Source organism: Mus musculus, chromosome 9, assembly GCF_000001635.26.
Source record: "Mus musculus strain C57BL/6J chromosome 9, GRCm38.p6 C57BL/6J".
NCBI lineage: Eukaryota > Metazoa > Chordata > Mammalia > Rodentia > Muridae > Mus > Mus musculus.
This window is the reverse complement of record NC_000075.6, coordinates 54,680,027-54,750,143: the sequence shown is the minus strand read 5'-3', so window position 1 is coordinate 54,750,143 and position 70,117 is coordinate 54,680,027. Positions and strand designations below refer to the sequence as shown.

Below are 70,117 nucleotides of genomic sequence, written 5' to 3'. Positions count from 1 at the left end.
GTCCTTCCCCTACCATGAAAGGAAGCAAAACTAAGATCCCTGTGAGGAAGTGGCTGGCTTTGGGAGGTGAAGTAGATATTGAAGTGTGCTTGCCTTCACTGGAAGGTTCTTCTGGGCCTAGGTAACTCCATAACTGGCTAAGGAGACCTTTCCTTGTCCCCTGCCCTTTGCTTGCTTTGCAATATCACCATTATTGACTCTGACTCTACCTTACTGGAGAAGCTCTGAGGCCTTTCCTATCTGCATGGGCTCCTCAAGATGGGAAGAGTCAGGTTTCCAAAGGGAGTGGGGGTTTTCCTGCCCTTTTCATTTGAAGAACACAATGAAAGCTAGCCATGGTTGGGCTGCCAGTCTTCAGGGAGGCCAGACTCAGTGGTCATTAGAGCAATCGCTCCAGCCCACTAGGAGGGATCAGACTCTCTAACTCATTAACAAAGGTCCATCCGTCTTATCTCTCTATACTGACACATCCATTGCCTCAGCAGCTGACACGTTATCCTCCATGGAGGGGTGGAGGGGTGGGGGTGTGGGGGTGTGGGGGTGTGGGGGTATGGGGGTAAGGGGTTAGAGAAAGAAAGATCTGGAAAATGTCCTTATTGTTTCAACCACTTTGAAAACCCAGGATGCTATGTATGGGCTGTGTGTGATGTGAATTGCATCACTCCGCCTGTTGTAGGACTTTGGGCAAGCCATTCTCTCATGGGGCTTTAACTTCGGCCTGTGTATAGTAGGGATACCAATCTTACCCCTCGAATGGGTGTTTTTGAAGTTAGGTGAGACAATGGAAGGGAACTATCCACCCTCAAAGACCCCAGGATTATTACTTGTGTGTATATAATGTGTGTGTGTCCATGTTTCTGTGTGCACATGTGCATGTGGGTTTTAATACACACATGTATACATGTGTACCAAGGTCATAGGTCTACACTGGCTATCTTCCTCAGTCACTGTTGCTTCCTCAGTATTGGAATTATAGGCTCACACCTCCATGCCTGGCTTTTTATGTGGATGCTAAGGATCCAACTCTATCTAGCACAGCTGATCTAGAATTCACTCTGTAACCCAAACTGGCTTCAATATCTCAGCAATTGTTAACTCCCTTGACCTCTTAAGTGCTGGGATTATAGGTGCAAGACATCATACCCAGCATAAGCACATATCTTTTTTTTAAGTAAAACCATGTTGTCAAAAATTAAGGCAAAGAACAACATGACTCTTTGCTTGTTTGTATTTCCTTCTGGTTCTTCTTCCATGTCTGTTCCAGATGGTCACATGGCAAGATAATTATGAACATTTTTCTTCAGCTCAATAATGTAAGCAGTTCCCATGCTGCTGTATAATATTCACTTTATGTTTTAAACAAAATTTCAAAACTCATACGTGGAGGCTCAGTGTGTCAGTCTACAGTTCTGCTCCCAGCCACAAGGACCACGTTAGCCCAAGAGTTTGAAGCAGCTCAGGCAACAGTGGTGAGCTTCATTTAAATAATAACACATCAAGATAATTAAGAAAACTCACTATTGCAAAATTTCACATTCTCCCCTAAAACACTCTGCCTACTCAATTCAAAACCAATCAAAACGCTAATAAGATTTTTCTATTTGGCAGATTGGCACTAAAATTTTTATGGGTGAATAAATTCGTAAGGATAGCTAAGGCAATTATGAAAAGGAGAAACAAAGGGGAGAAAAATCGCCTCAAGATGTGAGGAAACTGTTAATGCTTTAGTCGTTTTCATTTATTTATGTTTGGGTTTTGTTTTGTTCTGTCTTGTTTTTGAGTCAGGATTCTCTATTATGTAGCTCTGACTGTCCTGCAACTGACTATGTAGACCAGGCTAGCCCTGGACTCACAGCAGTCCACCTGCTCTGGCTCCTGAGTGCTGGGATCAAAGGCCTGAACCACCATCCCCAGCTGCTTTAGTAGGTTAAAGTCATAGGAATCGGCACGGGAGAAAACAGGCCAATAGGAAAGAGAGCTCAGAGATGCAGTGTGCAAGCATATAAAAATGAATTGTATAAAAAGGTGCTCGTCAAAAACAATGCATTCAGAGGTGAGAGAGAGAGGGATCAATAGATAAAGTGATTGCTATGCTATGGAGTTCAGAGCACCCACATAAATTCAGGGTGGGCATTATGGCCCACCTGTAATCCCACGTGGAAATGGGATCCCTGGAGTAAGGTGGCTACCTAGACTAGCCAAGTCAGAATTCAAATGAGAGGCTCTGCCTTAAGATGTAAGGTAGAGAGTGACTGAGGAAGACACCTGACATCCACCATTGGCATCTACACATACATGCATACATGTGTACTGCACTCATATGTGCAAACACACATGCATGCATTCAACACCACAAATTCATACAAAAACTAAGAATGCATTAATAGAATGGCCAAACATTCTAGAACTACACTAATCTCTCTTCTTCTCTGCCATGATATCACATGGATGGGGACTAACTTAGCACTGTTCTCTGCTAGGGTATGTTCAGGTATGCCCATTTTATTTATTAGTTTGTGTGCGTGCATGTGCACCTGTGTATGATGGGAGAGTGGGCAGGCACATGCTGTACCATGCATTCAGAGGTCAGAGGATAGCTTTGAAGAGGCAGGGCCAGTCCTCTCCTTCCACCCTTTTTTTTTTTTTAAAGATTTATTTATTTATTACATGTAAATACAGTGTAGCTGTCTTCAGACACACCAGAAGAGGTTATCAGATCTCGTTACAGATGGTTGTGAGCCACCATGTGGTTGCTGAGATTTGAACTCTGGACCTTTGGAAGAGCAGTCAGGTGCTCTTACCCACTGAGCCATCAAGCGCTGGGATCCAATCAGGCGCTCAGGCTTCAAGGCAAGCACTTTGATCTTCCGAGCCATCTCACCAGCCCAATTTGCCTTCAAAACAAATCAACAAAAGCTGTTAGGGGTCTTGCAAAGAGCAGCCATGCCTCTAAAGAGCCCCCCATACCTGCCCAGTTTTAGATGGTTTCCTTAAGAGTGGGATTGCTGGGCCAGAGGGTAGGGGCAGTGAAGTGGCTCTTAGCAAGTAAACCTGAATGGCTTCCTCAAAAGCAGGGCTGTTAGTTCCTCCCTCCATCCTCCCTTCCTCCCTCTTTTCCTCCTTCCACTGAGCTCCTGGGCTGGACTGTATTTTGGACCTGGGAATCCAGGTCAGGAATAGATGGTTCATCAAAGGAGAGACTAGAAATCCTTAGGGTCAGCAGAGTGTCATAGGAACTGTGCACCTTTTGAATCCCAAGGGCTAGTGACATTTAAACTGGATTGTCTTCCAGAGGTGGGCATAGAAAGAGGGTGGGGTGGGGGCAGAGGCAAATCCCAGAGAGCCTTGGATGCCAGACCAAGGAACTAGAACTGTGCCCTGTGGCTATGGGGAGCCACAGAAGGTTGATGAGCTGCTGAGTGAATTCTCACCACATCATAGGAAGCCAACTGGAGCCTCTGGGAACAGCTCCTCTAGATTTAGGACCTGCTTAGCAAGTGTGTACCTACCTGATGCTCTGACGCAAGACATCCTCCTGCACCCGGAGGCCAGCTTAGCTCCAGGCTCAATTCTGCAAGTCTAGAAAAGGATAAGAGCCCCTTTTTGCCCTTTCTTGCCCCTACCCCCAGGAACCCCTACCTTGTCTCAGAGTCACTGTTGTGTTTAGTTGGGTCTGTGCCAATAGGGTAGGGTGTCTAAAGAATTCATTGTAGCCATTCTTGCCTTGGCCTGGCTAAGTCTGGAGCTGACCTCGGGCACATTCCCAGTTTTCTTGGTTTCCCTACCCTAGACTGAGTTTGAATTAACTAGTCTGAACACCATTAGCCTACATTTACATAATGCAAATAGGCCTTCACCCTAAATCCAAGTGTCAGCTTTAGCAGGGAACACACTGTCACAGGCTGTGCTGAGGTCCACCTGACTTTCGGGACTCCCTGGGCCCGCTCATCCCTCCTCCTGCTTCCTCTCAGCTGCGCGCTAGTTAAGCCTGTTTATTCTGGAGCTGTCTGCACAGGTGGGCACAGGCTGCTTTCTTCCCAACACCCGGCTCAAGGTCTGTTGTGGGGCCCACATGTCCCGCAGGCAGCAGAGGCCTGACATCAGTCCCCATTCATCTTCCGTCTCACCCCCCAGACAAAGGGCCTGGTGTGTGTGCAGATGGGCTTGCCCCTCCATCATCCCTCACAACTAGTAGCCGATAATGTGCCTTCAATGAGTCCCACGTGGCCACTGACTGACCAAGGGTTGGCCAGGCAACGAGGCATGCAAACTCAGGGACTAGATGACAAAGCAAGTCTCCAAGGGAGGGGAGGTAGAGGGGAAGGGTGATCGCCGCCCCATGGCGAATCCCATAACTCATTTCTGACTTGGATACATTAGGCCTCTCAAAGACCACTTGCCCCTGGACACTTAGCTGTCAAGTTAATTGACAAGGGACCCTTGGAGGCAGCTCCTACAAAGCAGGAACCCCAGTCCCCGAAGCCTGGCTCAAGGAGCCATCATTTCTAGGGAAGACAGAATTGTGCCTTGCTAGGCCAAAGCTCAGTGCCCTCCTATGCTGATTGAGGCCATGGTCACTACAAGGGCCCCATGTACTTGTGATCAAGAAAACTGGACCAAGGGACTGCAATACACTTCAAGCACACAGTACTCAGACATTGGAGCTAGGTTTTTTTTTTTTTTTTTTTTTTTCAGCCCCTGGTGGCCAAACTGACCAGGCCTCTTCATCTCCAGTCCATTTCCCCCACAAAGCCAGTAAGGGCCTGGTCTTAGTGCAGACATGGGATGGCCTATTAAGCTGCAGATCAGGGAGGATGGGTGGGGAAAACAGTGGATATGTTTTCAGAGTTGATAGGACCAGAGCCTGGGCCCTGGTAACCTGTGGCTGGGCCTCCTGTCCTCAGCAGTCCAATTAAAGAGATTAGAGAGATGTTGGCTAGTGGTGGCACATGCTTTTCATCCCAGCACTCGGGAGGCAGAGGCAAGAAGATTGCTGCAAGTTTGAGGCTAGCTTGGTCTATAGAGTGAGTTCCAAGACAACCAGAACTGTACAGAGAGACCCTGTCTCAAAAATGAGAGAGAGAGAGAGAGAGAGAGAGGTGACTCAGAACAAGGGGAGATTTATTCAATATAGCCACATTGAGAGGAGAAACAATCAAAGAGGTATAGGAACTATTTTTATCTCAAGTCTATCTTTGGGGTCCTGACATGAGAATTAGATTTAAATAGAGGGCGAGAGCTGTGTAGTCCTGGTCACAGTGTGGTCCCAGCTCTGAAGGCTCAAGTTCCATGCTGACCCATCGTTGTCTCTGCTCCATCCTTTCCTGCAAGTGCCCCGGGGAGTGGTCAGAACAGTATGACACTTCTCCCTAGAGCACATGCTCTTCCTTTGGCTGCCACCAGGGCCCTAGTTTTTTTCCTTCCCCAGCATAAGATTTTTTTTTTTTTTTTTGGAAGTTCCAAATCCTTTGGGTCCATTGTCTCAATATCTGATATTGCAAAAACCCAGAGACACAAGCATCTCTGGAATATCTTCACTCCTGCCAGCATGGTTACAGAGGGATGCCTGCAGCCAGGAAATCATAGATTATAGGTCACTGAAGTGTGGCCCAGGCTGGAGATGGATGGATGAGGGAAGGAGAGGTGCCAGTTACATTCCTGCCCTGTGGCTGGCAGGATCTTTTGTCGGCCACACCTTCTCTTTAGAACTGGCTTTGCATTTAGCAAAATGAAAGATTGAAAACAGGAACCAAAGACTCTGTTACCAAACTTCTGTTTACAGAGTGCTTCTTGTGAACCAAGTGTCGAGCGACAAGCTACAGATTCCGGGGACCTGAATCTTTCTAGCACCGGAGGAAAAAGCAATCGTCATTTTACATGGGGGTGGGGGGCAGACTCAAAGAGGAGAAACCATGTGTAAGAGGCCAGGCTAGAAGGCAGCCTTTCTCCTGGCTTAAGGACAAAGGTAAGAAGGGACCAGGGAACAGAGGTCCGGGTCCAGCAGGAGAAGAAGAGTCATAGTGGGTTCCGGAGAGAGGATGCTATGTGGTCACCAGGCTGGAAGGGAATACAGTGCAGACAGGAAGCTCATAGCTTCACCAGTTCTGGGCTGCCAAGCCCACTTCCTGCTGGGACCCCCTCAGCTCCTCCTATAGACTTTCCCAGGTAGCCTCAGCTCGGTTGCCATAGAAAACAGAGCTAGGCCCAGAGACCAGCCTTTTCTGGCCCTGGTCCACTTTCCCCATGAGCCTTTCTCTAGTTGCAAGTCTTGGAGCCACATCATGAGGCTAGGTTGCCTACCTTAGGGACCTTCTGCACCCAGAACCCTTGCAGGTTATCACACGAAGGCATGGCATAGAATGTTGAGGTCTGGGGTTTCTGAGGATTCCCGGCACTCTCTAGCAGAATAACATCCTCAGAACTCAGAAGGAGGGCTGTGCATGACGGGGCTGGATTATGAAGTATGTGAACTCTGAGCCAGAGAGAAGGGCCTCATTGCAGACCATAGTCTGTGCTCTGGAATAGTGTCCTCTGAACAGGCAGACATTACCACCTTCATCAGAGCAGCAGACCATAGTCTGTGCTCTGGAATAGTGTCCTCTGAACAGGCAGACATTACCACCTTCATCAGAGCAGCAAGGACTACTTGCAAGAGATCCATTGATCAACTGGGCCTGTTGACCTTCCCTCATAGAAAGAGGGCCTAGCGAGGATCACTAGACCCCACAAGTTCTAGCCCCTCTTTTCTATGCCTCTCTGCAGACTTGTACTGGCTGGTTTTGTGTGTCAACTTGACACAAGCTGGAGAGATCACAGAAAAAGGACCCTCCCTTGAGGAAATGCCTCCATGAGATCCAGCTGTAAGGCATTTTCTCAATTAGTGATCAAGGGGTGGGGGGAGGGCCCAGCTCATTGTGGGTGGTGTCATCCCTGGGCTAGGTAGTCCCGGGTTCTATCAGAAGGCAAGTTGAGCAAGCCAGTAAGCAGCACCCCTCCATGGCCTCTGCATCAGCTCCTGCCTCCAGATTCCTGCCCTGTGTGAGTCCCAGTCCTGACTTTCTTTGGTGATAAACAGCAATGTGGAAGTATAAGCTGAATAAATCCTTTCTTCCTCAACTTGCTTCTTGATCATGATGTTTTGTGCAGGAATAGAAACCCTGTCTAAGACAAGGCTGTATGTAATTCGGTCCCACCTGCAAGTCTTGTGGTCTCAGAAGGTACTGCAATATATGAAGTGTGAGAGGGTAACTGAGAGGGGACTTCATTTACACAGCTATGGGGAGGTCCTTATCCAGCCTGGAGCGGGACTTCTTGATGATCAGCTGTTCTGGGGTCATTCACGCTCCTGTATGTAACGTCTCTCCCATGCTGCTGTAAGTGAGTCAAATGGACTCTTGGGTTCACCAGGCTTGCCTGGGGTGGAGGTGTTATCTTGGTCTGTCCTTGGTGTCTTATTTGTAGGGATGGGGAGAGAAGTGAGTCCGTTTCCCCAAGGAAGTGTATGTAGTGGTTCTCAAGCTCCAGGGATGTCTTGCCTGACTTTAACAGCTGTGCACAGCAGGAGGCCCCCATCTAGTTGCTGAGGGGGAAGGTTATAGGGGAGAGCTTGGTGTGTTGGGCAGTTGTTAGAAGGTGGAGTCCAACACTCAGAGCCTGTCTGGTTCTGAGGCTCCTGCAGTCCTTCCTCTGCAGTTTTCCTGACAACAGCTCAGCAACAGGAGCAAGTTGGAAATCATGACAGGAGGTGGCGAGGGGTGGCTGGAAAGCAAGCTGTGCTAGTGCCCACCCTGACGGTCCTGTGTTTAACTGCTTAGGTGTAGTGTATACATCCCCGGGACAGAAGTACCAGTGAGGCAGCCCCAGCCCAGGGTTGTGCTTCTGTCTACACTCCAGGATGCCAACAACCTTCTGTGGCTGGTCCGTTGGTTGTGTCTCCTTCGAGGTCAGAGTCCATATGCACCACACCCCTGCAACTGGTATCTCTGCCACTCTGCTGAGGAGGCTTAGCACTCACTCAGACCTGCTTCCAAGGTCCCTGCAGGCAAAGACTAGAGGGTTGTCCCCCCCCTTCCCCCAGCCATTTCTTGGGGCACAACTGTCTTAACTCAGTCTTCTAGGACATACATAGAACAGGTCCTTACCTCTCCACTTAGCAATCTGAGCAGATGCCTACAGGCTGGGGTCTCTTTCTCTTATTCCCCAATTCCCATAAACTCTGCAGAGATCTAGAGCAAGATCCCTGGAGGACCTAGGTTAATTCCTTCACCTCCAGCTCTATTTAGGATAACGTTTCTGCAGGAATGCCAGGGGAAACCAAAGCCAGCCTTTCCCACTTAACCTGCTCCTTCCTCCCCCCCCCCCAATCCAATGAAGAAATTCCCACAGAAGCATGCCTTGAGCATCTCAAACACCTGATTCCAGACATACTCAAGTTGACAACCAAGGTTAGCCATCACAGATACAAGGGCTACCACTGAGCTGCGAGGCAAAGCTGAAGGACAGAGTGATGTTCAAAAGATGTCCTGTGCTGTAGAGTAATACAGCGTGACTGTTCTGGTTTGGTTTGTGTTACTGTGGTAAGACTGGTCAAAAAGTGACTTGGGGAGGAAAGGGTTAATTTGGCTCTTCCCACCCCCCCCCCCCAAGTCATAGTCAGTCACTCAGGGAAGGCAGGAATTAAGCAGAAACAGAGGAGGATGTTTTGGTATTTGAGGTTTCATTGTGTGTAATCCTGGCTGTCCTGGATCTCTGTAGACCAAGCTGGCCTCGAACTCAAAGATCTGCCTCCCAAGTACTAGGATTAAAGGCCTGCTCCATCACTGCCCAACTCAGCCAACTTATTTGTAGCCAGTGGGCGGGGCCTTCCCTCACCCATAACCATCATCAATTAAGACAATTTCTCATGCATGTGGCCACAGGCTATGTGAGTTGACAAAACATAAAGTCAGGCAGTGGCGGCGCGTGACTTTAACTTCAGCACTCAGGAGGCAGAGGCAGGTGGCTCTTCTCTGTGAGTCTGAGGCCAAGCCTGGTCTACAGAGCAAGGTCCACGACAGCCAAGGCTACACAGAGAAATCCTATCTTGAAAAACAAACACACACACACAAACAAATAAAATTAGTAAGGATTAATAAATTAAAACAAACCAGGATAGTAACACCAGAGGAAGGTACATTCCCAGGTACAGCCCAGGAGAACCAGGTGAAAATCAGAAGGCTCTCAGAGCCAAGAGAAAGAACTTGCTAGAGAGACTAGGACCCACAGAGGGCTCAGGCAGGGCCCGAGACAGTCTGCTGCCTTTCAAAGCCAAGGAGCGCTCACAGGGCTCAGAAGTGAAGTGAAGTGACAATGGTGCTTACAAGAGACTGGCTGCTGTGCCTCACAGCCTCCTGGGCTGGCCGGGGAGGGGGCTGGGGGGTGTGTGTCCCTGAATAGCAAGATCTCCCAGGATTCCCTTCAGTCCTGCAGCATCCCAGAAGCAGTGGCGGCCGGCCTGAGGGGGTTTTCAGCTCACTTACCTCCTCTGAGTTAGGGTGCGGTTGGGGGAAGTTTGTAGTGCGACTCTTTTAAAGCCACCTTTGGTGTCTTAAATCCCCTTTGTCTTTCAGAAGTGCATTTGATATGGCATCGTGGAACTTTCCCAGGCTGGCAGCCCTTCTTGGCAACGACCTCTGTATAAGTAGCAGCAGGAAGGAGGGCTCAGGGAGATGGATCCTCTTCCACACCTAGCTCTCCTCAGAAAACACTTCTTCCCAGCAGGCTCCTGAGTGGATGCAGCAGGGTCATGCACTCTGGGTTCACTAAGAGGTGTGCAGGAGCCATATTTATTTTTATTTGGTGTGCACTGGTGATGTGATTTCATGTATGTGTGTCTGTGTGAGGGTGTCAGATACCCCCCCCCGGGGGGGGGGGAACTGGAGTTACAGACACTTGAAAGCTGCCATGTGGGTACTGGGAATTGAACCTGAGCCCTCTTGGAAGAGCAGCTACTGTTCTTAACCACGGAGCCATCTCTCCAGCTGGTAACAGGTTTTAAAGTGGTTATTATTGTTGCTGTCCTCCGCCCACCCCAAGAGTTATTCAGCATCTGCCAGCCTACCACAGGAATTCTTGCTTCTCTCTCATCACCCAGGTAGATCCCGCTCTACTTCCTTCTTCAGACTTAACTATCAAGGTCTTCTTCCTCTTCCCTGGCAGTTGGGCACAGGCTCACAGCTCCAATTTGGGGCTGCCAAGCTCATCATGCCATCCCCCTTGTCCACCCTCTTCCCTCAGACTGTTGTGCAACTTGGCATTGCTGCTTCCTGTGTATGTAAATAAATGCTGTGAGCCAGGTTACAGCAGAAATGTATAAGCTGTGGGGACTCCCACCAACACCAGGCCTGGTCCCTCTAGCTGCACTTTGGCTTCCGGCAAGGATGAGTCCAATCCTGATTGTATTTTTTTTTTGTTTGTTGACATTTTGTGTGTGTGTGTGTGTGGGGGGGTGTATTTTGTCTGTTTGCACACTGCATGCATGCATGGTGCCTCCAGAGGTCAGAAGAGGGTATCCTCTAGACCTGGAGTTACAGATGGTTGTGAGCATCTATGTGAGTGCTGAGAAGCAAACCCTGCCCTTTGGGAGAATAGTCAGCGCTCTTAAGCACTGAATCACCTCTGCAGCTCCTGCTGCACAATTTTGAAGGGGGTCAGTGCAGGCTGTGGAGGAAGGGCATGGGTCCTAAGCTCCTGTTTTGTCTTTGTGGGCTATGACCACTTCATGCAGAGGAGCAGAAAGCCAGGCTGCATAGAGACTTGGAGACTTGGGTATAGTCTTCCCTCGTTTGTGGCTTTACCTCCTTCTATTGTGCTCTGGTTTTCCTACACTTGTTCTTTTCTATAGAGTAATGAAATATAATTCATAAGCCTTTGATACAGGGGGAATGAGGTAAATGAAACTTTTCTGATCAGATGGATGGCTTTTTGTTTCAGATGGCCTGGAGTCCTGGTGAGGTAGAGAGTCACTGTGAACTCCTTGGGGACAAGGAAATCTAATTCCTTTGAATATCCGCAGCCAGCCTTTGTTTAGGCCTAGTTAGTAAGCAGTGGTAAGGCATCTGTGGACAGTAGGCAATCATGGGCCACTCTGACTAGCAGCTGATGAATCTAAAGAACTCGGGGCTTCTAGCTGCCTCTTTCCAGGCTTTGTGGAGATCCCTGCACATTCCAGAGCTAAGCAAAAATCCTCGGTGGCACCCGGTTCTCGTCCTCACTTGGTCCAGAGAAACAGCTCTCACGTATTGGGTCTGTATCCTATGCCTTTCAGAGGGCCCTGCAGTACACGGATGACTCTAGGTCTTGGACAATGCCTGAGCTCTGTGGCTCAGGTGGTGTTTATACTCCAGTCTGGGAATTTCACAGCAGAAGCCCCTGGGAGCTAAGCTATGGAGTAATGATCTTCATTTGAACGTAAGGGAACTGAAGCCTGAGAGGTTCTTGCTTATGGTCCACAGAAGGCTCTCATTGTCTCTCAAATGGAAGGAGCCAAAAAGTCAGCTCCCTGCCTCTCCACCAGCACTCCCTGGCTGTGCACAGGCAGTTACTGCCACCCTCTGGCCAATGTGACAAAACTCCTGCCTGTGTTCCCTAGACTAGATCTTGCAGTCCAGGGATCCTGGCTGCAGAGAAGAAAGCCAGTCCTACGAGGTTCCCTTGAGAAAGAATCAATGTGTTCTTACGGGCTTGGATTTGTATCCAGACCCCTGCCCTTAGCCCCAGAACAGACCTGTTCTCATCATTGTCTGCTTCCTTCCTATTTGTGATCTCTGACCCCCCCCCCCCCAACGCTGCAATGAGAAATAAAATGTTCATGAAGACAAGAGATGGTAAATTCTCTTGTTATGACCCTAGGGATCAGCTGTAGCGTTCCCCATGTATCTGTAATCCTAGTGGTCTGGGCAGTTAGAGGGCAAGCCCAGAGGAGAGAGAGTCCTAGGAGGGCAGCTGAGACCTCCCCTCCACTACATACATCTCTCCTCTCTTACCAACAGAGTGTGAATATGCCTGACCTTACCCCTCTCACATCTAAAGTCACCATGTTTCATCAGTGACAACAGTAATACCAGCCCATCTCCAGGGACTACCTGTCCACTCTAGACCTTGTGTAGAAAAATCCTCTTGGGCCAGCAAGATGGTTATGCAAGCAAAGATGCCTGGCATCTCTGAACTCAATCTCCAGGACCCACATAGTGGAAGGAGAGACCTAGCTTTTACAAGTTGTCCTATGTATCTCTTCTCGACTAGTAAGAGTGATAAGATTTCAGGTCATCTCAAGAACCTGATACAATGCCTGTTCTTCCCCGTCCTCATTGAAGAGCTGGGGCCGCCCCCAATCAGTCTTATGCCCTCCTCCTTTAACTGTTATATCTTTCAAATTAAAGCTTTTGTCCGAGAGTTTATGCTTTAGACTTGGTTTTTATTTCTACAACCACGGAGACAAAGTTCTCTTACAGGTGCTATCCTCAGCTATAAAAGAAACAATGGCGGGGGCTGGTGAAATGGCTCAGTGGGTAAGAGCACCCGACTGCTCTTTCAAAGGTCTGAAGTTCAAATCCCAGCAACCACATGGTGGCTCACAACCATCTGTAACATGATCTGAGGCCCTCTTCTGAAGTGTCTGAAGACAGCTACAGTGTACTTACATATAATAAATAAATAAATCTAAAAAAAAGAAAAAAAAGAAAAAAGAAACAATGGCCTGTATTTTATATGTTCTTTGTGCCAGACACTAGTCTGAGCCTCTCACATACACAGCAACCTTCTTTTAGTTTTGATGGTAAGGGTTGGTCTTTGGTTTTGAGAACAAGATCTTGTATAGCCCAGGCTGTCCTTGAACTTGCTATGTAGACAAGGATGACTCTGGCCTCCTAATGTTCCTGCCTCCACCCCTAGGGTGCCAGGCACTACCAGCATGCAGGACTACCATGCTGTGGATATTTTTAAAAATTCTTATATCAGCCCCAGTGAGAAATTTCTATTACAATCCCTATTTTAGAGATGTCACCATAAGGAAATAAAACTTAACTATCTTAGAATAAACACAGGCATTTTGGCTTAGAGCTTAAGTCCTTATGTGCCCCATATGGAAACAGAAGGGGCCCAAGTTCCATCCCTAGGGGTGTGGAGGAGTAAAGGAGGGGCTGCCTAGAGGGATATATCCACAGAAGGCAAGAGGCATTATGGGAAATGCTTCAGCCTACAGACTATGGTGTGTGTTTGTATGTGTTAATGTTTGTATGTGTGTGCACATGTGTGTGTAGGTGTATGTGTGTGTAGGGGTATGTAGGTGTGTGTGTGAGAGAGAGAGAGAGAAGAGAAGAGAAGAGAAGAGAAGAGAAGAGAAGAGAAGAGAAGAGAAGAGAAGAGAAGGTCAGCTATGGGGCAAAGGAACAAACATTAGAAAAGTGGGCTGGAGTCCCTGTTCTGAGGCTTTACAACAAAGGGTTTTAAAGAGGACCACAGTCAGAGGACCTCGAGCGCCCTCTGCAGGACATATGTAACACACCTCCCCTCGCCCCCACTCTAGTTTCCCTCTTTCACTTGCTGAGTAGAAGATAGTGCTCTGCTATTGGACTGCTGATTTAGGTCTTCTCTGGGAAGTCACTTACATATATCCAACTTTTTGACGGAGTAGTGGCAATCCTTTCTGCTGGGCACATGGCGACCTCCCTGTCCTTGTAGGTGTAGACTGAGGCTGTAACTCCGTGGTGAGCCTGTAAGAGGGAGTCAGGTGTGGCAGACATGAGCCTGAAATGCTTCTACACACACGTGACTCTGGGCTGCGTGGTGACACTGCTGTTCTGTGTCACTCTGCTTGCTTCGTCCTGTCTCTGGGTTTGCTCTGTCCAAGCTCGTTGGAAAAGCAGTAAGCCATTTTTTAGGAAGAACCAGAATCCTGGGGCCATGGCCTTCCAAAGAAGGACTGGGTATACTTTCAGAGCCTTTCAGGACAGGGCACACAGCTCTGTCACACCCGCTGTCTTCAGTTTTGCTTGATTTTATTGTGAAATCTTTTCATTGTCTTTTGACCTGCAAGATCACAACTCTTCCTACAGATGTCTCAGTGATGCACAGTTACTCTGTCTCCCAGATTTGCTCTATAACACACATAGAGGAGATCTAGGAACTTTGATAGAAAAATAATTATATTTTTATTTCTCTTAACTTCTAGCAGAAAGGTGATGTTTTTCTTGATCACATATGTGCACAATAAACCAGGAGGCATTAACAGTAATTGACTTGGTCACTAAATCAAACCACAGTATTGTTCCTATTTTATTACAACCACTGAAGATAATTCAAAGCATTGTGTATGTGTATTGATACTTTGAAATCACAGACGGTATTAGATCTGTTGAGCTCAGGTAGGTGTGTTATTATTTTGCATATTTATGGCTATTTTGATGGAATTATTTCCCTTTAATCCTATGTGGATATTGATCCATTTATAAATATTATTCTGAGGCAGGACTCATAGTCTTGATTGCATGTCAAAGACATTCATTGTACATAAGAGGCCTGTTATTCTTGCTTCACAGTAGACCATGCTAATGACCTCATGTGCTTGGTGCTCTGACAGTAGAGAGGTGAAAGGTAGGGGTTTAATATAGTCTTTGAACAAGCATATCTGGAGTTCACATCATAATTATTCAGTCACTGAAGAGCACACGAATAATTCAATGTCCAAATTCTACTGGAATTCTCTCAGTTCTCTGTTTGGCATCTTGAAACAGCACTCTGAGGTATTTTTCGGCTTTGAGTTTGAACGACAGAGTTATAGCCAGGCCTGGTAGTGCAGGCCTGTCACTCTAGAGATACTGGAGACTGAAGCAATAGAAGCAGGAATCCAAGGACTGCCTATGCTACAGAGTTACAGAGTAAGTTATAGGCCAGCCTAGGCAATTTATTGAGAACTTGTTTCTAAATAAATAAATAGATGGCTGGGATGTAGGCCAGCAGGAGCATGCTTGCCTAGCATAGGCAACATCCTGGGTTTGAATTTATGCGCTATTAAAAAAAAATATATAGGGAATGGCTCAGCAGATAAAAGTGGCCGCCTTCAAGCCTGATGACTTGGGTTCCATTCCTGGGCTCCACGTGACAGAGACAACTAAGACACTCAAGTTGTCTTCTGACCTCCATTTCTACACCATGACATGTGTGCACACTCCCATACGTGCACACAACTTTTAACAATATTAAAATGTGGCACTTTAAAAATTACAGAGCTAGGTTGTTTTAGAAAACCTTTATTGTAATGATTTTCGAGCTTTTTGCTGTGGGAGATGGGGGGCGAGGCTGGGCTGGAAAGGAGAAGGAAAGAAAAAGAGGACGAAGAAAAAGCGGGGAAAAAAAAAAAAAGAAAGAAAAAAAAACAGAAGAAAAAACGAACCCGGGAAGTCATCAGAGAAGCTTTCTGAAGCCTGTTAGCAGCAGGCTGCCCTAGGTACTCCCCGCCCACTCTCCCTGGCTCCACCCTCACCCCAACCCCGCACGCCAAGGCAGCAGGGGGGCGCTCTGCCGGTCCCGCCCGCATCCCAGGAGAGGCCCCGCCCCTTCGTTAGCTCATCCACGAGCGCCACGGTCGTGCTCCACTGACGTCAGGCGTGCTGTGCGGCTGGCTGTACGGTGGTGAGTTGGTGTGCTGGGCAGAGTTGGGGAATGGTGGTCTTTGGTGCTGTTGCCTACTAGGGCGAGAGGGCGACTGAACCGGGAGAGTTGGAGGCCACCACAGCAGGTTTGTTCACGGAGGCTCCAGGAGTCCAAGGGTGGCTTTCGTGACTCTATTTAACTTGGCTAGTCCGCGAGGCACGAGTCCCAAGGGCAGACAGAAGGCCCATAGGTGGACTAATTTTGCTCCCAGATAATGTTTTGTGCATCCCGGAAATGAGGGTTGGCTTCTTTGCGGGGTGGGGAGGGGAGTAGTTTCCCCTTAGATAGAGGACTCTGGGGAGGGGAGTAGTTTCCCCTTAGATAGAGGACTCTCTTAATACCAGTCCTATAGTAGTTAGCCACGCTGTTAGGTAGCAAGCTTCACGTCATTGAACACTAAGCAGAGAGTGAGTTCCTTTTATTTCAAGTACCATGTGGTATGGTGCGTTACAGACGTGCCTGAGAAACTTTCATAGACGCATGGGTTAGTCTCTGGGAAGCCTGAAGAAGGACCTTTAAATCCAGCCCCGATAACTGGAAATTTTCCTAAAGAGAGAGATGGCATAGAGGCCTCTTGGGATTCTCTTGGTTCTGAAATTACCTGTCATGAGACATGTCTTAGTAGTAGGAACTGTGTATTTACCTACGCTTCCGTCAGCTGCTCTAAGCCTCTCTCTTCTAGCCAGAAGAACGGAGCTAGTAAGAGTGCCTACTAAACGGCGTTAAGGAAGGTTCAGTGAGCTAATCTGTATAATAGTTAAAATAGGATCTGATGCAGTACGTCCTCAAAGGTTCAGCCTGATGGAACTGCACACCCTATTTTGAGGGTAGCTTTTTAAAAGTTGACTCCCTATAAACCTTCTTACTTGTAAAATTGTCGTTTTTCTCTATTGCCAAGTGTGAGGTTCGTATGGGCAGAGAGGAGGCAGTATCACTAAGAGGGCTGGTCTTCATGCAGTTTGTGTCTCAACTTGTTTGAGCCAAATTGTCAGGAGAGCTTTCTAGTCTGGGCAAGGTCCTGTTCTTGAGTCACAAATCAGTAACAGTCACAAGTCAGCACACCTGATTAAGATCTCTTAGGCCAGGACTATTTAGAAATCATGTGTCTGTCTGAGTTTCTGTTCTTGGTAAACATTTGTTAGTCTTTGGTTTGCATATTTGAAGCAGGTAGCATGAGCCCAGATGTCTGAGCTGTATGTACGGCCTGTTAAGTGAGGATGGAACTGAGGGGCTGTGAACATGGATTAGAAGACAATTCACACTCTTATATTTGTTAATTTCTAGTTGAAATTTAGCATATTCTCCCATTATGTTATATTCTCACATAACAAGTATTAAATATGACTTTGTTAACGGCTTTAGCGATCACAGGTGTTTTCATATCAGAATGTTGTGATGGGATTGTTGTTTGTTTTGAGACAGGGTCTTGCCAGAAAGCCAGGCTTAGTACCTCCAAACAATTAGGATTACGGAACTGCTGGCAGGATGTTGTTTATGTCCTGAGGTTGCGGCATCTTTTAGACTTGCTGATTCTTATAGAATGTGATGATAAGGAGCCATGTGTGTTTTGCTCTCATAAGTTTGGTTTTCATGTTTTGACAAGATTGTTTTCCACATAGAGCCTATGCCTAGATTCTGTTTGTGAATTTTCATACTCGATTATATTTATTTATAATTTTAGAAGATGTGCAGGGTGTTGAATCTTTTGAGTCACGTGATGCCCAGTTCTGAGTTCGCTTCTGCCTTGTTTCTGCTCTCACTCTATGAGAAAGTGTCTTTTCTCTGGGGTTTAGTGCCATGCCTTCTCATTTTTGTGTTTTGGTTGCTTGTTTGGTTTTGGTAGTGAGCCCGTGGTGAAGGTAACCCTCTGGCATGGTGCCGGAGTGATAGCCCATGTTCTTGCCCAGTGCAAGAAAGCTGTAATGAGTCTTAGAGAGAAAAATAAGTATTTTAGATAAGCCCTGTTTAGGTTGAGTTCAGTATTAGTGAATTACTAATGTATGGTCAAACAGAGTCATATGCAAACAAAACAAAGCAAAACCATAGCATGTGATTACATATTGAGCACTTGACAAAAATGTGTCCCAGAGGCTTTCAGTGGCCTACCTCTGAGTCTCCAGAGGAATGGTCTGATACTGCCCACTAGTGGTAACTTTATAGAACATAGTTACCACAGAGAGTGAGCACATACTAGGTTTTCTTTCTAATGCTGTGTATTTTATGTATTTGAAAACAACCAGAGAGAAGGTTTAAGTTTTGCAAGTCTGTTAGCTAAGTGGTGTGCAAAACATACCAAGGCCTTGGGCACGTAAAGGCACTTACTGTCACGCCTAACACCTACCTGGGGAAGAACTGAGTTCCACAAATTGTCCCTTGACAATTTGTGCAGGTGAATACACGAATGCACACATATCCATAAACTCAATGTATGGGCGTATGTGTGTGTGGATGTTTAATAAATCTAAGGTTAATAAAATTTAAAAAGCTTAATATAATTAAGAACTTTAATGAAATTAAATCAGTTCATAAAATATGTTGAGCCTGTTCATAAAATATGTTAGTCTTTGAAAACTGTCACCAGTTTGTTACCTTGCAGCCTTATTTACATATCTGTAGGTCTCGAAAGGCAGTTTTTGATTGAGACCCCTGTGTGTGTTCTTGCATGTAAGAATGTTACTGTCTTGGACTCCCTTGTTTGCTTTCTAAGATGAAGAAAATTTAAAATGAAGATGGCCTGTAATTCTGTCTCTTAGAAGGAGAAGGGAACACATACTGGTCACCCTCTTCAGATTTGGGGAAATAATCCATGGATGGAGGCAGTGTGTATTTCTTGACCCCCTGGGAGAAAGATCACACACCACCACATGATAGGACTGTGATGGGGCCTGCAGGGACTGATCCATAGAGAGGTATCAGAATCTTATAACGGTGTCACCATGGTGCAGAGGAACCTGTGCAGCCTCCTTGTGCTGAACACATCATCTTACTGACGGAAACCCTGGTGTTGTTTCCACAGAACTGTCTGGCCTTTAGCGCTTCATCCTTGGTTAAGGAAATGACCAACCAGGTAAGGTCTGCAGTGAGAGGGAAAGCTTCAGTTAGTTACTGGCAAATTCAGACTTAATAGATTGCCTGAGTGTGTGGTTAGGGAAATGATTTTTTAATTCTTGCCCGGTTCCTAGATGCCTAGGTGACTTTGGGTACCTCCTCATCATAGGGTTAGGTGGCATTTGAAAGTGCACCACACTAAGATTACTTCATGCTGTTGCCACATTTTAGAGGGGGACTGAGGAGGTTTAAAAGAATTTATAGATAAAAGTAAAGTCAGTAGGAGGTAGGACAGTCAATAAGCACCTATAGGATTACAGACAACGGTATGGACTGTGTTGTCTCATACAACTGTAAAAATTAGATTTCAAACAGGACTCAGCTTCCTCCTAGGTCTGAGGTGAAGAAAGTGTAACTGGTCTTAGATTGGTGAGGGTGGGGCACACCTGTGGGGGCAACACTTAGGGGAGTGGAGCGGGAAGTTTTGTGTAAGCCTTGGCTACAGAGTTTGAAGCCAACCCCAGCTACCTAGAAAGCCCCTCACCTCAAAGACAGAATGAAGAACTGATTTTTCTCTGGTGTAGCTATACAAGGGTGTTATGAGTAGGTACCAAGGATGTGTAGGATGGTCAGGGAGGGGGCATAGGGAGTAGCTGCTGCTGCTGTAGTGAACTGTCTCACTTGGGGGGGGGGGGGTTCGAGATAACTGAGATCTATCACTGACTGACTTCTCTTCTTTTGTAGTACAGTATTCTCTTCAAGCAAGAGCAAGGTAAGCAGCCTACCTCTTCAAGCAAATTCTTTTGTGAAAAAAATGTATCCTGGTTTCTTTAAGATTTTATCACACCAACCTGACACACAGATCCTAGATACATTAACTTTGCATTGGCCATGGCAGCCAAAAGCAAATATACTCAGTGAAAAAGTAAATAGCTATTTTGGGTCTGGTGGAGCAAGCCTGTAATACAAGCTGCCTAGGAAGTAAGTAGGGTCGTGAGTTCAAGCCAATCTAGTCTTAATGTAAAAAGTGAAAAGGCTAGAGATATGGCTTGATGGTAAAGCACTTGCCTCACATGCACAGGGCCAATCCCAGTTTAAAAAAAAAAAAAATATATATATATATATACACACACACATACATACACATATATATATATATATATATATATATACATACATACACACACATATATACATACACACATACATAGATACATATGCGTGCATACTTACAAACAAACAAAGAAAAGTAGGAGTCAGATGGCATAACTGAGAACTCTGTGATAAAGAAAGCTCTTCCAGGGCTGGAGAGATGGCTTAGAGGTTAAGAGCACTGACTGCTCTTCCAGAGGTTCTGAGTTCAATTCCCAGCAACCATCCATAATGACATATGATGCCCTCTTCTGGGGTGTCTGAGACAGCTACAGTGTACTTACATGTAATAAATAAATAAAATCTAAAAAAAAAAAAAAAAAGCTCTTCCACCTGAGGAAGATGAGGAAGATGTAATACTGAGCTTTCCTGATGCCAGAGTAGGAGGCCATATTCTGAGGCTCAGAGTGCTCTTAATGTCTGTACTCTACGGAGATGGGTTTAAACCTGGTCCTAACTTAGAGCTCATTGTGGAGTCTTTACACAGCAGCCTCCATTTGCAAGTATGGTAACTCTTTTAAAAGACATTTGTCTCTCTATAAAAGCAGAGGGTGAAACAGAGAGAATTCTGTTGAGACACTTGGGTGCAAGGCTGTGGCTGTGGCAGTGACAGTGACAGTGACAGTGATGGGAATAGCAGCAGCATAGGTCAGAGACCACTGTAAGGACCAACTCCCTAAGGAGAGAGCCCTGCAGAGAGCAGCATCTGTGCATGGACAAGGTAATTCTGTCCAGTTTCTTCTCTGTAATGCAGATGGGCTAGCACAGGCTCTGGAGTTTGTAAGGTACCCAATAAAAGCTCTTCCACTCCAAATAAGTGACTCTTAGGTAGTCTGAAGTATTCTCCCTAGTTAACTAGTGAGCTGTTGAGTGTGCCAGGCAGCAGCTCTGCATGAAGCTAACACCATCAGGTCCAAGCTTAGCAGGCTTGGGTCTGGTCTATGTAAGGAAGGTGTGACACGTGTAGCCTGGTGTTTTAGAAATGTGGCTCTGGAGAGTTGTAACCAGGCCTGGGTGAAGCTTCTGTGCATACTTAGCCTGTTTAACAGATGCGCACTAGCTCTGCAGAGTCCACAGTGTAGCTCACACAGTGTGTAGCTCTCTAACTTAGACTGAATATGGATTTGAGCTTGAATCCTACCTCTGTCCTTCTTAGCTTTGTGCCTTCTGGAGAACAACAAGGCATCCCTGAGCCTTACTTGTATAATGAGAATGGTCTTTTGGGGGGAGGAGGGAAGTTCAACACTGGTGGTAAAGTCCAGGGCCTTGTCCATTCTAGGGAAGTACTCCACCTCAGCTCTTGGTGTTTTGGAAAAGGATTCCCCTTGTAACTTGGTCTTGCCCTGACCTTGCTGCCTTAGGCTTTTGATACTCTTGCCTCTATTTCCTAAGTGCTGCAGTGACAGACACAGGGAGGCCACCACCCACAGGTATGATATTAGTAGGACTTATTTCATAAGGCAGCTGTGATTAAGACAACAGGGAAGGATTAATGTAATAAGCAGTCTTAAGCATAATAAAGACATTCATAGTAAAATATACCTCATACATTTTTAGACCAGTACTGTTTATAGAACTGTATCCTGGTTTCCAAAGACCTCTGAGGTCTTAGCCCCAGTTAAGTTGAGGTCCTTGGGAAGGGGCGATTCCTCACTCATTGTCACTTTGGTCAACTGATGGCTGCTGTCGTCTGATTGTCAAATGGATGGCAGATTATTGGATTAGTCACTGTGTTCTGATTCTGCTTCCCTTCTTGGAAACTTGTGTTTTAGGGTATGTGGCTAACACTAAACAAGAACCTCTGGTTTTCCTGTGTATTCCCACAAGTCCAGTGGTACAGTGTTCACTGGTACAGTGGGGAGATGCAGAGAAGTGGGCATTACTTCAGAGTTGTCAGCTTGTATTTCACCTGTGCTTATTACATTTAATTTGGGAATTGTGTGCATAGAAACTTTAAATGAAGCTCTTTCCATTCTAGCCCATGATGATGCCATATGGTCAGTTGCCTGGGAGACAAACAAAAAGGAAAACATTGAAACAGTGGTCACAGGATCCCTGGATGACCTGGTGAAGGTCTGGAAATGGTGAGCACCTCTCCCCTTTCAAAACCATGGAAATTAGGGCAAAGGGTTTTGCTTCTGGCCTCTCAGGTGCTATAAGTAAAGCATTGATTTTTTTTTTTTTTTTTTGATCAAGAAAGCAATAACAGCATAGTAGCTTTATAACAACAGCTAGCGCTTGCTCTCTCTCTCCCCCTCTCTCTCTGTCTCTCTCTCTCTTTTTCTCTTTCTTTCTTGTTTGGTTTCCTGATATGTGGAATTAAAGCTCTATGTGATAGAGAGCCCCAGAGTTAACTCTGGCTACATTCTGTGTTCAGTTTTCAGGTTTCTGCATTTCATTGACCATTTGTTGGTAATGTTCAAGGATGTAGAAGTTTTGATGCCTGTGCAGTGTCTTGTGTGTAAAGAACCATTTTTCTGTCCCTACTGTAGGCGTGATGAGAGGCTGGAGCTCCAGTGGAGCCTGGAGGGACATCAGCTCGGGGTGGTGTCTGTGGACATCAGCCACACTCTTCCCATTGCTGCATCCAGCTCTCTAGACGCTCATATTCGCCTCTGGGACTTGGAAAATGGCAAACAGATGAAGTCTATAGATGCAGGACCAGGTAAGAACTCTACGTTTAGGGGAGATGCTAGGAGTCCAGAGTCTTCTTTCAGACTGTTAGGATAGAGTGTTTCTAGTTCAGAACTGCAGGCACTCTAATTCAACCCAGATGTCACTTTGGTGATGAACATGCACTAAAGACAACCTTACATAATTTCAGGCCAGGTTTGGCTGCCAAATGGATTGTAGTGCTGTACTTATGGGAAAGCCAAACCAAACCAGTTTTCTGGATTTGAGAATTGAGAGTTTGGTATTGTGGAGCTGTGCTGGCCATGCTAATGGGTCTCTCTACCTGACACATTCTGAGGAGATACATTCACTGCTTTCCAGAAGGCTCCAGTCTGAATAGTGGTTAATTTTATTAATTGTGGTCAAAGTGCCTGGGTTCTAGTGTGCGGCACAGAGAGAGAAAGGAACAAGTTTGTGGATCTTTTTAAAAATACTGTAGAACAGTGCTCTTGCTCCTCAGCCTCATTGGACATTATCTGAGATGGTAAGGGACAATTTTACTGGACTAGATTAGTGTAGAACAAACAGTATGACATTCCAGGATTCCTTTTAGCCTCCTGTTTACTTAAAATGCCTACGTGATCCTCACTAGCAAAGCCTATTCTGCTTCAGTGGGCAGTGATCTCCAGAGATGCAGAGAGCTTGACATCACTCTGCACACACCTTGTGATTGCAGAAGAGCTGCTCAGCTGCTCGACGGAGCTGATTCCCCAATAGACTTGCCTCCCTCCAGTTATCTTACAGCTACTGTCAGCCATATATATACATACATATACATATACATATACATATACATATACATATACATATACATATACATATACGGGCGGGCAGGGTAGAGGAGGCTTTAGGGCTTGTAAGGAGGCTGAGTAGTCTAGGACTGAGTGCCTCTCTCTTTAGAAACAGTAGTCCTTGGTTTACTCCTAGAGTTTTTGTTGAGACTATGCATACCCAGTTCCTGCTTGAATCCTCTGAATTACCGGTTAAGAGTGTGGGGCTGAAATGTGTATCTGGAAAAAGCCACTGGGGTATTTTGTGACTTCCCAGATGGTTGTCTGTGCCTACGCCCTTCTCTGTTTGCATTATTCACGGAGAACAGGGATCTGCAGCCATTCTGCCAAGCCTGTTAGTACCCGAACATAAGGAGCATCTAGAAAGAGAGAAGTGGACCTGTTGCTGCTTTTAAAGGATTATTTTATTACATGTTATTTATTTTGTGTGTGAGAGCGCCTGTGTGTATATGTGTGTTTGCCTGCTGAGCAGTCTTTCTGGTCCTGCTGCTGCTTTTTCATTTTGGGTACCTGCACCCCTCAGGACAGTGACACTGGTTTCTGTGTATTTGTTGTGGCTTTATATACATCATGCATGAAGAAATGAGTGCTGCTTTGGTCCTAAGTAAAAGGATTCTACCTGTGCAGCTTGCTTTTCCTTCTGCTGGGTTGTAAAGGTTACTGGGTTGCTTTTGATATGTTTTAGGAGTTGGGTTTTGGTGTTTTAGTTTTTTGAGACATGGTCTTACAGTGTAGCTCATGCTAGCCTCAAACTCATAGCTGCTGCTGCTTCTTAGCCTCCCAGGTGCCAGAGTTACAGTCACTTGGCGTTAAAGGTAACTGTTATTGCAAAGAATAAAGTGGTTAGTTGTGCTTTGCGGGGATAGAGGTGGAATCTATTCAGAACTAGATAACGGAAGCAAGCCTTGTTGCCAACAGCTATTAGCTGAGCGCCTTAGATGGGTCTAGGTTTAATGAAGCTAAGGACAGCACACTTTCCTTGACAATGAACCACCACAAAAGGAACAGAAAGAGTGGAGAGAGAAAATCCTAATCTTGACAAAGAAACCGGAAATAGAAAAAGCAAACCTGGAGGAATGAGTCCATTGTTGACACTCCACTGGACTGTGTCTGGTGACCACAGGCCAGCCGCTGACACAGCAAGACCAGAGGTGGCAGTGTAGAGGTCCCTGCACATCACATCTAAAATGCCCACAGGAAGAGAAAAGCAGCTCTCCGCAAGGAGGAGGAATTTAGGGTGTGGAATAAACATTCTACTCTGCAGGTATTAAGGCTAAATCCTAGAGTGCAGTGCAGTTTCCCTGAGAGAGAAGCATGGCTTCTGCTTCGTGCCTGGAGACCCGGGTAGTAAAGGACCTGTCTTGCAAAGACAGGTTGTGTCAGAATAACTTGGAAGAATCGTTCTATTTATTTATTTTTAAAGATTTATTTGTTTTATGTAAGTACACTGCAGCTGTCTTCAGACATTCCAGAAGATGGAATCAGATCTCATTACGGATGGTTGCTCTGGCCCCGCTCTCTGCCCTGCTTGCTCCGCCCTGCAAGAATCATAAGCTTTGAAAAAAAAAAAACGTTTCTGTTGGTCTTTTCCCCTGTAAATATCTAATAGGATTTTAAATAACATACTCCTTTTTGGACCTGACATAGATAGGGGGTGGCAGAAGCTGGTGTGCTGGCTTCTTTAAGGAGCAGAACTGATAGAATATACAATACATATAACTACATAACATATTAAAGGGGGAGATTTACTAGATTGGCTTACATGGTTGGTCCAGGTGGCCCAGTCACACCTGTCTCGCATTAGTGAACCTGAGAATCCAGCAGTTGCTCAGTCCAGGAGGCTCAGCAGTCCCAGCCTGGCCCTGAAGGCCTGGGGGATTCCTAAAGAGCGGCTGGTCTCAGTCTGCAGTGGTTTGAGCCTCAGTCTGTGTGCTCGTTTTCCTGTCCCAGGAGTGGACTGCTGAGCACGGTGTTTGCTTTCACCTAAGAAACTGTCAAACTGGTTTTCAGAGTGGCTGTCCCATTTTACATTGCCACTACAGTATGAAGGTTCTGATTTCTCATGTCCTTGTTAGCTCTGGGCATTGTTCAGCCCTTATTTATTTATTTATTTACTTGATGTGAGAATCTCACAAAATTTAAACTTGGTAAAGAAGTTTCCCAAATCAGGTAACGTTTTCTCCAAGTTTAAGACTGTCCATTTGGTCCTGAATCAGGATTCTCTCATTTAAAAGACTCTGTGTTTGATGAAACTGTAGTTTGTATTAAACTCAGATCTGTTCTCACTGGGTACTTCCCTTTTGTTTCCCTTCTAGTGGATGCCTGGACTTTGGCATTTTCTCCTGACTCCCAGTATCTGGCCACAGGAACTCACATGGGGAAAGTGAACATTTTTGGTGTGGAAAGTGGAAAAAAAGAATATTCTTTGGACACTAGAGGAAAATTCATCCTTAGTATTGCATATGTAAGGAGACCTCCCTGTCGAGTCTTATAGCTATAGCCCTCTGCACAGATCCTGCTGTGCTCATGAGGCCCCGCTCTATTGGTGTTTGTGCTGACAGTTAGACCTGAAGCCAGCAGGATGGCTTGCATCAGAAGAGACAGATTAACCGTATCATCTCAACGCACCCATCTCTCCTTGACAGAGTCCTGATGGGAAATACCTGGCCAGCGGAGCCATAGACGGAATCATCAATATTTTTGACATTGCAACTGGAAAGCTTTTGCATACGCTGGAAGGTATGCATAACTCCTCATCCTATGTGGTGCTCACTGCATGGATTAGCTGGTCACACAGCAAGAGTGCTTCTTTGTTAAAATGTTAAAGTCTAAATTGTTTTATCTCTGTTGGAAAACTTAAGTGTCACTATGTGTTGGACTTAGAACTATGGAGTTGATCTGGACAAATAGTTCTTATGATGTCAGATACTTTTTTAGTAAAGTAGGTTGCTTTTGACATATGTGTCTGATCTCTCTCTCTCTTTCCCCCTCCATTTCTCTCTCCCTCCCTCCCTTGCTCCCTTGAGACCTCCCTCCTTCCCTCTTCTCTTCTTCATGAGCTTTGTGATTGGAAGGCTTCTCCTTTTTTGTGTTCACTTGATATCAGATGAGAGTATTTGTGCTTACTCTCCACACTGGAGACCTTGGGAGGACAGAACAAGAGAGAGCTCGCTCTTCTCATGTATGATTTTGAATTTACCAAGTACACAAATTATCTTCTCAATTTATCGTTCACCCAAGGACAAGAGATTTGATGGAAATATCATATTACCATATTATTTGTCTAACCTTATAAATCAGAAGCAGCCTGTATTTCCATGTTTGGCTATATTTATACTTGAGTTTTTTTATTTTAGGTTTATAATTGTGTATGTGTGCGCACGTGCTCCCATGCACCTGCCTACAGAGGCCAGGCTTTTTTAATTGCAGATTTAAAAAGTCTGAATTGCAGATTTTTTTTGTATATTTTAAGGGTTTTAATTATGTATATGTTTGAGAGAGAAAGAGAGGGAGAGAGAGAGAGATACTCCGTGTGTGTCTGCCCACAGAGGCCAGACTTTTTAATCCCTTGGATTCAGAAGTGCAGGTGATCGTGAGCTGTTAGCTGTTGGGTGCTAGGAACTGGACTTGGGTTCTCTGAGAGCAGTGCATGCTGCCTCTCCAAGCTCCGGTGGTTCTTATCTTAGCAGTGGGTAATTAGAGACAGGAACTAAGAGACTGCTCCATCGTCCTGTGGTAACGAGAGGAAGGGTCTAGTCAGGGCCACTCCAGCGCAGTGATTATTTAGTGTGTCACTGAAAGGGCACAGGTAGCAGGAAGCTCATGTAGCAGCCGCCATGTTAACAGCTTTTCTGATTTCCAGGCCATGCGATGCCCATTCGCTCCTTGACCTTTTCCCCTGACTCCCAGCTCCTTGTCACGGCTTCAGATGATGGCTACATCAAGATCTATGATGTGTGAGTTACCTTCTCCAGAGTAAAGGTCACAGCACCAGTAGCAACTTGTCCCCTTACTGTGAGGAGCCACTGTAGGAATTTGCTACCTGTTCATGGCCATGAGTCAGCTCTAAGGTTTTGGGCCTCCCAGTCATTCCTCCTCAGCCAGCCCCTCCTGCTGGAGCTTAGAGAGTGTCCCTGAGGTCTCTACAGAGTAAATGTGCATCTGTGTAGTCCTAGTAGGATTAGATACTGCTGTTCTTGTCAGGCAGCCAGGCGTTTTGGCTCACTGGTATACAGTTCTTTTGGGTAGATGTGGGCTGTGTTGTATACACCTGGGAAATGGAGCTCTGGGCTGTAGCTGGCCTGGAGGGACAGTGAGAACCTAGAGTGCCAGGGCCCTGCTGTTATCCAGGCTAGCGTCTGGTCAGGGAACCCTCGGTTGGTAAGCTGCCTCAGCTCTGGGTGGGGAGCCTTTCGAAATATGTCCTGCACGATGGTGTAGGAGTGATCGGGTGACATATGTCCCCATCTCCACCACTGAGGGCCTGCACTGCTCTCCTTCTGTTGAGTCCCTCCCACATCCTCATCCCACTGCTATTGCAGTAAATGCCGTGCATTGTCCCGGGTTTCATGAGTCTCCCTGCTGAGTGAGCCTCTGGTTCTTTACTCCCCAATTCTTTTCTACTCTGTTGCACACATTTTTCACTCCAACATGATCTTTATCCTTGACTGTATGTGTCCCTGTTCCTCTACGGTCTCTGTGAGCTGTTTGAGAGTTGTAACTCTGATCAGAGGGGCATACTGCTTTTGACATTAGTGCTGAGACCTAGAGAAGAGACTCTACAAGTAGCATGCGCTTGTTAGTGACAGGGCCAACTTAAATGTGGCAGTTTGCAGCAGGCCTTTGTTAGCTGGCATTGCTGCTCTTTTATTGACCTCTCAAGAGCTGTCGAGGCAACATGGCTTAGTGCCTCCATTTTGCTGAAGAGGACCTTGAACAGAGGTGATTGCCCTAAAAATAATGAGCCTCAGGATTGCTTACCCTCGTGGGTCTATAGCCTCCTGTCCTGCAAGGGGTGCCTCCGCTGTCCCTAACTGAGGCTTGTTTCTAGGGGCAAAACTGCTGACCTCAGGCCCAGGGCACTTCTCTTCTCATAGGTATTTGGTTTCCCAGGAAATATGGTTCAGCAGTTATGAGCACTTAGCTCAGAGTTTAGTTCTCAGCAGCACTTGGTGGCTCACAACTGCCTGTAACTCCAGCTCCAGGGAAATGTCGTCTTTTGGACTCCAGAGGCACCTCTGTATAGATGAAGCACATATGTAAAATAAAAACCTTTTTCAAAATAAAGGAAACATGAAACCAGTTGCAGGAATTAGGCCTAACATGGGTTTTTGGCTTTTTAAGTTTTTTTTTGTTTTTGATGGGGTTCTGGGTTTTTTGTTTTGTTTTGTTTTTTTGAAAGGTAATCATTTTAATCAAAGAATTTTTTGATCTTGTATTTGCAGCACAAATTATAACCATCTTAGGGAGAGTGCCACCCCTTTATCTCTCCACTCTTATTTTTTTGTGTGTGATATTTACATTTCAAATGCTATCCCCTTTCCTAGTTTCCCCTCCAAAAATCCCCTTTCCCCCCAACCCCCCAGCTGCTCCCCAACCCACTCACTCCCACTTCCTGGCCCTGGCATTCCCCTATACTGGGGCATAGAACCTTCACAGGACCAAGGCCCTCTCCTCCCATTGATGACCGACTAGGCAGTTCTCTGCTACATATGCAGCTAGAGCCATGAATCCCACCATGTGTTTTCTTTGGTTGGTGGTTTAGTCCCAGGGAGCTCTGGGGGTATTGGTTAGTTCATTTTGTTATTCCTCCTATGGGGCTGCCAATCTCTTCAGCTCCTTGGGTACTTTCTGTAGCTCCTTCGGGGTTTTGTTTTATTTTGGGTTTTGACAGGGTCTTACTAAAAAGTCCTCCCTCCCTGACCTGGAACTCAATATGTAGACCAGGCTGGCCTCGAACTCACAGAGATCTACCTATTTCTGCCTCCCAAATGCTGAGATTAGGGGCGTGCACCACCACACCGGTGCAGTTGCCTCCTTTGGTCTTGACTAGATTGCAGATGATCTCTTTGAGCCACATGTTCTGTGAAGGATATTACATCCTGCTGCTTTCCTGCCACCATGGGAAGGGCCTGTTGCAGGAGGGTCTGGCTAGCCTGCTCACCCCTGCTGCTGTGTGTCCTCATCTTGGAGTTGCCTGAGCCATCTCTCTGGCCTCCAAGCTCTTGATATTTTTAACTTAATGCTGCTCTAAAAATTTGTCTCTGGTGTTTGATGCTGCTTCACTAAAAATGGAATTTTTGACATATGGTCATTCTGATATTATTAGTTATATTATTAGTTAGAACTACTTAGTTATATTATTAATTCACTAACCAATTCATCAATTAGAGTTCCCCAAAGTAGCATCTCCATTGTTTGAAAATTTCTTCTTTCAGACAACATGCCAATTTGGCTGGCACACTGAGTGGCCATGCGTCCTGGGTGTTGAATGTTGCGTTCTGTCCTGATGACACTCACTTTGTCTCCAGGTATGTAGGAGTCTTAAATTTCTAAACTGCTTGGCAGAGGGAGCAGTATTCTGGGAATGTGCTTTAAAATTGAAAGACTACATTACATACAGATTTTTTTAAAATTCTGAGGCTAGAGAGATGGCCCAGCAGTTAAAGATACGTGGCGGCTCTTCTATTTCCAGCACCCACATGGCGGCTCACCACCATGTGAAACTACTCCCAGGGGAGCCCATGTTCTGGTCTACTGGAATACTCTCAGACAAAACATATGCATAAATAGAGTTAAAAACTTCTTTAAATTAATGAAGTACAAGCTTCCCAGGCTAGGCATGATGGTATAATCCCTTAACCCCAGCCTTGGAGAGGTAGAGGCAGGTAGACTTCTAAATTAAAGAGCAGACTAATCTACATAGTGAGTTAGAGCCAGCTAGAATTATGTAGTGAGATCTTGTCATCTCCCCCACCCCAAAATTCAAATTGCCTTTGTTTACTCTAGTTTTTAAAGGGTTTTGTTGTTTTTAAGTAAACTACTGAAATCTTAGATTTTTTCTTAGAAGTCTTTTCCACTTAGTATAACTCTGACATATCCCTTAGAATCTAATCTGCAGATCTGTGTGTTTATCGATGCTAGTGATGTTCAGGCCCCTGGAGGCCAAGGTGATTGAGAAACGTGGACTGGAGCTGATGAGCATTGCTCAATGGTTCTAAGCACTTTTGACATTTCTGCAGACCTCCCTCTCATCCAGGAATGGGTAGATAGGCTTAAGGCTCCTGATGACAGTACTTGGCAGGAGAATATTGGCTGCCCAGTGAGGAGATAGTCATCTGGGGACACCTGTACCCCAGCTCTGTAGCAACAAGGGACCCTGTAAAAGCAGAAGTGTGTGAGTCTGCAGAGGAGTGTAGGATAACTCAGAGTTCTCATCCTGACGTTTGCTTTTGAAACAGTTCATCTGACAAAAGTGTGAAGGTTTGGGATGTTGGAACAAGGACCTGTATTCACACCTTCTTTGATCACCAGGATCAGGTATGGAATAGTAAGCATGTAAACCCCTCCCATTTACGTTTCTTTTATAGTCTTTGTGTTGGAGTTAAGAGTGACAGATATGAGGCAAGCCCCCCAACATGTGCCAAAACACAGGACTTAGCCACACTCCTCCTTTGAAGTCACACACCTATGCCTGGGATCCTTTTCTGGGTACTTGTAGAAGGCCTTCTTCTTTGGGTGGTTCCACGGCTTAACGTAATCATCGTTTACACTTCTGGAGTTATCCAGGGATATGATTTAATATATAGGTCAGAGAATGTTACAGGTTGTTCACTTGTAATAATAGTACTAAACCTGGTTTCCATCTTTGTAAGGCAAAGGAAATGGTAACATCTTTGTAGGATTCTTCTTGGTCCTTACTGTTTATAAGAGTCTCCTGGGAGATCTTAACATGCCACTTGTTCGCTGAGGGCAGTGGTACATGCTGCAGTCTGCCTTGGAGGCAGAGGCTGGAGGATCTACATTGGTAGTTCCTTACCTGGCATGTGTCAGGTGCCAGCGTCAGCCTTCCATACTGAAGAAAATGGACTCTGACCCACCTGGTGCCTCATGGGCCTTTCTTGACCAAGGGAAGGGGATTTTAAACAGTCTTGCACTGGAGCCCAGACTGGTCTTGAACTTAGTGTAGTCTGCCTGCCTTTGTCTGGGACTGCAGGTGTGAACCCCTGGCCCTGCTGAGACTATGTTTCAGCCTCTCCTGCATGTTGCCATCACTGCTGATTCCAGCCACTACAGGTAGCAAAGGGTCGAGAGCCAGAGCCATGGTTCTCAACCTAGAAGTCAAACAACCCTTTCGCAGAGGTCACATATCAGATATTTCCATAACAGTAACACTTATGTTAACACAGTAACCATTATGAAGTAGCAACTAAAATAAGTTTATGGTTGGGGATACCACAACATGAGGAACTGTATTAAAGGGTCACACATAGCACTAGGAAGGCTGAGAGCCATTGGTCTGGAGGAACTAGGCAGCATAAAAATTAAAGTGCTCAGAGCAACATCGACAAGAAAAAATCAGCAGATGATTAATTTGAATGCTTTTACATATCTTACACGCTTCTGGGTGTATCTTATGCTTAACCAGCGTAATTACTATTTATACTGCTTTGTGTTTGTTAAATTATTGCAGTGAAGCTGAAGGGTTGAATCTTGGTAGTTCACTACTGACTTTAAGCATTTTTCTTAGTCAGTCCTAGCTGTGTTGCTTATTTTGTGGGTTTGTTGTGATGGTGCTTCAGAGAAAGATGTTTGGAATGGAAGTGAAGCCCTCATATGGCCTAAACCAAGGTTAGCCTCCAATCTCAAGGCAAGGGCACGGCCTGACAGTGATAATTCCTAGTAATTACACAGTTAACTCAGCCACGTTCATTGTGAGAGAGAAAATTGGCTGTATCCAGTTCAGTGCACAGCCAAGGAAATGAGTGGTGCTCAGGAGCTCTTGGCTCTTTGGGAAAGGGTAAATATTGACCTTGTTGGGGGTAGGCATGAGTGGTTTGTATTGCAGTTTTCCCTACAGGCTCCTCCTGGAAGCATAGTGCTGGCCCAGGCAGGAATACACTTCATGGCAGGACCCTGGATCTGAATCTTTGAAAGGGTAGTTGATTGTCGTTATCTTAGAGAGAAGTACTATTCCATAGCCAGAGGAAGTGGTCCACTTAGAGATTAGGCTCCATCCTTGTGGACCTTGGGCTAGTCTAGATTCAGAAGGAAGAGTACTCACTCCTTAAGCATTCCTTACCAAAAAAATACAGGAATTAGAAGGCTTTATGGCTTTATTTCTTTAATTTGCAGGTTTGGGGAGTAAAATATAATGGAAATGGATCAAAAATTGTATCTGTTGGAGATGACCAGGAAATTCATGTCTATGACTGCCCAATTTAAACACCAGCATCCTCGGGGCTAGGGCCTCAGACTACACAGGGTTGATCATGACATTCCTCAGATTTTTTGGCATACTTAAAGTACAGCATATATTGTAGAACTTTTGTAGATACAATATAAATTTTTCCTGTTTTATTGGAAATGTTCTTCATATTTTAATGTAAATAAAGCATTCTTAATGCAACCACCTGCATTTGTGAACGTGCTGTTCTTTTCCTAGGAGAGCAATTGACGGTTAGTGAAGGAGAGTGCCTGCCTGAGAGCGGAGATCCAGGTGCTCACTGGGTAGAAAGGCAGCTCTCTGTTCCCAGGTGATACCAGCCTATTTCAGAATGGAGTTCTGAAGGAAACAGGCTGAGTGCACTGGAACTTGGTGTCATCCTACCTGCCTGAGCATCCCTCCATGTGTCTATTTACAATGCCCCCTTTACCACACCCTCTCTCCCTGTTCTTTTTAGAGAGGTCTGACCTACTGGCAGCCTGCCTTAGCCCTTGTGGGCTCAAGACTAGTGGACAGGGCTAAACACTGCTGTGCCTCAGACTGAGTTCCAGCACCTTAGGTCTTCTCTGCAGTCACCTCTGGACTGGGTCTGCATGGTAATGGGGAAGGTTTCAGACATTAACATCCTAGTGCTTGTTGCTTCTTACTGAAACTCTGTGCCTGGCCACATTGTGCCTGTCCTCAGGCCTAGCTCCTTAGAATAGTCCAGGCTGGTTTCCCACCTCCCTTGCTCACTCCCCTGTAGCTACACTGTCCTTTTTCCCTGGCCTCAGTGTCTCTTCCTCAGACAGGTCTACACCCTCACAGTTCAGAGGCTCTACAGATGGCAGCGTCTCAGAGTCCTTGTTCCCCATCCCCTTCTGCTCTTCCCCACTACTCCAGCTCTCTACTGTCCTTCACTCCGATTGGATCGCTGCATTCATCCCAAGTCAGAGTTCCCCAAGAGAAAGCTTATTCTATCAACCAGTGTGAGATAGTCTAGCACGTTACCCTGTTAAGTGCTAAGAAAAGAAAAAGCAAAGCCATTTGTCTCATACCAGTTCAATTTTAATTTTAAAGTGGAAAGTGTACAGGTGGGACAGTTAAGCAACACTCTGTAGATTCATAACAAAGAGCTGAGTCTAGTTTTATCCTACACAAGCTAAGTAGTAGCTCTCCAACAGTGATTTATTTGTAAGTCACAGCACAGAAACACCACCCTGGAGTTGTGGTCCACTTATTAATTGGAGGAAGCAGTTTTAAGTCTGTCATGGCCTGTGGTCAAAGTGAGCACTGTACTTTGAAAACGTATGTTTTACTAGCCAGCAGTGTTCTTCAGGAGCCTGGTCCTGCTAGCTGGCTTACTTGACCAGCCACAGGTCTCATCTGCCCTTTGACCGCCCCCAGGAGAGGTTCCTGGTCTGTGTCAAAGTCTGGTACCATAAAAACCAAGTAAGGATGGATCTGACAGGTTATCCCAGCAGCTTATAAAGCAGGGTTTTTAACTTCATTTGTAGAAAAGAAGGGAGAGGTTACGGCTAGAGGCTGAGGTAGCCTTTATTTAAAGTGCAGTCTACTTGCCAGGAATAAAGTAGTAACTAGAACACATTCCCAAGCAGCTGTCATTGCCAGCCAACTAGAACCTGGTTGGGCCAGTTCTCACCACACATCACAAGCAGAAAGCCCTTTGCAGTATGGCTGTACAGTGAGAATGACGGGCCTTTAGGAAGGAGATAATACTGAGGGGTCTGTGCCATTGCACACCCTTAAGACGTTAAGCTGGTGTGCTGGGAACTAAGCCACCAGCACTCCCCTTTGGTTGTTTCTGCAGCTGGTCAGGGCTGCCAGGGATACATATGAAGGGCTTAGCTTTCCTTAGGGAAAGAAAGCACTTTGGTGGGACAACACTGCAAAGGTCGTCAATAGATGATCATTAAGAGCACAAAGAACAAGGTATGGGGTTACAGGCAAATGGCTTTATTGGCTTATTTAAAATGGGCTTGTCATCACAAGGCTTGGGAAGTTCAGAAAACTTCCAAAAGAGATGTTCAAACAACCCCCTTTCTAACCAGTCAAGGGGAAAGAACATTATGCCCTAGACTGTCTCTGCAGCTTTTGAGTCCAGCCTACTCTGTATGAACCAGGCATGCTGGGCCTACTGCAAGCCATATGTGGACTTTTACTATCTTAAGAGTTCTAGAGTCTAGATTCAGAAATGTTACTACCAGACCTGAGCTCATACCCTTGGTGACTCTGCCAAGGGAGGAAGGGGAGAAAAACCACAGACTAGAGATGGGCCAGACACCCACCTTCTGGGCCTTTGTTAGGGGCCAAGAGTGGTCCTCTGGGCCTACTGTGGGAACGAACCATGGCGAAGCCACTAAGAAGCACAAAAGGTCAGTGTGGTACTGGCATCTCCAAAATAAGTCCTGAAAGTACAAATGAAACAGATTCCATATGCAGACTAGAGGGGATTGAACTTAAAACATTTAAATATAAATCAAGCTATAACTTAAGTTACAACTAGAAGAGAAACAAGAAAACCCAAGAGATACTCAGCAGTGGAGACTGCTGAACACATACACGGGACACCCCAAACGTGAGGCTATTAAAGCGATGCCATTTTCATTGTGCCAAGTTTACATTCATCATGTACTAGAGTCCAACCAGGCCAGGCCACACCGCACCATCATGCCGTCTGGCACTGCACGCCAGCGCGGGGCTCTTCGTCATCTTCCTCATAGGCCTCCCTGTGCTGGCGCCAGCTCTGCTCGTTGGGATTGAACTCCTTCAACTCCACCTGATCCATGTCATCTGTGATCCTCACCTTCTGCCGAGGGGGAAGCAGAGCCTCCAGCTGAGGAAGCTTCTCCTGAGAGAGCCACTGTTTTTCAGGGAAGACTACCTGCAGAGGAGAGCACAGAGGGCGTGGGCTTTCTTTGCTTTCTGCCAAGGTAGTGGACGGTAGGTCTCATGAGAGTCGAGATGCACTTACTAAAAACTGTATGATCATCACCCCCTTCTCCAGGGGGGCTTTGTAGATGGGCATCCCCTCGTTGCGGATACACTTCAGGTCCCCATGCTTTATCACCTCACCTGCCACAAAGAAGGTTCATTTATGAAACAGGAAAAGGAGGGGAGCCTGGAAAGGTTAACCTCCCTCTAAGGAGAGCTAGGGTGGGCTCTAGTGGCCTTGCAGCGATGGACAGAGGATGGAGTCCTATCCCTGTCAGGCATTAAGCAGGGGCTGGGGCAGGAGACTGGCCCTGGCCCACATCAGGAAGCAGCAAGCACACTGAGACCTCTGCCATACTGGAGAACCTGGCTTCCAGCGGGGCCAGTGTGTGCCTGTCTCTTCTGGGAATTATGGATGTCACTAGCACAGACAAGATGACCGCTGCTCACAGCTGCAGGCAGAGCTTAGAAAGGGATTCCCAGGAGCCTCCCAGTTACTCCTCCCACCCCGCCAATCAGCTTCCTGAGGCTGGGCGTCCCAGGTGGGTTCGAGGTGGCACTTGCTCCACTTAAACTGGTGCATTAGGATGGCCCCCTGGACCACATGCTCCGCCTTGTCTGTATTGGCAAGATCTCAAAAGGCATCTTGGGAAATTAGTACCTGGGGCACTTAACACTCTCCTCCAAGGCTTAATTAAAAGGGTTATTTCTTGCTAGGCTTGGAAGAGATTAGGGACAAAATAAAATCTGGAAAATACTCCCTTCAGTCATGAAAATGGGCAAAGGCTGGGCTGCTGTAGCTCACTAGTCCAGAAGCTGTCAAGTATGTATAGCATGTGTTCAGTCTGCAGCCCCACAGAACATGAAGATGTAGACAGGACAGAAGAAACTGAGGACCGACCCAGTTCCTCCCCAGGGGAACTATACACAAAGTGAAATTTCTTTCACAGAAACTTTTCAAGTCCATCAGGAGTTTTAAAAATTCAGTATGCCAATGCTCTCTATCCAGGGGCCATTCCTCATGGATGCCGGGTGCTGGTGCTGGGATGACTGCTCATCAGTCTGTACTGCTGGGCTTCTAGTGTTGTTAGTGGGCTTGTTTGGAAATACCCTTTCTGTCTCTGTGTTGTCAGGTGCACTTCCTGCTGCCCCTTCCCCGGCCTAGCTCCCTAGGCTACCTCAGACTTGCTGGGATTGGGAGCCCAGAGGCCAAGAGTGGAAAAGCATAAGGGAAAAGAGAAAAGCCTACACACCTCTGCCAAAGGCAAACCCCTGCTTTCAACAACCACAGTTCCTCAAGAGTTAAGTGGTTCTGGCAAGGTAGGTAGCTCAGCAATAAAGGAAAGAGAGAGAAAAATGAAAGATAAACTAATAGAAAAGGAAGAAAGGGAAGGGTGTGTGTGTGTGTGTGTGTGTGTGTGTGTGTGTGTGTGTGTGTGTGTGCGCACGCATGCACGCTCACCCACCAGATACTAGGAAGGAATCTGAGCAGGTTTTCTGGATGCCCTGCCTTCTCCCCCACCTAAACAGAAGTGGGGTTCTAAGGGTTTCTTTTCCGTCCCTCAGGGGCCTCTTCCTCATGCGCCCCACTTCTGTCCTTAACTCCCAGCTTCCCCGAGGCTGGGGTCAGGGAAGGTAGCAAGGGCCCCTCCTGCAACAGGCCCCACCCAGGGAACCCTGCCAGGATGACCTGCCCTCATTATCCACCCTTAGCCAAGGATGGGCTTTTCCAAAGAAGTCACACAAATGCTGCCACTCTTGGCTCTCACAAAGGCTACGATCTGGGATATGAGGACGTTTGGGGACTGAGACACACCACCAGGCCCAGTTCTGTCCGTAACAGGTGACCTAAGGCCTTGTGTGAAGTGCAATCCTTCAACTTTGTTCCTCAAGTGACAGGAGGGACTGGGTACCTGGGGGACTGTGGAGTGGAGCCTAAAGAGAGGCAGCTCTGACGCTAGAACGTGACAGAGCACATCACAGTGCATGGTTTGACCTTCATAGGTACCTGATCTTGACTATACGCAAGCACATGCACGTGGGGTAAAACACTCTGTGGCAAATCTCACATTGGTGGATTTTGTATATTATCTCTACAAACTTTTGTAAGCTTGAAATATGTTTTTCTGAGACAGTCTCTTTCTCAGGCCTTTTTGTAAGTTTGACCGGCTTGCTCAAGCTCCTCAGACTGATTACAGGCTCATACTAGCATACCTGGTTCATATGGTGCTGGGGACTGAACCTAAGCAAACAGCTAAGCTACATCTCCAACGCACATAGCCCTACACACACCCAATCTCCACTGAAATGACATCTTGCTTTATAGACCAGGGTGGCTTCAATCTTGCAAATCCCTGGTTTCAGCCTACTGAGTGCTTGGATTACGTGCGCACACTGTCATCCACAGCTGTAAGTTTGGAACTTGGATTTTTAAAATCACCATACACTGGTCAATTTAGAAATGCAGTCTTGTTTGCTATCATCTCCAGCAAAGGAGAAATGAGAAGGAATCAGAGAAAGGTGCCAGAGAAGACTGGAAAGAGAAGAGCAGACGGGAAGGGAGAATGGGCAGAGGCAGGTCCTAGAGTTGGCCACAGACACGGGTGCTCACCTGACCACAGGACTTCAGTTCCCAAGGCCTGTGCTGCAGGCTCATCAGCCACTTACCCACCCCCCAGACCCTCACCATTGGTAAACCCTGCCTGTGTCTCGGCCTCAGGACACTTAGATAGCTTAGCTTCCTCTACACCATGCAGGCATCTTGGCTGTGCACAACTGCCTTTGTCACTAGCCCAGCCTCTGCCTCGGTCCCTTCTAGCCAGGTGCTCTCGAGCCCAGATGGACTCATGACTTCTGTAAACATCAGCTTCCTGGGTGCTGCGAACCTGGTGACTGTGCTGAGAGACCGGACCCAGACCCTGGGACCGCCTGTGGAAGCCTCTTGAGACACGCTCCCAGCTGGTGTCTTTTCCCCTTCAGGAAAACCCTGTTTCAAAATGTTTTCATGTAACAGCTCAGAGAACAGAGGCACATACAAAGGCTCAGACAGCAAAGACCTGTCGCCAGCTGCGTTCCGCTACTCAAATGTTTACATTTATCCTTAGCTGGAAGATTCCAAATAAAATTTCAGGCTCAAGAGATTCTTGAGTCTAGGAGGATATTAGAGAAGTCCATGATACTCTCGAGTCACAGGTGGCAGTCTTACAAGCAGGGCTAAGGAGCTGGCACGGCAGGGAAGGCCGTGCTGTGCAGACCTGATACCCGACCTCAAAACCTGAGCTAGCAGAGGGTAGAGTAGACTCTAAAGTTGTCCTCTCACTCCACACACATACAGAACAGTCAACTGTAAGAGATTACATTTAGGGCTGAAGAGGTGGCGCGGCAATTAAGGATAGGCATTGTTCTTGCAGTTCAGGACCAGAGGTCTGTTCCCAGCACCCATGTCAGGTGGCCTGTGACTCCAGCTGCAGGAAGAGCCTCTGGCCTCCAAGGGTGCATTTACACAAGCGCACACACCCACACAGGGACACACGCATATGTGCATAATTAAAATTAAAGTATATCTTTAAAAGAATAAGATGATGTCATTATTCAGAGTGTCCTGCTGAGACCATGCAAGCCAGCCACGATGCATACAGTCCGTTAGCAGAACACTCGGAACATGGAAGTGGCGCTTACCTGACTTAGATGAAATGACAAGGACTCGATCATCCAGCGTTTTTATTGTCTTCTTGAAGCCACAAAGAGCTTCAGAGAGCTGAATTTTCATTTTCATGATCAGATCCTGGCCTCGTCTCTGAAAGACACTATGATCCTTCTGATCAAGCACAATTATCACATCGCCAGGGTCCAGCTCAGGCTCCTGATCTCCTTCTCCATGAAACAGTATCTTTTGCCCATCCTTCATACCTATGGAACATCACCCTTCTGATTAGCCGCTTCTCACAGCCAGAGCTCAGAGCTTCTGAAGGGACAGAAATTTGGGGGGGGAGGGGTCTTAACTCATTAGCCCTCCCAGCCTCCCATGGGCACGGTGTCAGAGGAATAGCTGGGATAATCACCAAGCAAAGCTTTAATTCCAACACAGGCCCTGGATCAACGGTCATGAGGGAGAAGGAAATAAGAGCCCATATCCGATCTCATCACATTCCTCTGCCCCCTCAGTGCCGGGTGCCACACCTAGGGCCCACACCGTGAGGCCATCACCCACTTCCTGGTCCACGTTTGACCTGGCTCTATGGCTTAAGACGTTGATCTACAGACACAAGGTAAAGGCACTAGCTGAGGAAGTCTTCTCTCAGGTGACTGTTTGGGTTTTGGTCTCAACTAATGTATGACATATTTGTTGGATCAGAAAGTCAAAGAACTGGGATTTTTGGGAAAACAGAAGGGACAGAAATGGGTCTTAAGATGACAGCACCAGGGAAAACAGCAAGGGAAGGCACTGCATCTGAGAGACTCTGGATCAGCCTAGGGCAGGCAGGGAGTGGGGGGCTGGCATACAGGTCCAAAAACCTTAAAAGCTAAGGCAGCCATGAACAATAAAAGCCACTGGGGAAAATACTTCAGAAGATTCCCAAGGGATGCATTGAAACACACAGGTATGGGCTGGCAAGATGGCTCAGCAGGTAAGAGCACTGACTGCTCTTCCAAAGATCCTGAGTTCAAATCCCAGCAACCACCTGTAATGAGATCTGATGCACTCTTGTGGTACATCTGAAGTCAGCTACAGTGTACTTATGTATAATAATAAATAAATCTTTAAAAAAGGAAAAAGAAAAAGAAAAGCACAGGTAACGGCAGCTGAACAGACTCGAGGGTCAACTCGAAGGTCAAGACTTTTCAGAGCGTCAGGAAAACCTCTAAGAGTTTTTCCGTGACCTCATTGGCTTCCTCAGGCCAGGTCATAGGAAGATGACCTGAGAAGGGACTCTCGGCAGCCTTTATCTTGTAAGCATGCTGCCACACAAAGCCACATCCCTGACCCCTAGCCCCATGTGCGCCATGATTAGCAGGGTGGGCCCCCGCCGTGCTGAGTGCTCCTCCTCACCTTTCTCCACGTGCACCTCAATGATCTTCTTCTCTCGGGTAACCTTGGCTCCGCTGCAGTTCTCACAGCGGTCCTTGGGGTTGATGCGCTCGCCCTGGCCCTTGCACTCGATGCACACAGTCTGGATCTGCTGCACCATGCCCGGCCCAATCTGCTGGATGTGGACCTGCATCCCCCGCCCCTTGCACAGGGGGCACTTCTCCACAGACCCCTTTTTCCCACCGATGCCTGTGGAGGTGGGAGATAAGCAGAAGAGCTGTGTTCCTCTCAGCAGGGAGCTGGGCACTGTGCTTAGCATCCTATACTTATTAAAACAGTGTGTGGGTGTTTGGAAGAGAATAGTCAAGTAGATCACAGCCAGGTGTTGACATCTAATCCAGGGTGCTAACACCCATGCCACAGGTGCACAACAGCCTGGGACTGTAGGGAACCACAGGACAGAAGCCTTGTCAGAGTGCAGGTCACCATACCCATCAGTGTGACAACATGGATCGTAGGGTCACCAAATTTTACTTTTCTTGAAAATTCAAACTTTACACATTAAGGGCTTACTGGGACACTGGCACGTTCACTCATGTAATGGCAGAACAAAGTCACAGATGTCTGTTGTCACCTGCTACAGGAAAACTCTGCCAACCCCTACATTAGGAGAACTGTGTCCAGATATTGAAACTTTTAGAATGAATGCCAACATACTGAATAGATGTCCGGCCCAGAAAAATAAAAACATTTAGACTAACAGATGTGGCTTCAGGGTTTCCTGCTTACAAATCCTGCTTGACTCCCACACTTGACAAGATGAGTTCTTTTTCTCTGAGCTCAAGCAGAAGCGAGGATCTGAGCTCTGAGAGGCATTCGGATATTAGTTCTTACCTTCACATTTCTCACAAATTACATTTTTCTGGAGGGCCAGTTTCTTAGTGATTCCATTATATAAGTCTTCCAGAGTTACTGACAGCTGGTGGACAACATTCTTGCCTGCCGAGGGACAAAGAGCCAGTTAGTGGGACTAGCCAGACCACTGCCTTACACTATGTCCCAAGACTCTTCTGGAGGCCGGAACACTAGAGTTGGGTCAGAACCCGCCCTACCCCACAGGAAGCGATGTGTCATTAAACCAACCTATCCTACTAGTCCCTGCCAAGATGGAGAGCTAACTCCTGGCTACCCAGTCATTTAGAGAACTCAACAAAAAGACCGTCTATTTTCATTTTCTGAGGACAAGGAGAAAGAGAAATAGATCAGTTAAGTTCCTCCTCAGGCCACAACCCTTTCCTCCGAGATGAGGGGTGACAGTACCCAGCCACTTCACTGGAATTCTTGCTTGAGCACTGAGCCTTGTACTTAGTTAGCAAGCTCTTCTGTAGTATACAGCCAGGCAGGAGTGCTTTCCTCTGACTAAATCTCCTGTCTGCATTCAGAATGGAGGGAAGAGTTGGCCCTCAGGGTGCAGTCTGGCTGCACTGGCACTATGCCTATTCCCAGGCACTTCCCTGTCCCCCGGATGTGCTAGCAGTCACTGAGACAAGGTGTCCTGGTTTTTGGCTGTCAGCTTTGAGAGATGACTCAATTAAGGGTGTGAAGCTTTTCATTTCAGAATTGCTAGAGAACTGGGCAAGAGACTACCCAGAGTTTTAATCACGTTTGCATCACCGAGCACATGAGCAGGCAATACACCAGGAGTGGGGAGGGACTTTTTTCTCATAAACACGTTATAGTTTTCAGCACACCATGTGCACAGAATGGACAGCCATGCTTTTTAAAGCTCAAAGCCAATTATAATGTGAGAACAAATACATTATCCAGGGGCTCTCAACTGACACACTTCTTAAAACTAATGAGTGTACTTCTCCAGTCTATCAGTGTAGTTAAGCTTGGCTGTCTATATGGTTTTAGGATCCAAAGTGGATTATCTGCAGTAAGCTGGCAGGGGAGGGGCTACCAGCAGACAATTCAGCCACACAGCAGCCAGCCCGCAGGCCTGCTGACAGGTGGTGGTGGTGGTAAAGAAGTGAGGCTGAGGACGGAGCTTCTGGCAGAGTGCATTCCCCCAGCATGGAGCTCGGGGACGTAGAAGCAGGAAAGTTACAGGCTCGAGACCACCCCTCAGCTACATAGGGAATCTGGAGACAGCCTAGGACACATTAACCCCTGACACAAAATAGGAGGCGGGGCCAAGAAGAGGGTAAGGGGCACATGAACCCCAGATTATGTGTGAGTGAGAGTGTGTGTGTGAGAGTGTGGGTATGTGTGTGGTGTCATTTACCTCCTAGGATTAAAGCTGTTAACCAGAATGGATGCTGAGAAGGTCATTCATTTTACAAATATTTTAAAACAGTGGTCAACTTTGTTTCTCAGAACATCTGATGTTGGCTGGGGATGAGGCAACCTGAACACGGCAGTGTCCTGACCAGAATAATGAGAGAGCCTGCAGGCCCTGGCCCAGATTGGGGCCCAAGAGTTGAGTGGGTAAAGAGGGGAGGGAAGAAGGGCACTCTTGATAGATTTGCTAAGCACAGAAGTGTTGGTTATGCCCCTTTGGACGATTCAGTGCCTGGCCATACGACAGGGGATGAATGTGACCTTACTCACTTGTTTTGAGACTGGGCATCACTATCCAGCTCAGGCTGGCCTAGAACTCAGTAATACTCCTATTCGGCTCTCCTGGGTGCTAGTATTACACATGTACCCCAATTCTATCTACAATCCAATCTGCTCCTTTTTATATGGGGCATTGGAAAGGTGTCAGATAATTAAATATACAAGAGATTTCAGCAGCCTGCACACTAATAAAAGTCAAACTAATGAGTCCCAACATCCACACTTTTTAAAACTACGCTCCATCTTGATTCCTGCAACACAGACACTCTAAACCTTGCTTACATTTCTTTACCAGCATTTATAGGCTGGGAAGAGGGCTCAGAGGGTAAGGGCCAAACCTGATGCTCTGAGCTCAATCTATAGATTCTCCATGACAAGAGAGAACCAACTCTTGCAAGTTGTCTTCTGACCTACACATCTATACACTCCTATACACACACACACACACACACACACACACACACACCTACACCCCTGCTCCACAAATGTAAAAAAAAATTTTTTTAAAACATTTACCTCTTCTCTCTCTAGTCATCCGTCCTCCACCACCAAAGAACATATCAAAGATATCCATGGGTGAAGAGAAGCTGGGGCTGCCCGATCCCCCTTCTTTAATTGCCTGTTCTCCACCTTGGTCATAGATGTCTCTTTTCTTAGGATCTGAAAGTACTTCATATGCCTGGGATATAAGTTTAAACTTTGGAGAGAAAGAGAAAGAGAGAGAGAGAGATTGATTAAAAATGAGTCCCAGAGAGGTTTACAATGTTTTCCCATAAGCAAGCCTACCTCTAAATGTAATCACAAGCCACTCCCCCCAGCTGTTAAGCTGTTAAGTCTATATATCTGCTGCCAAAGGATAAACATTATAAGGAACTTTGCTATGGAGATATTTCAAGAACAAAGACATGGAACCCAGCAGGAGGAGACCCCGAGGCTTCATCTACAAGGGCTGCAGCCCAGGGCTCCAGGTGTTACCATGGTTTCCAGCTACAGGAACCACTTTACTAGATTACAGTGTGAAATCTAACCACAGCCCCCTGTGAGTTGACATGCCAGATACTATGTAGCTGTGCTGCCCTCCCAGCTCTGCCTATCCTAGCATCTCCCAGCTCCTTAAGGCAACACCAGGCTCACCTGTCAACAAATTCTGGTGGTGCTTACTCTCCATCTCTGTCTCTGGAACTCTGACAGATGAAATACCCCAAGTGTGGCATGCCTTCCAAAAATTTACCACCAGAATGCAATTGTAAGAAAAGAACTAGAAAACCCACACTGCGAGGGGCATTCTAGAAGTCTAGACAGGAAATGTGAGCACAGAGGCTCACCTGATGAGTGATTATGCACAGGTAAAAACAGTTACAAAGCCTGTTACTGGAACAAATGGGAAAATGTTAACTGTCTTTCCAATGGAAAGTCATACATTTGCTAACCACTGGGAGGTCCTTGTTCCTAGGGAGACTAAATTACAGTGCTTAACTGCACATTCCTCACAAAAGCTCTAGCGATAGGAAACCTGTGACCACATATCTGTAATTGTTGAGGTTCAGTGGAGGATATTTCTTCTCAGCACACTCTTATGTATATGGACCTATCTAAAATAAGACAAACTACTAAAACCTCTCTGTCCTTGCTATCTTGTGCTACTCAGGAACCTCCTCCTCACTCCTGCTTTTAGCCTGTTCTGCACCAAGCCTGTGAATTGTGACCCACCTGAGCCACCATCCTTGCTGTCACCTACAACCCAACTCTGCCCTCCTCGTCTCTTTGGCCCCCAGTATTTGTGTTTTGGAAAAGTCTCACTTTGTAGCATTGTCAAGATGGCCAAGAACTTACTATGTCATCCAGGTTGACCTCAAACTCACAACCATCCTCCTGCCTCATCTTCTAAATTCCTGATCTCAATCTTCCTCTAGTCTGCAGTCTCCTTGCTGTTTCTGAACACTGTAACACATGTGCCCTGGGCTCCCTGTGGCAAACCCAGGTCTTCAAGCTTCTACTTAAAGCCTCCTTTCCCAGAGAGCCTAAACCCCTCGTGCCCAGCTTTCAACCTGCAAGCCCACCCATGCGTCTCCCAGTCCAAGGGCACTGCTTTCTGCCATGCTGTTGTGATTCACACTATTGCCCACTGCAAGACAAGCCCCGTGAAGATGGGATGCCATCTGCTTTGTGGACAACACTTGGCAACTATCTGTTAAATGAACAGCTCAGTTCTGCAAGTCCAGATAAGAATAAATGAGGTTGGCTCTTGGCCCTCCCAAGGCTAATCTTTACTCGGAAAAACAGAAGTATAAACTATCCTGCATGACTTCTTAGAACCTACAGGGGAAAATAAAGGACACAAAGACGCAGATACAGAAACTGACAGAGATGTTAAGTCACCCTGTGTTCCACAGATTCCTGACTAAGAACTAAAAAGCAGGAGCAACAAATAGGCATCAGCCAAAACAAACAAACAAACAAATAAACAAAACCCAACCAGGATTAAAAAGTTATAAGCCTTTTATTCATGTGTATGTATGTGGGCATACACCCATGTGCATGTAGGCACCATGGAGCCCAGAAGGACATATGGATGCTTGGTGCTGGAGTTACAGGGTATGAGCCGCCTGACACAGGTGCCAGAAACTGAACTTTGGTCCTCTGTAAGAGCAGTAAGTGTTCTTGGCCTCTGCGGCATCTCTGCAGGCCCAGGAGTGAGGATTTAAAACTCTCCATGGCGCAGGGAAGATGACTCAGGAGATACAAGTTCCTGCCATGCTGACTTAAGTTCAGAGCCCCAGAACACACGAAAAAGCTTATGTGGTACGAGCTTTTGTAAAATACAGTGTGGGAGGAGGAGAGACAAGAGGTGTTGCCTGGAAGCTCTAGGGCCAACTAGCCTAGAGTACACAGCACAGTAACAGAAACAAAAGATGTCTGGCTTTAGAAACAAGGTAGGAGGCAAGTATTAATTCCAAGAGCTGACTCAGCTCCACATAGATGCCGTGGTATGCATGCACCTACCCTCCAACACATGAAAAGCCATCAGCACCATATACACAGCCATTTATATTCTGAGTAACTCCCAAAATGTTTTTTTCAAGGAAGTGAGGACCACACACTAACATTGCCTTTTTCAGTAAAACAAAAACATAAAAAACATACCACCAACTGGAGGCCTGGGGATTAAATACACAGTTTGGAAGGTCAGAAAGTTAAGTAGGCTAGGCTGCCACCAGGGGCTTCTGGGTTCTTTGAAGGTTAATTATGCTCAAGAGAGCCCACTAAAACACTCACCAAACACCCTGGATGCCCCAAAGAGGCTTGGACTTAACAGATGAACTGAAGAATAGAAAAAACTGCCTTGTCACTTGGGTGATTCAATTATAGGCCAGACCTGGTGGGACAGGGGCTGGAAATGCTTGTGACAGGTCCTCCTACTTCTGGGGACCTGTTCACTCTGAGGTCTAATTTAGCTCCTTAGAAGACCTCCTTTCCTCCCAGTTGGGATTAGGGTTCTATGATCTTTGCCACAGACCTTTCATGGAAAGACTGTTCAGCTGAGAAATGTCTCTGAGAACCACACAGCAACCTGGAAAAGTGCTTATGGTAGAGCACTAAGAAGGGAAAACTCCAGGTACATAGATCATTCCTGTAATTTCTACACTCAAGGAAGCTGAGGCAGGGTGGATTGCCGTAAAGTCCACCTGGACTCCTGGATACTATGTAACAAAGCAAAAACAAAAACAAAAGGAAGGGATGATGGAGGGAGGGTGGGTAAGGGCCTGGAGAGACACCAGGTTGGGCTGGATGCCCTCCTGATGTCATTTCCTCTGTATTCTGAAACTTCAGTCCTTTTCTTTGTAACAGAGTCAATCTCACCAATCCCAGGCTGCCCATGAATTTACTATGAAGCCCAAAATAGCCTTGAACTTCAGATCCACTTGCTTTTATCTCCCAAGTGCTACAATTGCAGGCATGCACCTGGCTTACATGGCACTGGGGACCAAACCCAGGGCACTGTGCATGCTAGGTAAGTACTATACCAACTGAGCTACATCCCCAGCCCATACTCTGAAACTTTCGACATTGTTACAATCGGCTAAGACTTTTTTCTTTAACATCTGCTACTCAAACTACAATTTATAATGAAGTGGGCCAAAAGACCAAATGCATCTGGATAAATGATCTGCTATCATGACCCCTGACAGGAACTATTCTTGTTGACCTGCCACCCTGAGTCTTGCAGAAAAGCAACTGCAGCTACAACAAGCACAGACTTCATGTAGGGCAGAATGGCTAACAACAAACACAGGCTGCCCACTGCTTAGCAACACAGGACAACAGAGTAGAAAACAAAGACCAACACTGATGGCGTCTCAGCTGTCCCGAGACTCTTCAGAAACAACTCACTCAATCTAGTTTTAAGACATTAATAGTATGTGACAAACTTAGGTGGAAAAAATACAAATTCCCACCTGTAGCATACATAGTAGTCCAAAACTACATACAAATTCTCACAAAGCCCTGGAAAAGCCTTCATGGTGTGCCCAGCATGTTGCAGGATCAAAAGAGAAGCTGTTTGGTGTGTGAATGAATGATCAATAGTTCTCTGGGGAATTCTATAGCCGTTTCCACAAACTGTCCCTAGTGTCCTCGTCCCCTCAGATTTGCAATCCATACCCCTCCAGTTCCTCTTCACTGTGCCCTCCCCTCCCACTTCTGAGAGTTCTCCTGATTACACATGGAATTAAAGAATTAAAGTCTGTTTCTTCTGACCTTGTTACTCAGCCAGCCAACAAACATTTTAGCATCTATAGGGCATTGCTAGAATCATTCATGCCTTTAAGTGGAACAGGCATCAGACCACTAAGAGTCATCACGATAAGATAAGGTTGAAGGCTAGTTATGCAGTCTGTGGTCAGGGGTGACCTCTGCCAAGATGGCTTAGTTTAAAAACAAACAAAAAACAAAAAACAAACAAAAAAACTAGAGAAAATGGGTCACCCCTTCATGGAAAGTAGGGAGGGAAGTGTATTTGTGACAGTGGGTTCACATTGCCCTCCTCCCAGCAAAGAAAGAGGGACCTGCCACATCTTACTTTATAAAAGAATTAGTTATGTGATACTACCTTGGGTACCTGGCTGGAAATAAATATTAGTTTAAAAGAAGGGCAAATAACCTGCCCAGGCAGGTGTGTAGGTGGTGAGAACTACATGCTGTGCGAAGAGGGCAAATAAAATCTGCTCTTAAAGCTTGGCCACAGCAAAAGCACTCTCATTTCAGATGGGAAGCAAACAGCAGGGACCACCTCTTGGTGACTGTGGTGTGACATGAGACCAGAGGGGAAGGCTTTCCCCCAAGTTGCCTTCTGAAACAGAAGACAAGTGAGAAGCCTTGAGGCTATCCTTAAAGAAGTGTCTGCAGGATGGAGAGATGGAGGGATGGAGAAATGGCTGTTCTTTCAGAGGACCAAGGTTTGATTCCTAGCACCAATGTAACAACCATCTGTAACTTAAGTTCCAGAGGATTCAACACCTTCTTCTGGCCTCCAAGGGCACCAGGCAGGCATGTGGTACACAAAGATATATCCAGGCAAAATACCCATACACACAAAAATATCAAAAAAGGTCAGCGATCTGTAACTGAACTGAACAAGTCTGTGAATCACCAACACAACACAGAAAGCTGGTGACTTAAAAAGCTACAGTAAGCCACCTAAATATAGACGAGAAGGGACACAAATGGGTATAATGGTCTTTACAGGGAGGCATTCTAAACTTGTGACAGCCACATTCATTCGGCACATGTGGCTAAATATAAATATTCTATCATTGCTGCCACAGCCAACCTTCAGCAGTCTGCCTGCTCCAGCTTGGAATTACTAATGCAGACAGGTATTTTGATCCGAGTGTCATTTCCCCAGGTCTAAATGCTAGACAGGGTGATCAGCGGCTCCAAAAGTGATCCAGGTGTGACTGCTATGCGCTCCCACCATGGCGCTGGCTCCCCAGATTCATCTGGGGCAGCCAAAGTGGGTTTTTTGTTTGGTTTCCTTGGGGGTTTGTTTTGTTTTCTTAAACGACAAGAAGTGAAACAGACTAGCTAGCCAACTCTCCTTGCAATGGCTGGTACTTTGAGTCTCCTATTCAGGTGGGCCATTTCCGCTTTGGGAACAAAATGAAGAATGCCTTATTTCTGTAAACAGGATGGAAAAGGTTCAAATTAGGACACCAGTTGCAGAGCACTTCAGCCTATTATCTGTCAGTACTTATGGTCAACCGTGGGTCATTTGTCACAGGAAACCTGGAGTTCTCACTATAAGCAGATGTGTCGGGTTACAGACTTCTGCACCCCTGATTAATAACGACAAAAAAAGTGATGATTCCGTGTCTGAAAACTGTATCAGGCAGGAGGTGGCCCTCACAGATCATATCCACTCAGTCCCTCTCAAGAGGGACGCTGGGTTTGTCTAAGGTACAAGTCAGATCACAGGAACTCATCCCTAGGGCTTATGCAACACGCGGAACAGAAACACAATATTTCGCTGCCGGGGGGGGTCCCCAACAAGCACATAGCTTCTGTTCACCGGTGCCAGGGTTTCTGGTTTGCCGGTGTCTTCTCCCACAGGAATGCCAGGGCTGCCTCAGAGAGCTGTGCTCCCAGAGGTCAGCACGGATCCCCGTCAGGGTCCTCACAGCCCGGAAGCAGGGGCTCCAGAAACACTTGTAGAGCGAACGAAGGTGCGGATGGCTGCTGGCACTGGCGCCCCGCACCTAGCCTTGCTAGGTGCCCCCGACTGACTGCGCCCCGCGGCCTCCCTCGGGCTGGCGCGGCTCCTGGAGAGAGCCTCTGCGTCGCCTTCAATAATTCACAGCCCGGGTCCTCCCGTAACCCCGACACCCCGCGGGGCCCCGCACCTTCTCGCCCTCATCCGGGTTCTTGTCCGGGTGGTACTTGAGCGCCAGCTTCCGATAGGCCTTCTTGATCTCCTCCGGGGACGCGCTGGGCTTCACCCCCAGGATGTCATAGTACTGGGTCTCCTTCACCATCTTGTCTCTGCGGGGTGGGGCGGACGAAGCGGGTCAGCGCGCCCCCGACGCCCCCGGCCCGTGCCCCCGACGCCGGCCTGCGCGTCACCGTCTCGGTCGCGGCCGCTTCCCGGGGCTCCGTCCCGAGCGTGAGCCCGGGACCCAGTTGCGCTCCCGGCACCGCCGCACTCGAGCCGCCGGTACCTCCGCCGCCGGCTTTTATTCGGCGCCGGCGGAAGGTTCCGCCAGGAGGCGTGACGCCACATAGGCCCAGAACGTTCGCGGAGGTTCCGGCGGCTCCGGGGCTCGGTCCTCCGGCCGGGCGCGCGCGCTCACCCGTTCTCTTCTGAAGTCTGCTCCTCTGGCTGGCCGTCCGACTCCCCGGAGCTCCAGTTCTGACTGCCGCCACGGGCCATGTTGGGGTGCTCGGGGGTGGGGGGCTTCGGCGTGGAGGTTTCGGGCTTCGTGGTGGAAGTCGTTCGCTGCCGATTGTCACGCCGCCCCGAGGCCGTCCCCTTGCCCTTGCGTGGGTCCGCGGGGTTGGGTCGCTCTGGGATCCGATGGCCTGCAGGAGGGCCTCGTGTGCGCGAACCCTGGGCAGAGGAGAGCTTGGACTGGGAGGTCAGCGGACGCGCGGACCCCACCCGGCCTCTGCCTCGGGGTGTGGCCCCCTTCTGTTCGGTCACTGCGGGGGTGTGCTCTGGGGTCTGCCTTGGATTGTTGCATTTTGGGGGGTGTTGGAGTGAATGGCTGCCTTCTGTGGTGGCGTCGAGATCCTGCGGTGGCTGGTTCCCCCTAGGCATCTTGAAGGCTGGGTGACCATTAGCCTTTGAAGATGTGAACAGTGGCCTTTAGGTGGCCTGAGTTTGGACACTGGCCTCTCTATTGCCCACAGCTGGAAACCTCATAAGTACCCCAAGGGTGAGGAGTGACGTTTCCCAGCTGTGAGCAGTGATGACGTCTATCACCTGTGAACAGTGACATTATTTCCAAGTCTTTCAAGGATGAGCAGTGATCTCTCTTTTTTTTCAGGAGTGGGAATCCCCACCCCACCCCCACCCCCATACACACACATATCAATGCACAAATGGGCCAAGGCAGAGCCATCGAACCAGTATTGCAGCTCTACCGGGCACTGAAGCCTACAAGACCAGGCGGTCCAATCTTCTACTTCTCTAGGCTGCTTTCAACGGATGCCACGATTAAGACTACTCAAAACATGTGGGTGTGGACTTGCTGCTGCAGCGCTATCAGAATACTGCAGACCCTTCTGGCCTACTTAGGCTTCTCGTGGTGCAACACTTTATCCAGGAGAGGAAGCCACCCTGGCCAGCTCCCTGGAGTCCACTGGCCTGGGTTTTGATCTGGTGGCTGAAGCTCCTCTTTCATGCGCGCAATAGGGATACAAACGACTTAATACCCATGAGAAATTAAGCCAAGCCGCTAGCTTCTTTTCCGGGGAACATGAGAATCCACTTTCTGGATCTTGCTCCTATAGAACAGTCACTTTTGGGCAGATTCAGGACAGGAGGTCAGGAATTTGTGACTCCATTTTCCTGTGTCTTCTCTACACAAATCTCTGCCGTCGGGCTTATTTCTCCACTTCTGGGACATGATCACTGTCAAGTGCCCATCTTTCTCTCAGGACATCTGCAAAGATCAAAGAGAATGATAGCTATAAAGCTCCTGACAAGAACCTGGCTTGCTCACTTAGAAACATTTTTTTTTCTTTTCTTTTTTCCCCCGTTTTGTTGCCTTTGAAACAAGGTCTTGCAACATAGCTTTGACTGCCCTTAAACTTAGGATCCTCCTGCCCCAGGCTCCCAAATGCTGGGATTATAGATGGGAGGCATTGCAGTTAGCTCATCTGAAAACTTCTAAAACTCCAGGCTACACCCCAGTTACTACAGAGCTTCCAGGTAGAGTGCAGGCCCCTGTCAAGTGGGTCTAGTGTTGGAACTAGAGGTAAGAACACAGCACAGCTTCACGGCTCTACCCAGATTCAGTTCTGTGGACCAGTGGCATTGGTAGGAGGGGCATGGGAGAAAGATGGCTCAGGTGTGGTTAGAGCCTAGAAACAGAGTTCTCAGTTTATTGGCTAGTTAAACTTGGGTTCTTAGCCTTCCAAATGTTGTTACAGGTGTGTACTGTTGTGCGTCACCCAGCATAGTATTACTGACTGATGGGTTTTCTGTCTTTCTGTCTTTCTTTCTTTCTTTCTTTTTTTTTTTTTATGGACAAGGTTTCATTCTGCATTCTTGACTGTCCTAGAACTCACTCTATAGACCTTGAACTCACAGAGATCCACATGTCTTAGACTCTCAAGTGCTATATTTAAAGGCTTGAATTTTTAAAGAAAAATCTTTACACCTTAGCTAAACATGGATAAAAAATTCCCTTTACCAACCTTTACACTGTTCCTCTGAGCATTTTCCAGTCTAGGTCTGTAAAAGCTGTATATCTAAGATGACCCTCACCTCCCTTAAAATCCCTACCTGAAATGCTCAGGCCTGCCAAAGAACTGACTGTTCTGGCCCACATCTGGGATTAGGGCCTCTGGCTCCAAGTCTTCTTCAGAGGGTGGACTTGACTGATCGCTGCAGGCTCACAGTGCACATAGTAGCCAGTCTTGTTTACACCAACCACACCTTTAAAATTTCTTCCTCCCAGACCATGTATAAGCCCTTCCTATCCTTCTCCCTCTGCCCTCATGCTTTCTGTAAACATCCAGGTTCTTTTATGCAAGTAGAAGTTGAAATCTCTTCATATGGAACTCTTGGCAAAATTTTTTACTGACCAAAATCTGTCCTCACCAGTTCTATAAGTGTTAGCTTTGTTTCTCTTGTTTTTGTTTGTCTTTCAGTTCCAAGAATAACAATGAACACTCTGATCCTCCTGCTTCCACATCTGTCTTTGACAATGACTTTGATGACTTGATCTGTCTAGAATTTTACCTATGAGGATTTGAGGCTGCACATCTCTTATCAGTTACATGTTTATCTTCATGGTTGCTATCCCTTCCCCAAATCTTTATTGCAGATGGCGTTGGTTTCCCAGTCTCAGTGAACAATGTTTCCTTAGAGATAATAAACATGATAGTACTGACTTGTGAGTATAAAGAGAGCCTGGTGGTACTTAAATGAGTACAATTTTGGGACTGTGGGCCCATTCCACTACTATATTTTCCAGATGGGGAAACTTTTAAGTGACTGGTACAACCAGAAGGCACAGTATGGGCCTTGTTCCCCACTCCTGGTACTAGATTTTTTTTTTTTTTTTGACTGGGGCAGAAGGAGAGTCAAAGCAAGGATGGTAGTAGCCTTTGCCCAGGGAATCTGGCCTGAGTTCTCCATAGAGTCCTCTGACAAGGAAGAGCTACATTTGATTGGGAAGAGGGACAGGAAGGACTTCACAGAGACGGGGCAAAGGTCAGACACCAAGAAGTTGGAAGTACCTTGAGTGGAGGGGGGAGGGGAAGGAGTTATGCTAGACAGAAGCAGAGAGCCTGGAGAGCTCAGAGAAAGGCTGGGAGATAGAACAGATCCCTGCATGCCTTGGAGAGGACATTGCTTCTCTGCTGATGGGCTCTGGGGAACAAGGGTATTATGGGAGGAATAAGAAGCAGTGGTCATGGGAGTTGGGTGGGCTGAGCTGGACAGACATTTTTGAGTGATTAGCCCAGAGGAAGTGTGGAGAGAGGGAGAAAGGGCCAAAGAGAAACCTTGGCAAGCAGTTGCCTGGAGGAGATTGAAAGAGAAAGAACAGTCATTGGCCATTGCTGAGGCAGAGACCACCCCTCCCCAAGAAAATGGAAAGAACCAGAAGCCACAAGGATCAGAGCAGCAAAAAGGGACAGAGAGGACCAAGTGAGTCCTCCAGAGCCCAGCACAGCAGTGCTGGTATTTGACATGGGAAGATTCGGGTCATTACCAGTGAAATTTATTGGCTTACAAAACAGTTGCTATCCAGTCCCTTGTTTCATTATCACATGAAGCTTCTGTTTGTAGAAGCCCTGCCTTTCACTGGCTGTGTGACTCTGGGCAAGTAATTCCAATTCTCCCTGAGCCACTGCATTCTCTCTTTACAAACTGAGAGGAGCACTCAGTTCAACCAGGCAGACAACTACCTGTAATCCCAGCTACTCAAGTAGCCTAGAATCCTGCCTGCTAGTCTACAGGAGTATGGAGAAGGCCAACCTGGACAACTTAGTGCATCCATATCTCCAAAAGTGAGAAGAGGACTTGAGCTATAACATGTGCAAGCAGAAGGACCTGGATTTGATGCCTAGCATCCACATAAAAGCTGGACATGGCAACAGCAGCCAGTAATCCTAGCACTAAGGAGGCAGACAGGAGGATCCCTGGGGCATGCTGACCAGACAGTCTAATTAGCAAACTTCCATGTTCAAATGAAACCTTGTCTCAAAAAGTTAGAAGGCAAGTGATTGTGGAAGACACTGTACCAACCACTGGTACACAAGTCCATCACCATCAGGGTGAAGGGGTGGTAAAGTGTTTGGCTTGCATTCATGATGTCCTGGGTTCAATTCTCAGTATTAATCATGGATGGAGGGAATAGAAGAGGAAGGAGGAAGAGGGGAAATGGGAGAAGGAAAAGAAGACTGAAAGGGGAGAGGAAAGGATGTGGGGAGGGGATGGGAGGAGCTGTTTCTAAGGCTGTTGAAAATAGAATGGAAATTGTATAAAGGGATCAAGTGATTGAGCCATCATTTGGGTGTAGTTGCTTTGTGATGTTGCCTAGGTCCTTGAGTTGCTCACAGAATAACAATGCCTGGGAATCTGGGTGACCCAGGGGGTTGCACACCATAGAACATTTAAAGAACTCATTGAAAGAACTTATCACCCACTGTCATTTGCTCAAACAGGCTTAGCACAAGCGTCCTCTGATGTTTGTGGGTTATAGATCCTGGTCTCTAAAAGCCCACTTCCTTTTGGAAGTTGGCCTTCACCCAGAGTTGATGTCATCTTTATTTGGGGAGACAGAACTATGAAAGTGATGATGTGACATCCAAGTGTTTGTGACACCTTTTGTGTCCCAGCTATAGAAGGTGTAGGGACACGGTGGGGAGCTGGCACCATCTTTGCCCTCACAGAGGACAAGAATACATTGGAGGTGAAACTTTAATGTGTGCTGTGCTGAGGGTAGGGAAGGAAGACTATTCTCCTGTGTTCTGGGTAGTCAAGAGGTGTCCTGGCATTGGTATATCCTGAAGGGCTGTGGAGGAGAGTGCCAGGGAAGACTGAAGGGCCTAGGTGGGAAGACTTGGTTTCAAAGGAACAGAAAGGGACCATTGTCTCTGGAACAGAGATGAAGTGAGGATATTGGGGTTGTACTTTTGGAGAACTGAGAAGCCCCTAAAAGGTTTAAGGGTGAAATTGTTTCATATTTAGTCCATAAAATTTACTTTGTTGCTTTTCCTTCCTTCCTTCCTTCCTTCCTTCCTTCCTTCCTTCCTTCCTTTCTTTCTTTCTTTCTTTCTTTCTTTCTTTCTTTCTTTCTTTCTTTCTTTCTTTCTTTCTTTCTTTCGAAACATGGTTTCATTATGTAGCTCTGGCAGTCCTGGAACTCACTCTGCAAACCAGGTTGGTCTTGAATTCAGAGATCTGCCTCCCTCTGTCTCCTACGCACTGGGTTAGAGGTGTGTGCCACTTTGCCACTTAAGGGCAGGCTTACATTTTAACTTTGGCAAATGCACCATGTTGTCCCAAGCAACATCTTTGCACTCTTGTCCTAATTTTAGTAATATAGGAATATAAAACATGTCTTAACATGTCTTGAGTCATTGTATCTTTTACTTTTTTGTTTGTTTGTTTTTGTTGTTATTTTTCAAGACAGGGTTCCTCTGTGTAGCCCTGGCTGTCCTGGAACTCACTCTGTAGACCAGGCTAGCCTCGGACTCAGAAATCTGCCTGCCTCTGCCTCCCAAGTGCTGGGATTAAAGGCATACACCACCACTGTCCAGCATGTATCTTTTAGTTTGAATCTGGAGACATTTTGTTCTTCTGAAGTATAGCAAGACCCTCAGTTGTCAGAGCAATATTAAATTCAGCATGACCATGAGATTTAGGCATCAGACTTTGAGCACTGTGATGGAATCACATAGGATTAAATAACAGCCATTGTAGAAAAATTAAAAATATTTTTCTTCCATTATGTACTCGTGGTCTGTTTTTAAAAATGCCCTTATTAAGGAATAATTGGCACATGATGAATTGCACATAAAGTGTACCATTTCATACATTTGGATATCCTTACATATCCCCTGTTAAACCATCCCCTTAGTTGAGATAGTGAAACATATTCACAGCTTCCAAAATATCCTCCTGAATGCATATATTCTTTCAGGATGGCCTGTCTAAGCTTGTAGCAGCTGAGCTGGAGCTGCGCCCTGTTTGACTCTTTACAAATAAACCCATCAGTACCTGGGGTGTGATATTGACTCTGTCAGTTCCTAGTTGTGTAACCAAGTTACATCAAGTTTTGTTTTGATCTTTCAAAATTACCTGCCTCACAGGGTTTTAAGGAATTCTGATATATAACAAAAAGCCCTAAGTCGTACTTGACAGCAGTCAGTCAGTGCTGGCTACTGTTATGATACAAACTCGACCTAGATGTAAAAAGCCATGGGAGGAGGGGGTGAGAGGTAGTTCAGTGGACAAAAATGTTTGTTGGACAAGTGTAAGCATCTGAGTTCAAATCCCCAGGATCCTTGTGAAAGCCAGAGATGTCCTGTGGTGGGGAGCATCTGTGACCCTCGCCCTTCTGTGGGAAGGTGAGAGGCAGACAGGAGTCTTGCTGGATGCTTACAGACTAGCCGGCCTGGTGCAAGAAACATAAAACAGCAGAGATCCTACTTGGAGGTGGAAGGTAAGGCAGGGCCAAAGTGGCTAATTCCTTTAATGCCAGCACTTGATGGAGGAAGAGGCAGGTAAGTTTCTGAGTTTAAGGCCAGCTTGCTCTAAAGAGCAAGTTTCAGGACAGTCGGTTTCACAGAGAAACCTTGTCTCAAAACAAAGGTGGAAGGTAATAACCAAGACACAAGCTTGTCTGCTGATCTCCACACACATGTTGTGACACATACATGCCCACATTTACCACAGGAATGTGTATGCATACACATACATGTACACTCACACAAAGCCAAGTAGGGCAGACGTTTGGAAAGCCCCTTCTCCAGGGAACGGAGTAACTCATCCCCTCACTTCCATTGCACCACTCTTCTAGGATGCTAAATGTGTATGTCTAGATCTTTCCACAGCCGTGGTCAGTTCACCACCACCAGTGCAGGTCAATGATTGGTAGAGATCCCAATAAGCTGTATACTCATGTAGACCAGGAGTGTGGAGTTGCCCTTATCCCTCCTCCTCTCTCCTCTGTCATTCTTTCTCTTGCCAAAGCTTGGGGTGTTTCTTGGACTCTCCCAGCCGTGGTCTCTATTTTAAAGCAAGCCCTCTTCAGACTTTACCTCTTAGTCCCTAGCCCCTCTAGGCACTCTCCTCCTATTGCAGCTGAGTATCAGCCAGGTCATGAAATTTCCAGGATCCCAATAGCAAAATTATCCCAAGCATGCAGGTCTCCTGTACCTTAAACCTCAAGAGCTACTCTGAGCCATCTGTAGTGTCGTAGCCCAGTGCTGTCCTCAGCCCAGGAGGCTGGAAGGGCAGGCCTGGAGTTCACTGAGAAGCAGAGACACATCGCAATCCTGCTAGCAAGAAGGTGGAGCGATTTTGAAATGTGCATTAGGGCTGGCAAGATGGTTCAGTAAGTAAAGGAAGCTGCTGTCAAGCTTAATGACCCGAGTTCAAGTCCCAGGACAAACATAATGGAAGGAGAACACTGACACCTGCAAAATTGTCCTTTGCCTCTCTCCTTACACTGTGGTGTGTACCCCCCTATGTACACACAAACACAAGCATGCAGACATGCAGTGTTGAAAACTGTGAGGCAAGTGACTGGCTTTGAACTGTTTAGACACTCTAAACGGGAAAACAAACTGATATGCTCTTTAGAAAGGAGTTTGAGGAGCGAGCAGTGCGAGCGCGCCTAACGGAGAACGGGGAGCGCAGCGCGGGTAGGGGGCGGGCGCGCGCTCCCGGAAGCCAGCCGAGAGACCTGGCCCTGCCACCGAGGCTGCTTCCCGGAGACAGTTAGTTCATGTTGGCGGCGGCGGAGGGCGACGGGAGGTTGTCCACAGCGCCACGCTTAGATTAGCTGTGTTACTCTGTTATGATGCCGTCTCATACCAACCTGGCAACTGGACTCCCCAGCAGTAAAGTCAAATATTCAAGGCTTGCCAGCACAGACGATGGCTACATTGACCTTCAGTTTACAAAAAGCCCTCCTAAGATCCCTTATAAGGCCATTGCCCTTGCCACCGTGCTGTTTTTGATTGGCACCTTTCTCATAATCATAGGCTCTCTCCTGCTGTCGGGCTACATCAGCAAAGGGGGGGGGGGGGGCAGACCGAGCCGTTCCTGTCCTCATCATAGGCATTTTGGTGTTCCTACCGGGATTTTACCATTTGCGCATCGCCTATTATGCATCCAAGGGCTACCGGGGTTACTCCTACGATGACATTCCAGACTTTGATGACTAGCCTTCGCCTCAGCCTTGAGAAGAGTCGCACACAGTGCAACCACTTTAAGACATCAAGCAAGAACTCTGGCTAGGGGCTGAAGAAGTCTACAATTTGCAGATGTTTAGCAAAACAATGGCCAGATTGTATGAGTCCTTCTCCAAAACGCTCCTGCTTTATAATTAGCTAATTAGGACATGGTATGTTTTCATCTCCTGGCCCTGGCTAAGCTTGACAAGTTTTTCCACATGAGTGTGCATCATGTAAGAGTTGTGAGGCTGTCTGGGAAGGCAGCCTGTTCTATAGCGGAAGGTGTTACTCTCCTTAGAGCTGAACCTTTCTTTTGTCTTCCATTGTCTGCTTGGTTTTGTAGCATAATGGGAAATGTATTGTCTAGTTTCTTATTACTAAGTAATTTATTTTTAAAATTACCTATCTTATCTCTCACCCTCTCCTCTACCATTATATCCTAGTAAAATTAAAGTATCTGTCTTACCTTCATATGCTCCTCCACCTTCATATCCCAGTAAAACCAAATATCTGTAGATCCATCTCTAATTGGCTTTTTTTTACATTGACAGCAACCTGGAATTTTTAAACCATGAAGCTGGGTATTATGATCCCAGTACTTGGGAGGCAGAGCCAGGTGGATCTCTATGAGTTCAAGGCCAGCCTGGTCTACATAGAGTTTTACGACAACTAGGGCTACCTAGTGAGACCCTGTCTCAAGAAAAGGGAAACTTCCTCTGATTTCTCCATAGTTTGCCTACCACAAAGCTCAGGTGAATCTGTCCTTTGTAAGTCAAGAGATTGTGTGAATCATACCTCAAGGACTAGACTTTGGCTGCTTCTTCGTAAAACTGTAGATAAGTATACTTAGAGTTTATAGCCCTACTGCTGGCTGGTACTATGATACCATTCTGCTAAAGATTACAAGACTTGGCCAAGATCCCTGAAAATGTATTAAGTCAAATCTGGTTCTCAGCTTATAAAAAGTGACAATTTTTCCTAAAAAAGAAAGGAGTTTGAGGCCGGGCAGTGGTGGTGCACACCTTTAATCCCAGCACTTGGGAGGCAGAGGCAGGCGGATTTCTGAGTTCGAGGACAGCCTGGTCTACAGAGTGAGTTCCAGGACAGCCAGGGCTACACAGAAAAACCCTGTCTCGAAAAACAAAAAACAAACAAACAAACAAAAAAAAAACAAAACAAAACAAAAAGAAAGAAGTTTGAGAGTCTGAAGGTCAGGATTAAAGAAACAGAGAAGAGCGTGATGCACCCTTCTGTAGTGAGAACAACAGAACAACGGAGGAGGCAAAGGCAGGAAGACTGCCTCAAGTTTGAGGCATCCTGTGCTATACAATGAGTAAAAAGCTCATCGCTATATAACAAGGCACCGTCCCAAAATAACAAAAGCGTGCTGGTTTGTCTTCACTGTCAGCTTGACTGGGTTGGGGATCATTTAGGAGATGTCTGCAGAGGGCTGTGGGGGTGTTCCCAGAGAGGGCAGACTCACCCTGGGTATGACACCATCCCACGAGCTGAACAGAAGGGAAGGGAGAGCCAGTTGAGCCCCTGTGTTCCTCTCCCTTAACCCTCCTGACTGGACTCGGAGCAGCAGGTCCTGTTGTCATGCTCTCTCAGCCCAGGATGTATTGGCGGCTTCAAGTTATGAGCCAAAATAAACCCTCCCCACCGAGGTTGTCGTTTATTATAGCAGTTAAGAAGTGACATGCATCCCCTCCCGATCAGCTGCGTGTCCCTAGGGAACAAGTAACATGCATCCTCTCCCGATCAGCTAGCTTGTCCCTAGGGAACAAGTGACATGCATTTCCTCCCGATCAGCTGCGTGTCCCTAGGGAACAAGTGACATGCATCCCCTCCCAATCGGCTGCGTGTCCCTAGGGAACAAGTGACATGCATTCCCTCCCAATCGGCTGCGTGTCCCTAGGGAACAAAGCTCTGAACAAGAGACTGAAAAGGCTCATAACCATATTCCAGCAGTTCATTCTCACTACCAATTAGAGAAACACAAATTAAATGGTGAGACACTATGTGTATATATAGTAATGATAATGTATATATTATATAATATGCACTATATACATATATTGCTGGGAAATTATATAGTTTTATATAGCTATATGTATGTGTGTGTGTATGTGTGTATATATATATATATATACATATATATATATATATATATATATACACTCACTCACATAAATTTTTTTTGCCAGTAAGGAATAAGGAGAGACTTGGTCAGTGAGTCCCTGTGCAGTAGAGAAAATGACCACCCACAGCAGGGCTCACAGAGGAAGCTATGAGAGGTAGATCACACTAGGCAGTGGACAGTTGTACCATGGGTCCAGTATCACCCGAGTGACCATTGTTATCTAACCAGGGGAACACTCTTTTTAACTTTTAAGTTTCTCAGCATTTGATTACAGCATAATAGCAAAATGCACAAAACTCTGACTTTTTGCATATATGTATGCCCACCGGGCCACCTCGGTCAGATGTATCAGATATAGAACAATCCTGTCACCCTGTAAGTTTGCTCACTATTGAATTTTGTCACCCAGTTTGTCTGTTCTTGACCTCCATTTAAATGCAATATCTCTAAGTTAGCCAGCTTTTGCTCGCCATACAATATTGATATTGTTTTCCCCCTGATGTTAGGGATCAAACCCAGGGCTTCCTGTCCGCTGAGAAAGCACTCTATCTCTGAGCAATGGTCTTAGTACGGTTCCCAGGCTGGTCTTCATGGTTTGATTCTCCAGCCTCAGTCGATGAGATTACAGGCCTGAGTTACCAGGTTCCCAGCCTGCCAGTGAACTTAACGGTTCAGGGATTAGGTTTATTTAAGTGTCATTGTGGTGGTGGCAGCAGCAGCAGCAGAGGTGGGGTGTTTTCCCTACCAACAGCCTAGCAAGCAGTTTGTCTGCTGAGTGTCCTCTGAGAGTTGGGGGTCAGAGAAACACTACTAGTTACTTCGTAAAGGCCGAGGAACTCAGACTCCATTGGCTTTTCGAAAAGCAGTGTGCCTGGGGTCTCCTGAGTCTTCTCTGAGCTGCCCCGCCCCCACTCCATCAGGCTTTCCAGCTGTCTCTCTGTGAAAAGATTCTTCCCATTCCCATCTTGGACGAACCCACCCACAACCCAACTGCTCAGGATGTGAGGCCCAGAGCTGAGCTCCACTGCCTCCAGCTCAGCAAGAATTCCCAGGCACCTGTCTTTAATGCTGAACTCTTAGACAGGTCCCTAGAGCACTTGCCCACACCCTTCCCAGTTCTCAGAGCAGCCCTTTACCTCTGTGAGACCTCCCCAAGTCCCTGCCTTTCCCACAGTAGCACTGGACTCCTGAAACAAAGTGTCTGTGACCGGAAAGGAGGCATCTGCTCTCTGGAGGTCTTCCCGCCTCAGAGAAGGCACTAGGTGCCGTCTTTGTTTAGTTTGGACCAAGATCAAATGTATCCGTTGCCCCCGACCCAGCAGGGAAACCTTTCAGCTCAGAGGCCTCACCATGAAGGTAGTTGGGCAGTCTTCCCGGGTAAACAGCACACCGGCCAGAAGGGTGGCCGTAGTCTTAATCTTTGAGTTATTAGTGAGGAGACAGAAACTTGCCCAAGTTCACAAACAGCTAAGACGGGACCCTGCCAGACTTCTAACCCAGACAACATGGTCCTTGTACCCACTATGTTCTTTCCAGTTCACCACACACCTGTCTTCATCTCCAAGGGCCAGGAATCCAGCCAACAGTAATGGAGCCAAATTGTCCTATGACCCCTTTAACAGGGAGACAGGAAAGCAGCCCCAGCTCCAACTGAGCACCCCCTTCCTTCTCCCCCATCCCCTCTTGCTTGCTTTGTCAAGTTAGCTATCACTCCAGCATTTTGTTGAACTTCTGCAAAAATCCTACAGTCCATATGGAGCATAAATGGTTCTGTGTTTGTTTCTTCTTAAAAATACGTCCCAATCTGCAGGTAGCTGATTTGTCCTGTTGGCTATGTCCTTTGCCTTGCAGAAGAAGCTTTTCAGTTTCGTGAGGTCCCATTTATCAATTCTTGATCTTAGAGCCTGAGCCATTGAAGTTCTGTTTAGGAAATTCCACCACCATCCCCCATCCCCTGTGCTAGGTTCTAGGCTCTCTCTCACTTTCTCTTCTGTTAGATTCAATGTATCTGGTTTTATGTTGAGGTCCTTGATTGACTTGGACTTGAGCTTTGTGCAAGGTGACAAATATGGGTCTATTTTCATTTTTCTACATACTGTCAGTTAAACCAGAACCATTTATTGAAGATGCTTGCTTGCTTGCTTGTATGCACACACACACACACACACACACACACACACACACACACACAAATGCTTGCACAGGTACCACAGATGATAGCACTCATGGAAGTCAGAGGATAGCTTTTGAAAGTTGGTTTTTTCCTTTCCTTGGTCTCAGGGATCAAACTTAGATTGTCAGGCTTGGTGGTAGACACCTTAACCCACAGAGCCATCAGCCTCTCATTCTGTTTGGGGTTAAATATGAGTGCCCACGGCCTGGAATACCCTGAATAGCATATCCCACTGTGGGAGAGGTCATGTGACCTTCCATAGCAGCAGAACAAAGGACAGATCAATCACCTACTAACTACATTGGTGGCAGGGTGGAGGCTGGGGGCTGAGGACTGGTACAAAAGGTGGGCAAATCTCTTAGCTTTAGGGTAGGCAAAAGCCAGCAATGTGCTAAGCTTGTGATGCACTTTGGGATATTTATCAAGTAGCTATGATGTTAGGTTAGATGCAAAAGTGAAGGTAACAGCTGTGAAACAGCTCAAAGATACTTTTGGTTCTTGACTTACAATGTTTCATCTCTCTGTAACCATGTCAGCCAAGGATCAGAAGCTTGAAGAGTCTTGAATACAGATAAAAGGCCTTGTTTGTGGGTTACCTACCTTCACCACTGGCGATCAAACCTGGGGCTTTGTGCATCCCAGGTAAGCATCCTACAACTGAACTACACCCCCAGGGCCACAGGTATAGCTTTAGAGAACTGTCATTCTCAATATGCCCACCCTTCCAACTTTTGGAATGGAGAAAACTGGGCCCTAAAGAGGAACCATGGCCTGCCCAGTGTCACCCAGCATTCTTAGCTCAGACAGATTAACATTACCAAGGTGGGGGTTTTCAACTCCCAGACAATGTCATTCGCATCACATAGGCACCTAAATATGCCTAAGTACATTTATTGGCACTTTGGGGTGAATTTGGGGATTCTAGTAGTTAGCAGAGCACTTACTAAGCATGTACAAGTCCCAGGTTCAAATCTCCCCCACTGCAAAATGTGAAAATGTTAAACAATTTCTCAATAGATGTAATGCACTGTACTCGGAGAGAACACACAGATTGTAAGCAGACAGTACAGCAAAGTGTCACAGAGTGGCTGATCATATTTAATCCACCTCAGAGTAACAAGAGGACACTGTCAGTGCCACAGGTCCCTTGTGCCTCTTCCTGCCACAGAACCCTGTGCCTCCTCCTGATCACTGCGCCTTCCACTCACCCCATTGGTGTTTTGGATCCTGACTCTATTCTGTGTATGTGACATCGGGGTTTTTTATTTTATCTCATATGGATGAGTGTTTTGTCTGCATGTGTGTCTGTGCCCAGTGCCCATGGAATCCAGAGAGGGCATCAGATTCCCTAGGACTAGAATTATAGATGGTTTTGAGCTGCCATATGGGTGCTGGGAACTAAGCCTGGATCCTCTGGATGAGCAGCTAATGCTCTTAACCACTGATCCATCCCTCCAGCCTCACATTGGGGATTTGAACCCAGAGCTTCATGCATGCTATGTAAGCACTTTGCTGATGAGCTATACCCTGCCCCTCAGCTCTTGTTTTCTGATTTGTAATGCATAGTGTTGTCTTGCTTCTTTGTAGCATCATGAGCATACACTACACATATCCATCCATTCTATTCTCCATGGGCAGCAGGGCTCTTTCTAACTCAGGGTTACTGTGGTGTTGTTGTGAGCATGGTGTGTGTCTTTTCCTGGTTGCCTGTCCCAGGACTGGAGTTGATGGGTGGTTTGGGGGTGACATTTCAAGGCTCCTCTTGCTTTTCTCCTGTATACTTCCCCTCAGCAGTGAGGACTCCTGCTTGGTACCTTGAGAAATCCTCAGAGCCCCTTGCCCCATCTTGTTCAGGAGACTCTCAGGCTGTCCAGTTAAGGAAGGTCAGGGGATAGCCAGGGTATAAATTTGACACAGTAAATGGCTACCAGCAGTGTCTGGTTCATCTGTAAAATGTTTCTGTGTGTGTGTGTGTGTGTGTGTGTGTGTGTGTGTGTGTGTGTGTGTGTGAGAGAGAGAGCGAGAGAGAGAGAGCGAGAGAGAGAGAGAGAGAGAGAGAGAGAGAGAGAGAGAGAAGGTCCTGTAGCTGCCAGCAGGGCACAGGCTCTGTTCAAGCTGCTAGTCACTGCTAGTTCCCGGATTACACCCACTTCTAATCCCATGTGGCAGTTAGAATGCCCATAGTTACACTGTGACCCCACCTCGAGGAGGGAATGCATCTTTTCTTGCCACTGTCTCCCCCTGGTCTAGCCTGGTATAGAAGGTACTTGGTAAGTATTTGTAGAATGAACCCAATGAGAGAACGCTCCTTAAAGTCCCAGTGCCCACAGGGGGCCTGGCAAGGGCCCGGCATCAGGTTCTTGTGGCTGTTGCAACAAATGGTCACAGGCACTTAGCATGATGCCTGTTGATTGCCACACAGTTCTGGACGTCAGCAACCTGATGTAAAGGCTGGTGAGATGTCGCCTGGAGTAAAGGTGCTTGCTGCCAAGCCTGATGACCCAACTTCAATCCCCAGGACCCACATGGGAGAAGGAGAGGACTGACTCCTGCAAGTTGTTCTCTGATCTCCCTAGGGATTCTGTGACATGTCCCCCCAAACACACACACACACACACACACACACACACACACACACACACACACACCACTCTCACGGTGGTGGGAAGTAAATACAGAGATGTGAAAAAGAAACCCAAACTGAGTGTCACCGGGTCCAAATCAAGGTGTTCACAGCTTGCACCCTTCTGGAGACTGGAGTATGGAAACTCTGACTTTATCTTTTTCAGCTTCTAGAAACATCAGTGCTCCTTGACTCATGGTTCCTCCTCTATATGCAGAACTGGCCAAGTCACATCTTCAAGTCTCTCTCAAACCCCAAGTCTGTCATAATGTCATACCTTACTCTGACCCTCCTGTCTTTAAGGTCACTGTGATTAAAATCTTTAACTAATACTACAAGTAAAGTCTACTCTGACAGACAGATTAACATATTCATGCATCATGGGACATCTTTACAGACTTCAGTTAACATCTACCACAACCTGAAAGGCTTAAACTGACTGAAAGTCTTCAAATCTATTGGGATCTGTTGAGGTTTGATCTTTAATGTGTATTGTAAAGTACTGGCCCCAAGGCCTGCTTGCTCATAGGAGTGAAAGAGTCCACACATATAGTGTGACCTTGCTCCTTGATTTAAAACTATTGGTTAAATAAAGATGCTGACAGCTAATAGCTGGGCAGAAGAGACATAGGCTGGGTTTGGGGTTCAGGTATATGGGGGGGACCAAGAGAAGGGAGAGGAGAAGGTGGAGAGAAGGAAGATGCCATGGGTTAGGTACATGAAAGCATGGCCATGAGGATTAGCCAGTTGGAGTTAAGAGCAGCCCAGATGAAACATAGTAATAACTCAGGGTTATCAATAGGAAAGTAGATTCTAGTAGCATGGAGGGTAGGCTATCTGCCCAGCTTTAGTGCTGAGAAAGGCTTATTATAAATTAAAAGCCTCATGTGTCTTTTATCTGGGAATTAAATAATCAAAGGCAGGGTAGAAACCCGTGACTGAGATGAAATATTTCCACCATCTCTGTCCTCCATTAGCTAGTCTCAGACAACCGAGTACCTGGTCTCCAGCTGGTGGCTTTTGGGAAGGCTTAGGAAGTGTAGCCCAGTTGGAGGAGGGGCATCTTTTTGGGCAAGCTTAAGGTTCCCAAGCCTCCCTCCTCCTTAGTGCACTCTGCTTCCTGCCAGCTGCCGTTCTGGTGCCAAGCCTGTCTGCTTCCTGCTGCCACACCTCCTGCTCCAGGGCTGATGGACTCCTATCTCTTGGGAACTGGAAGCACACATCCTTCCTTGTATAAGCTGCTTTGGCTATGGTATTTATTACAGTGATAGAAAAGTAGTTAAGCCATCTCTGAGTCTGCATCTTCTCTTGTCAGGCCACACCCACGCCGCCTCCCCCCCCCCCCCCCCCAGCCAGCGCGCAGCTTCTCGGCCTCCATTGCACGTTTATACCTTTTTTTCAGAATGTTTATGTCCCCACATTCAGTCCCTTCAATCAAGATCTTCCTTCAAAGTCTCACTGAAAAGCCACCTGCACCAGGAAGCCACTGCTGCCCCACCTAGCCTTTGTCTCGCACACGATCGATGGCTCTGACAGGTGGCATTAGCTGTCTGAATCTGTCCTGTGCGGTCCATGTAAACAAACTTAGACAAACTGGCGCCTCTGCTGTACTCTCTTCCTCTACAAAGCAGTAAAAATAGTGATTTGAAAAATATGCTTAATATATATCAAAAGATGGCCTAGTCGGCCATCACTGGAAAGAGAGGCCCATTGGACTTGCAAACTTTATATGCCCCAGTACAGGGGAACACCAGGGCCAAAAAGGGGGAGTGGGTGGGCAGGGGAGTGGGGGTGGGTGGATATGGGGGACTTTTGATATAGCATTGGAAATGTAAATGAGCTAAATACCTAATAAAAAATGGAAAAAAAAAAGAAAAATATGCTTAAATCTGAGTGTGTGTGTGTGTGTGTGTGTGTGTCTGCGCGCGAGTGCATGTGACAAAAGAATGAGCATAAAGTTCTGTAGGCTAGGACTGGAGGGATGATTCAGTGTTTAAGAGTGCTTACTGCTAGCCGGGCAGTGGTGGCAGAGGCAGGCGGATTTCTTAGTTCGAGGGTCATTTTTGCATCAGTAGGAGAAGCATAAACCTTTTGCGTTTCTAGGAGATGCTGCCATAAACTGGGCCACATCCTTGGTATTGTTATTGTGGGTCCAAACACCTGGGAGGTGGGTCCCAATTAACTCCCAATTATATCTGTACTAATTTAAGGAGCTGCCACTGCAGATGTGTTGGTAATTCATGTGACATATTAAATCCTGTCTAAATCATAAGACAATAGGCTGTCCTGACTAGTTGAACAGTGTCCATTGGGACTCCAGGTCCTTTCCTGGCACCTTAGGTTTTACTCCCTGTCCTGTGCACTGGTGCCCCACTATCATGGACTCTAACCCTCTGGAATCCTAAGCCTAATGAAACACTTCATTTCATAAGTGGCCTTGGTCATGGCGCTTTGTCACAGTAATGGAAAAATAATTGAGACATTTGAGTAATTTTTTTTTAAAATAAAAGCAAAACAGGAGAGCTGGCCAGTGTTGGGGGAGGGGAGGCAAGCTCTCACGGAGGGCACCTACCACTACTGGCAACCTCATTGTGTTTATTAGGTACACCACAGGGGCAGAAACTAGTTACTTTCAGTAGATCTCTGTTGGTGAGCAGTCTCCATCTGTAAAGACTCCACAGGATGAACACACATCGGCCACTTATTCACACTTGACACCCCCCCCCCCCCACAGGGGAAAACTTGGCCACCCGTCTTGAGCTTTACCCAGGCAAGGCTTTACCACTCCTGTGAGGCCCAGTCATTGACGTGGCCTTGCCCCTGTTGACAGCACAAATCCACATGGGCGGGACTTCTTCTGTAACTTTAATCATTTCAAATCCTATTTTTAGCGATGGTTCTAAAACTCTTTAACTTCCCTTGTAGCCTACACGTGAAAAAGAAAGGATACAGGGGAAGGGGACCTGTTTAGAAAGGTTCTTTGGAGCAACTCCCATCTGTGTTGTCTGGAAATTGGTGGTTCAGTTTACTAGTTAGTAAGCAGCAACAGCTCGATCCACTCGCAAACACCTCATGGATACACCAGCGGTCCAGTTTGGTAGAGTTGAGTTAGCAACAGCAGTGACATGACATGACCTAGAGAGACAGCCAGGCCTCAGCCTCAGCTCGAGTCAGCAGGAGGGACCCAGAGGGACACCAGGAGAAGTTCTTGGCTGTGCCTCTCTCAAGGAAACCAAGATCAGCGAAGCCTCAAGACCCACAAGCATTGTATAGCTAGCTGTACCAGCAAGCCAAGCTCTGTCTCCATCACTCCGTGGAGTCCTATTTATACCCCCTCCAAACATCATGTGCCCTCCATGTGCCTTGCCTCAGCACAGGTCTTGCCTCACCACCTGCATCCAATCAGCCTGAGTCCACGGAAGCAGCGAGAAATTGCAGCACACCACTCGAAGTTTTTTGGTGCGTTTCTCATTTCTCTCTATGGAGTCCCAACAAATGTAGCCCAACTAAGCAAAGTAAGGTGAACCAATACATGTGTGTTGTTAGCAAAGAATCCTTCATCACGTGTCCATTCATGTGCTTGCTTTAGCAGAGCATCCTCTCTCCTGTGTCTGCTTCAGTGGAACATCCCTTCACGAGTCTGCCTGAGCCTTTCACACCTGTGTCCACGTTAACGAAACGTTCCTTCTCATGGGTGCTCCAACAAAACACCATCCAACCAACTGACTTTCCTAAGATCCTTTAAGTTTCCACTTCAGACTTTACTCACTCAGATCTTCAGATGTCCATGGGTTCCCCAGCAGATATATTACTTATTGTAAGTGGGAATTGTCACTCATTCCATGGCCTCTGTGGAGGAGGAGGCATTGTCATCATAGCAACCACTCATTTTTATGGGGGCAGGATATAGGCATGGTCACAACTGAGTACACTCCCTGCAGCCAGCAACAAGATCTGTATCCTATGACTCAGGCCAAACAGTAGCAGAAATGTCAGTTTGGCTGACAGCAGTAAAAGGAAGTGTCTCCAAGAGGAGCCCAGTGAGAACAGGGGCTTTGAGGGGGGCTTCCTGGAGGAAATAAACATGAGAAGCTATGGGAGAGGAGACAGCGGGGCACCTGCCCTGTCTACTGGGGCCCATTCCTCAAAGATAGCAGC

General features: G+C 46.8%; 2 protein-coding genes, 1 long non-coding RNA gene, 1 other non-coding gene and 1 pseudogene across 9 annotated transcripts; 3 read left to right on the top strand and 2 right to left on the bottom strand.

The window, feature by feature from the left end:
- Positions 1–15,594: 15,594 nt before the first annotated feature.
- On the top strand, positions 15,595–32,991 carry Wdr61 (WD repeat domain 61). Of its 4 annotated transcripts, none has more exons than NM_001025376.2 (11): positions 15,595–15,669; positions 18,707–18,757; positions 19,488–19,510; positions 21,869–21,974; positions 22,383–22,555; positions 25,670–25,818; positions 26,000–26,093; positions 27,217–27,310; positions 29,792–29,884; positions 30,815–30,893; positions 32,709–32,991. In NM_001025376.2, exons 5-11 carry the CDS (start codon positions 22,531–22,533, stop codon positions 32,796–32,798), a joined length of 624 nt encoding a protein of 207 aa, NP_001020547.1. In that variant the 5' UTR covers positions 15,595–15,669; positions 18,707–18,757; positions 19,488–19,510; positions 21,869–21,974; positions 22,383–22,530; the 3' UTR covers positions 32,799–32,991. The 4 variants fall into 4 exon arrangements, with proteins under 4 accessions (NP_001020547.1, NP_075680.1, NP_001020546.1 ...); NM_023191.3 differs by having other exon boundaries at positions 19,483–19,510; NM_001025375.2 differs by having other exon boundaries at positions 15,595–15,775; positions 19,483–19,510.
- Positions 32,992–33,826: 835 nt separating this feature from the next.
- Dnaja4 (DnaJ heat shock protein family (Hsp40) member A4) lies at positions 33,827–51,296 on the bottom strand. 3 transcript variants are annotated; one of them, NM_001357875.1, is made up of 8 exons: positions 50,731–50,861; positions 50,284–50,422; positions 43,901–44,081; positions 41,657–41,761; positions 40,784–41,011; positions 39,412–39,642; positions 35,774–35,874; positions 33,827–35,683 (listed from the first exon to the last, which is right to left on the bottom strand). In NM_001357875.1, exons 1-8 carry the CDS (start codon positions 50,808–50,810, stop codon positions 35,468–35,470), a joined length of 1,281 nt encoding a protein of 426 aa, NP_001344804.1. In that variant the 5' UTR covers positions 50,811–50,861; the 3' UTR covers positions 33,827–35,467. The 3 variants fall into 3 exon arrangements, 2 of the variants coding, with proteins under 2 accessions (NP_001344804.1, NP_067397.1); XR_001778951.2 differs by having other exon boundaries at positions 33,829–35,683; positions 39,412–39,539; positions 50,731–51,296; NM_021422.4 differs by lacking the exon at positions 50,731–50,861 and having other exon boundaries at positions 50,284–50,585.
- On the bottom strand, positions 41,763–41,831 carry Mir5710 (microRNA 5710). The gene has a single exon (NR_049206.1). It is a non-coding gene; the product is annotated as a microRNA 5710 (primary transcript).
- Positions 51,297–51,423: 127 nt separating the features above from the next.
- On the top strand, positions 51,424–53,499 carry Gm46113. Its single transcript, XR_001779175.2, has 2 exons — positions 51,424–52,359; positions 53,258–53,499. It is a non-coding gene; the product is annotated as a predicted gene, 46113 (long non-coding RNA).
- Gm7368 (predicted gene 7368) lies at positions 58,438–60,006 on the top strand (annotated as a pseudogene).

What these genes read in the sequence shown, in the direction of transcription:
- Wdr61 (NM_023191.3), top strand. An exon ending in GCTTTTGCATACGCTGGAAG is followed by an intron (nt 26,094 to 27,216) that starts GTATGCATAACT and finishes TCTGATTTCCAG; the next exon opens with GCCATGCGATGCCCATTCGC. An exon ending in TCTTTGATCACCAGGATCAG is followed by an intron (nt 30,894 to 32,708) that starts GTATGGAATAGT and finishes TTTAATTTGCAG; the next exon opens with GTTTGGGGAGTAAAATATAA.
- Dnaja4 (NM_001357875.1), bottom strand. Translation starts at nt 50,810, where the DNA reads ATGGCCCGTGGCGGCAGTCAGAACTGGAGCTCCGGGGAGTCGGACGGC. An exon ending in ACCCGGATGAGGGCGAGAAG is followed by an intron (nt 44,082 to 50,283) that starts GTGCGGGGCCCC and finishes TTCTCTCCAAAG; the next exon opens with TTTAAACTTATATCCCAGGC. An exon ending in AATTTGTGAGAAATGTGAAG is followed by an intron (nt 41,012 to 41,656) that starts GTAAGAACTAAT and finishes CCACCTCCACAG; the next exon opens with GCATCGGTGGGAAAAAGGGG.